Source organism: Lolium rigidum, chromosome 1 (genome assembly GCF_022539505.1).
Source record: "Lolium rigidum isolate FL_2022 chromosome 1, APGP_CSIRO_Lrig_0.1, whole genome shotgun sequence".
In the NCBI taxonomy this organism is placed as follows: Eukaryota; Viridiplantae; Streptophyta; class Magnoliopsida; order Poales; family Poaceae; genus Lolium; species Lolium rigidum.
This window is the reverse complement of record NC_061508.1, coordinates 329,104,580-329,165,851: the sequence shown is the minus strand read 5'-3', so window position 1 is coordinate 329,165,851 and position 61,272 is coordinate 329,104,580. Positions and strand designations below refer to the sequence as shown.

General features: G+C 43.5%; 1 protein-coding gene and 1 long non-coding RNA gene across 5 annotated transcripts; one reads left to right on the top strand and one right to left on the bottom strand.

Annotated features, from left to right (window-relative positions):
• Positions 1-19,054: 19,054 nt before the first annotated feature.
• Positions 19,055-24,735, bottom strand: LOC124699548 (transcription initiation factor TFIID subunit 6-like). The gene is made up of 12 exons (XM_047231836.1): positions 24,526-24,735; positions 23,290-23,376; positions 22,985-23,086; positions 22,790-22,898; positions 21,856-21,962; positions 21,627-21,764; positions 21,458-21,553; positions 21,216-21,340; positions 20,511-20,643; positions 20,304-20,429; positions 19,733-19,844; positions 19,055-19,573 (listed from the first exon to the last, which is right to left on the bottom strand). The coding sequence occupies exons 1-12, from the start codon at positions 24,649-24,651 to the stop codon at positions 19,188-19,190; spliced, it is 1,647 nt and encodes a 548-aa protein (XP_047087792.1). The 5' UTR covers positions 24,652-24,735; the 3' UTR covers positions 19,055-19,187.
• Positions 24,736-38,918: 14,183 nt separating this feature from the next.
• Positions 38,919-50,885, top strand: LOC124699530. Of its 4 annotated transcripts, none has more exons than XR_007001424.1 (11): positions 38,919-39,251; positions 40,943-41,006; positions 41,691-41,860; positions 42,911-43,035; positions 44,076-44,274; positions 45,309-45,361; positions 45,457-45,517; positions 46,015-46,124; positions 47,130-47,327; positions 50,185-50,346; positions 50,460-50,885. It is a non-coding gene; the product is annotated as an uncharacterized LOC124699530 (long non-coding RNA). The 4 variants fall into 4 exon arrangements; XR_007001423.1 differs by having other exon boundaries at positions 45,457-45,592; XR_007001422.1 differs by having other exon boundaries at positions 45,457-46,124.
• Positions 50,886-61,272: the final 10,387 nt, after the last annotated feature.

The window sequence follows — 61,272 nt, the reverse complement described above, 5'->3', positions numbered from 1 at the left end:
GAAGAAGGACATTGGAACGGGCCTCGACACGTTCATTCTCGCTGCGATATCCAAAAAGCACCTATTGTTTCATAAAACAAGTCGAGGAGAGTAAAAAGGCAAGCAACAAAGGAAAAGAAGAAGCAAGGCGAAGATAATGAAACTTACCCGCCATATCCAAACTAGCATCTATTAGTAGTTGAAGCATAGAGTTTTCTCGAGACGTAGCCGCAGCAGCTTCAGCAACAGCGGTTTCCTTTTCAGACATAGCATCCTGAGTTTGTTGGAGTGCAAGTTTCTCCTTTCGAGAAGATTCTCGAGATTGCTCCATAAGCATAAGTGACTGTTTCTTCACGGACTTAAGTTGCTGTCGCAGCTTCTTGCAAGTCTTCTGACAAAGGAGTGATTGAGGGACCTTCACGGAAATTGTCATCGGTTTCTACTTTCTTCGACAAGGAAGATGCAGGAGCAGCATTGAGGGAGCAAGGATTGGTCGAATAATTGTCAAATATTAACTGGAAAATAAAATCTTCGGATCAATGACAGCACCAAGAGGATTTTCATTACTTTTAAAAAGATTACACCATCATTACAAAAGAAGTTCTCTCAAGGGACTAGCAAGGTAATTGTCGCCAAGGCTAAAGTGACGACAATAGCAAAAGAAGTAAAGAAAGCAAAAAATAGAAAAGACAGAGGCATGCAACTAGACCTCCGGCCTCGATGAACTTGGAGTCGAAGCCGGCTTGACCCCAAGATACGCCAGGATTTTCTTCGTGTTGGGTTTCGCCGCTTTGACTAAGGATCGCCACTTGAGTTGTTCAATCTGATCTGTGTCGCCAACTTTGGTCCAGTCAATAGTTTGTTGACTGTCAGCGACCAGGGCAACGGTGCTCTCAACGGCAACCTTCTGGTTTTCATGGCGCATCTTCAGTCCGAGATCTTCGGGAGGATTAAAGCACTTGGCTAGATTCAGGAAAGTTGCAGGTGCCTCTTTCTTTGGGAAGAAATAGGGGAAGAGCCGCAATAGTCCTGCTTTAGCTTCGTCGATACCTTCACGTGCTTCCGTCCCGTGAAACTCGAGGAACGAAACGGCGTCAAGCAGAGGATCATCATCAGGATCTTCAAGCTCATATTCTTGAGCCGTTCGAGCTGCAACAATGAACATCCATTTAGCAAGAAATGAGTGAAGGAAAGAAAATCCAAAAGATTTGAATTAGAGTAGATACTCACCGACAAAGCGACGATTTTGGGTCCTTATGCGCTTAAGGATGGCTTCTTCGCGAGCAGATTGAGCAGTTATATGTTCACTCAGCGAAGTTTCGGCATCATGAAGTTTCTTCCGGAGATCTTCGACACCAGCAGCATCAGCCTTGGCCTTATCAGCCTCCGCTCGAGCACCAATAGCGTCTAATTCAGCCTTTTTGCGAGCCTTCTCACTTTGCTCTAATTGTTGAGCAAGTGTGTTGGCACGTTCATTGGCTTCCGCCAGTTTTTTCTACCAAGGAAGATAAATATAGTTAAAAATCTCGACAACAAAAGGAGCAAGAGAAAAGAAGCAGGAGTAAAGCATTACCTTCAGCTTTACTGGCATACTCACGGTACCCGACAAATTGGGTACCAATGCGAAGAAGATCCTTTATCAGAGGCTGTTAAAAAAAAGAAGGATAAAAGGAAATGGCGGTATGAGAAAAATATAATGGTGCATAGAAACCAACAAAGAAAACATAAACAATGACAAGGAAGTTAAGAACTTACATCTTCCAAGAGAGGGTTAGAGGAGCTACTCAATTGAGGAGTAGGCTCCGGGACGATCTCCGTCCTCGCCCTTTTCGACAAAGGGGCTCGGGGGCTTGAAGGAGGAGTCGCAGTGTTGACGTTCTGTGAAGGAGGCGAAGTTTCTTCTCCTCCAACTGGCGTCTCCGAGGCAACTAATGTATGTGACGTACTCGTTCGAGCAGCCACATCAGCGGTTGGTACCTCTTCTTCCTCATCACTACAAGTAAAGTGTCGACAATATAAACAGCAAGATAGATACGAATGTTCAAATACAAGAAAAAAGATAGAAAAAGGACTTACGAACTGATGAGGGTCCCGAGATACGGATCATAAGCTGCCTTCTCGCGACGAAGGATTAGCTTCTTCGGGTTTAGAAGTCCCGGAATCTTCGACATCATCCCTCTTCCTTTTGTTCTTTGGAGAAACAGCAAGAGGAGGAGATTGGGCCGATGCAGTGCCTTCAGAGGCAGCATCCTTTTCAGCAGATCCCGCAGATTTTCGAGAATCAGCGGGTTCATTCACAAAAGAGGGGGCCTCTTGGTTATCATCAGAAATAACGGCCCTTTCTTCGACTTCCCCACCTTCAGGAAGAGGAGGAAGTGAAACAAGATTTGGGTGGTCCTGTATAAAAAGAGGGAAGAATATCAGGAAGGAGAACACAATGCAAAAAAGCAAGGCAGTATGAAATTACGCGACAATGTTTACCTTAGGAAGTGCATGGGCGGCGCTGTATGGTTTCACGCGACAAGAAGAGGGGATAGAATCTTTTTTGCTCAGGGAGGTGATTTTTCGGACAAGTTTTTCCAAGTCCTTCACCTCCAAATCTGTCGACAGCCGATCCACGTCTTCGTCGCCGCATATTTCCAAAGAGGAAATTTGCGAGCTTGAAGAGGCTGAACTCTACTCTTAAGAAAATACACTATAATCTGGATACCCGACAACTCTTTGCCGCGAGTATTTTGCAACTCGCGGATACGAGTCATCAAGGCCTCGGCCGAAGCTTTTTCTTCTTCGGTAGCCTCCGCATCCCAAGAACGGCGACGAAGAATTTTCTCGTCACCATCAAACGGAGGGATGTTGTCCTCTGCGCATCCATGGTTTTCCTCACGAATGTACAACCACCTCTTACGCCACCCTTGAACGGAGTCAGGGAGTTTGACATCGAAGTAATTGGCAGTGGAGCGGATAGAGATAACAACGCCGCCTATATTATAGGCGACATTGTGAGAGCCATTGCGGCGACAGAAGAAAATGCGCTTCCATAGCGCCCAATTGGGCGAGACGCCAAGGAAGGCTTCGCAGAGAGTAATGAAAATAGAAATATGGAGGATTGAGTTTGGCGTGAGGTGGTGCAGTTGAAGACCGTAGACAAAAAGCAATCCACGGAGAAAAGGATGAATGGGGGCGGATAAACCACGGATGAGATGGTCGACAAAACTTACCCGGTACCCCATTGGAGGGGCTGGGTAGCTTTCTTCCTTAGGGAAGCAAACCGCCTTGGGTTTCTTGGTGATCCCCAGTTTCTTCAGAAGATTCAAGTCCTGGTTCGTGACCTTGGACCTCTCCCACTCAACGGCTCCTAGATCCGCGGCGGCCATCGATGAGTCAGGTGTGCTGTGCCTGGTCAATCGACGCGGTGGCATCAACAATGGCGCGGAGGAGCAGCTACGAAGCGAAGAGCTTGAGAAGATGAGGAGCGCAGAAAGAAAATTCGCAGAGGGGAACAGAGGTGCGGCGCAAGCAAAGGACTGGACCGAGGTTGAAGAAAGGTTTATATAGGATTCGGGCGAAGCAGTGCACCGTTGGATGAAGAAATCGTGTGGTGAAAAAGGATCTCGCAGGTACAAGGGTAAAAAGGTATTTTTACGAAGAAGGAATGGAACAGGCGTTACCGTACGTGCGCCAGGAAAAGCGGAGGACGTGTGTCCCCCACTTGCACGACGTGTCAACGTGGTGAGAACAATGGACCCACAAGGCAGAAAAATCCCAGTTATTGATAGAGATGAAGAGAATTTGACAAAGGAGAATATGTCGACAAGAAAAATAAAAAGAGAATGGCGACAGGGCAAATCATTTGAATACTCTTGGAGCCTTTGATCAAATACAAGTTTTTGCCCAAACGCTCGGGGGCTACTCTGGAAAAATAGAAAATTTCGAGTATGACAATATAGCAATGGCGAGAGCCTATGATCAAATCCAAGAATTTGTTCATAGCCTCGGGGGCTACTCCCATCGGGAGCGCTGGTCGCGCACCCGATAAATACAAAAATATCGAGAAGAGTTATAAATATAGCGGCAAAGGATATTAATCTGTGGAGCCTACACCCAAGCACAAGTTCTTGGCTGTAGCCTCGGGGGCTACTCCCATCGGGAACGCTGTTCGCGTGCCCGATGAATTTTTCCAAAATAGAAAAACAGAAGTGAGTATATTTCGAGTTACATAGATAACTCTACATATACTCCCATCGGGAAGACAAAATAAAGTCATCAAATATGACTCGATAAAATGTGCTATTCCAAAGGCGAAAAGCACTCGACAATATATTCTCAGAACGCCAAAGTTGCGATCAATTTCGAATGCCGCAAATATGCGAAGGTAAGACCCCGCATCCGTTCGCTCGGGCGTGGCATCGCTAAAGACTCGCGCTCGCTACTTTTATCCGTATCAACGGATACGAAGAAAAATCCTAACGGACGCGTTAGGTACCCGATAAATTTGACCGGGACTCGACAGAATGGTAAGACCTTAAGCGGCACTCGTCGAAGTTTACACCAAGTATCCCGAGATCATGTCCGGGGACGTGATCTTGAAGTAGGTTTTTGCGGATTGCCACTAGAGCAGTTAACTAGTACCTGATCCGTCGATGAACTAGCCCCAACTACCATTATCCCCGTACAATATAGAATTTTATGTGAAGGAGTATGAATAAAAGCTCTCGAACAAAAATAAACGGGAGAGATTTTCCCCGACTCTACGATTCAAGCAAAATCTCGGGGCTACCGACATAGGCACCCCAAATGGGCCTGCCATAGATAGTACCCGGGATTTACTCGAAGGCCCACTATCCGAAGAATAAGAAGATTCGGGAGCCCAAGATGTATTAAGGAAAGCTAGAGTTGTAATAGGAAGTATTATTTGTAATCTGGCGGGACGAGTTAGAAACCGTCCCGGACTCTGTAACTTGTACAATACGAAACCCTCGGCTTCACCTCCTAGATAAGGGGGAGTCGAGGGACAAAGAAAGGATCGAATCGACTGTCAACATAACCCTAGTTTTCATAATCGCCGAGTACTTTTCGCCTAAACCTTCGAGATCTACTTGCCCTCTACTTCTAGCAAAACCCTAGTCTACAATCTGTAGGCATTGACAAGTTAATCATTTGTCAACGGGCGCCACCGACCACATCACCGGTGAGCTCAACAAGCTCACCATGAAGGAGAAATACACCGGCCGTGAGCAGATTCATGTGGCCAATGGACAAGGTATGAACATTAGTCATGTTGGTCATGCAATTGTTAAAACCCCTCTAAATCCTTGCATCTAAAAAATGTTCTTCATGTTCCACATACCACCAAAAACCTTGTCTCAGTTCATCGCTTTACTAGAGATAATCAAGTGTTTATTGAATTTCACCCGTGGTATTTTTATGTCAAGCATCAGGCAACGAAGAAAATTCTTCTTAAAGGGCGATGTGTGCGTGGTCTCTACCCGTTGATATCTTCACCATCCATCAAGAATAAATATGCCTTTAGCATCTCCAAGCCTTCAGCTGTCAGATGGCATAGTCGTTTAGGACATCCTTCCTTTCGCATTGTTCAACAAGTTCTTAGCAATTATGAACTTCCCTATTCAAATAAACCTAGCATTGAGTCGGTTTGTGACTCTTGCCAAAGAGCCAAAAGCCACCAACTTCCTTATGAGAGGTCTACTAGTGCATCTACATATCCCTTGCAACTTGTGTTCTCCGATGTATGGGGACCAGAGACCTATGTCTGTAGGGAAATATGAGTACTATGTAAGCTTCATCGATGATTTTAGTAAATTTTCATGGATTTATCTTCTCAAGAAAAAATCTGATGTCTTCCAAGTGTTTCATAATTTTCAGCAACTTGTTGAACGCCAATTTGACAGAAAAATTCTAGCTATCCAATCTGATTGGGGTGGTGAATATGAGAAATTAAATTCCTTTTTTCGAAAGATAGGCATTGAACATCATGTGTCTTGTCCCCATGCACATCAGCAAAATGGTTCTGCTGAGAGAAAGCATCGCCACATTGTTGAAGTTGGCCTTGCTCTCCTTGCAAACGCATCCATGCCACTCAAGTTCTGGGATGAAGCCTTCCTAACCGCCACACATCTCATTAACATGTTGCCTAGTAAGGTCATAAATCATGAAACACCCATGGAACGACTACTACACAAAACACCAGATTATGCTTCTCTTCGTGTTTTTGGTTGTGCCTGCTGGCCTAATCTTCGTCCCTTCAATCAAAGAAAATTAGCTTTTCGTTCCAAACAATGTGTCTTCCTTGGCTATAGTCATATGCACAAAGGTGTTAAATGTCTAGACATTGCTTCTGGTCGTGTTTATATTTCACGAGATGTCGTTTTTGATGAAACAGTGTTTCCCTTTGCTAATCTTCACTCCAATGCTGGTAGTCGCCTTCGTCAAGAAATTCTTCTTCTACCCGAATCTCTCCAAAATTCACCCATGTTAGCTCAAGAGGGGGCACAACATTGCACTGAACTAACATCTAATGTTTCAGTAATTCCTGGTGTTGCAAGTACTCTGCAGGAACAGCAAAATGCAGGTGAAAATTCCAGAAAAAACGGAGCAGATTTGGGAGCCAGCCAAAATCGCACAAGACACGAGGCTGATTCGCCTCGGATCACGGAAACCTCGGACAGCAGAGAAGAATCTGCGTCGGGATCCGGGGAGGCGTCAGCGGGATCTTTTTCGTCTGCGGCAGCACGCCAATCCGCGCGCGACACGTCGCGTGGTCCCGTCACGGAGCCCCACAGGCGCATGCATGTGCCTGACGCGCGCACAGGCTGGTCGCCGTCAGTCGCGTCGCCACACGCTAGCGACCACCAGAACGACGCCGCGTGGCATGCGGCCAGCCCATCGCGCGGGAACGCATCTCCGACAGGATCAAGCACTGCTGCAGCCTCGGATCAAGCGCCTGTGACCGGATCTTCTGTGCATGATGGATCTGCAGCACAGTCAGCAGCACCTCCAGCTCGGATAACAAGGTCAAAAACTGGTAATGCCAAACCAAAAGTTTACACTGATGGAACTGTGAGGTATGGCTTATCTTGTTCTACAAATGAACCTGAAACTTTGCAACTAGCACTAGCTGATAAAAAATGGAGAGAAGCTATGAATGATGAGTATAAGGCTCTAATAGAAAATAAAACATGGCATTTAGTACCATATAAGAAGGGAACAAATTTGATAGATTGTAAATGGGTTTATAGGATAAAAAGGAAAGCTGATGGTACTATTGATAGATATAAGGCTAGATTGGTAGCAAAAGGTTTTAAACAACGATATGGCATAGACTATGAAGATACATTTAGTCCTGTTGTTAAAGCTGCTACTATCAGACTTGTTCTAGTTGTTTCAGTATCAAGAGGATGGAGCTTGAGGCAATTAGATGTGAAGAATGCGTTTCTTCATGGTGTTCTGGAAGAAGAGGTATATATGAAGCAGCCACCTGGTTATGAAAATCCCAATGCACCCTATCATGTGTGTAAACTTGATAAGTCACTTTATGGGTTGAAACAAGCACCAAGAGCATGGTTCTCAAAGTTAAGTTCAAAACTGCAAGAACTTGGTTTTCTAGCATCAAAGGCAGATACATCACTTTTTATATATAATAAGTCAGGCATTATTATGTTTGTGCTAGTATATGTTGATGATATTATTGTTACTAGCTCTTCCAATAAAGCAGTCAATGCACTCCTTCAAGATCTTAGCTCGGCATTTGCATTAAAGGATCTTGGTGACTTACACTTCTTCTTGGGTATTGAGGTAAAGAAAATTAATCAGGGTATTATATTAACCCAAGAGAAATATGCTTCTGATTTGCTCAACAGAGTTGGATTAAAAGAGTGCAAGACACTACCCACTCCATTGTCGCATCGTAGAAGCTTTCGTCACTCGAAGGAGAACTTCTAGGTCCGAAGATAGCACAAGGTATAGAAGTATTGTTGGAGCATTACAATATTTGACTCTTACCAGGCCAGACATAGCTTTTTCTCGTCAACAAGGTATGCCAATTTCTTCATGCTCCCACTACCGTACATTGGACAAAGCAAGAAAGAGAATATTGAGATATGTCAGTGGTACAGTGAGCCTTGGCCTAACCTTTAAGAGATCTTCTTCTACACTAGTCAGTGCCTTCTCAGATGCAGATTGGGCAGGGTGTGTGGATGATAGAAGGTCTACAGGAGGCTTTGCTGTATACTTTGGACCTAACCTAATTTCTTGGAGTGCTAGAAAACAAGCAACAGTGTCAAGATCAAGTACAGAAGCTGAATACAAATCCCTGGCAAATGCTACAGCAGAAGTTATTTGGATTGAGTCTCTACTGAAAGAACTTGGAATTCAAAGAAATGAAGTCTCATGCTTATGGTGTGATAATATGGGTGCCACATATCTTTCAGCTAATCCTATCTTTCATGCTAGGACTAAACATATTGAAATTGATTTTCATTTTGTAAGAGAAAGAGTAGCAAAGAAGCAACTTGAGATTAGATTCATTCCATCAAAGGATCAGGTGGCAGATGGCTTCACAAAAGCTTTACCAGCTCGGCAGTTTGAAGAATTTAAATACAACCTCAACCTTAAGAAGGCTGTGATTGAGGAGGGGTGTTGAAGTATCTGTTATGATACGGAAGTTCAGTTTAAACCCTGACGGAAGTTCAGATAGAGATAGATAGAAGTTCAGATGTATTTGTGATGATCCGATCGTAACTATAAGATCAGGATCATCCCTTTCTTTTCTCTGTTTGTTGTAACCTTCCGTGTACTTATCCTCTGCCGATGTTGGCATAGAAATTAACACGCAACCGATGGAAGTCCCCATCGTTAAACCAAAACCCTCTAGCGATCATAGGTGTCACCCAGCAGCTAGCTGCAGCATCCTCAAAGCTGGAAAGAGACAAAGATTAGCTTTCCCGGAGGTTTCAGGGAGGAGGTTTGCCTGTTTGGTGCATGCATATGATGGACATGGAGCGTCAGGTTCATTTTCCCACTCGGCTGGCTGGATGAGTTGGCTTTTCGCGGGAGCCAACGGTTATGGGACTAATTCGATTATATCGTTGCGGCGAGTGTCCATAGATATCCAAATTTGACAAATCTCAGATAATTTCATGGAACAAAGGAAGAAGGATGGATGCTCAAGGGACAAACGACATCCGGCATATAACGTCGGTGTCTCTTGTTTGTATGTGGTATATGCTTGCGTAGGTACAATCGATTCCCTCCGGTGTACCAGACAACTTCACTAAATAAGAGCATTTTCACCGGCGGTCCCAATAGCGACCCATAGCCTTTGATGGAATGGTGCTATTTTGGACCATACTAGCATGTCCAATAATGCCCCGGCACTATTCAAAACCTCATACAGTCGCCGGTAAATCCTGTGCCAGCCCCTTCGTACGGAGCGCCGAACGGGCATGCCACCTCGGACGTAATCCCTCGGGCATGCTTGGCAGCCACTGAATGAGAGGTTAGCGTAAATGATCTAGCAATGTGTGCCGCAGATTAATGGCATCACCACCCCGCCCCGCCCACCTACCTTCGCCTAACTCCGTCCAAGCAAAATAAACAACCTAGCCATGTGTGCCGGCCTTAATACGCATCTCTGCCCCCACACCTTCCTCCGTGTATAAAATGACGTGGTCAGGCACCGGCTCCTCCTCATACAAACCCTAGCGCCACCCTCCACCTTCTCTCCCAAGCGATCCATGGCAGGTTCTAGGGGTCGCGGTTGTGGACATGGCCACCGAGGCCGCTGCAGCAGGGGCCGCGGTGCAAGATCCCCACCGCCTGAACGCTCACCATCGCCTGAGGAGGGGGAGATGGACTGCTTCCACGAGGACTTCTTCGAGTTTGTCGTCCTCATCACCGAGGACCCTTTCGGTCCATAGAGGCTCCCAGAGAAGTTCACGCAATTTTCTCGTTGGCTGGGGTTCACCTACTGGAAGCCAGCTGAGGCTTTTGCCGGTGGTTTGTTGAGGTCCTGTTCGACGGGAAAGACCAGATGTTCCTCTACACCGGCAAGGAGAAGTTCAGACACGCCCACAACCCTAGAGGTTGGCTGCTCAACTTGAAGTACGAAGGAGACGGGAAGCTCAGGGTGAAGGTGTTTGATGGCACATGCTTTCACAGGCACTACCACGTCGACAGCATCGACAATGGTGAGGATGCCGAAGTTTAAGTTTTCGAATGTTCTTTCTTCGCAAAGAAAGATGGTGACGGCCAGCAGAAGCTTCTAGTATAGGTTTCTAGATATTCTTCTTTCGTAGCGAAGAAGGCGAGGGCCAACAGAAGCCTCTAGTGTAGGTTTCTGGATGTTCTTCCTTCGCCGCGAAGAAGGCAAGGGCTAGCAGGAGCCTCTAGTGTAGGCTTATGGATGTTTTTTTTTCCTTCGCAGCAAAAAAGGCTAGGACCAACAGAAGCCTATAGTGTTTAAATTTGAATGACATATAAATAAAAAAATTTGCAGTTTGTTTACATTTGCTTGTTTAAAGTTTTTATAGGGGTTCTTATTGGGGTCATCTGTGCAACCTCTCCGCAAATTATGGAGCAGGTGCCGGCGCCCCCGATAGCGTACTGTTGGAGCACCTACCGACGACTATTTTGGGGTGCGCCGGCAGAGCTATTTTGCTTGCCGTATGGGAGGCGCCGGAGAGAGCTGATTTATGGGGAGGCGCTGTTTCCAGCCGCGCCCCCATACATCATCCCCAAACAACCATTTGGCCCACATGTTTGAACTAAATCGTTCCTTCCAGGAGCAGCGCCGATAGTTCATGACACACTGCCGCAAGTTCACCACTCACTCACCCAAATGGCCGTTAGTTCAATCTCTTCGGTGAACAAAAAAAAGTCTCACACTTTCAGCCACATATTCATGAATATGAAATCAAATGGCATGTGTGAGATCCTCCGCGGTGGAAGGTGCCCCCTCCGCGGTGGAGTCAAACTTACCGCCGGTGGTGTTCTCCTTTCCAGAAGACAATGTTGCATTGCTCATTGTACAACGCTCGCGTCTCAGCGTCCAACGTAGATGTGTTGGACATCAAAAGCGCCAAGTCTCATGTCCGCTTCTTCGCCGCGACATTGGCCTTGAGCAGGAGCGTACGTAGCAGGGTGTTTGGGTGTGTCGTGGCCCACCCTAAATTTAGAAAAACGTCTATAGTTAGTCATTTATACAAATTTTTATCACATATAAGCAATGCAAAAAGGGAAATTAGTAAGGTGTGCCCACCCTAGGGTGATTTTGTGCATTTTTTACGTCCGCCACTGGCTTCGAGGAGCTCGATCTTCACTTCTTACTTATCCAACAGTGCCAACCACCTCGCATCGTCCTTCTCCTCCCTCTTTGCCGCAAGAGTGGCCTTGTTTTCCTCCCTCATGATGGCGTTGGTGATGCACAAGTTTGCGCTCATCAAACCCTACCTAGTACACTTTTATGTTATATGAATTCAGATTTAAATAGATTTTGATGTTTTCTTCTATAAATTTGGTCAAATTTTACAAATTTAACTTTGAGAAAAGCCAAAACGCAGGGTAAATAAAAATAGAGGGAGTGGCTAGGTAGGCGAGGGAGAGATCTGCGTAGAAGATCTAAAAGATAGTATGAAACATAACAAAGTGATGTAAAATGCATGTACCCATTCAATGGTTTATAAGTATATTTTTTCATAAAGAAAAATACTTTTTATTCGAAATCTCAATACGATATTTTTTTCACCTAAAACCACTTGCTATCGCGTTGCGTTCCCCGAGTGCACCTTTGAGTTATCACTATATCTCCGCAAAACAAATACTAGTAGCTAGGGGCTCCATGAAACGTGCATGCATGTTTCCAATACTAAAATAGCTCGCGTTGTAAAAAAATTGGACCAAGAAAAAAAACGTCCCCACAACTGGATGCCGTATTACTCCTTACTAGTGGAATGCCCGTGCTTCGCCACGGCTTCCTACCTTATATCTAGTGCCACACACATGTTACATGTGCAAACAATGCACACTAATATTTAAGTATATATAAAAATCACACAGTATTAAAAATATTTTAAAGTTTACTTCAAATAATTTAATGCAATGTGTATAAAATGCAAGGACATACACATTATCCCTCATTTTAAGAGACATTCTCCCTTGACGCGCCTAAGGTATTCTCATATAGCACCATGAATGTTTTCTGCAACTTCATTTTCATGGTATTTGACCACGTGTAAGCTTCTTCCTCAACTCCTAACCATCATGAACAATCAGTCTATCATGTTCACATGAAGTTTTTCAAAAAAAATGTAAGAATGTGAACAAAGAATACGCACGGTGCAAACTGGATGAACACATCTTTTACCATCCCATCAGAGCATAAAACTAAAGACTAAGTAACCAAACAACTTTCTGCAAATGAATGGAATATCATTATCTTGGTCATTATGACGATAGTAAAAACAATCTCATAATGATAACCGGAGAAATTCACCTGTCGGGGCTTATTGGTATCTGAATACTATGAGGGTATTTACGTGGCTAAAAATAAATATCGTGATTTCAGCCAGGTTATCCTATTTCAAGAGGCTCATGTAGATAGAGCAAGCACCCCTATAATTTTAATTGGTATGTCTCTTCTAGTACCAATGGATCTCACTAATGTTTATTGTAATATTATATTTACATGTGCATATGTAGGTATTAGTTCCTACCATGCCATGCATTAGATAAATATATGTCTCCATGATGTGGGGATGTACTTTAGGTCCCTTTTCAGTGCACCGGAGATGAAGATTTTGTCTATATATACCATTCCATCAACTCTATCAAAGAGATAGATCACATGGACACATACAATATATGTACTTATTAAAGACCTATAATTGGACACAAAAAATACAATTAAATTCTAGAAAAATCTAGACAATAATGTGTAAATATTGTTGCCACAATATAGTTCATATAAGGTCTTAAAAAAATCAAAGATGTAAAGTTTGACCGAGTTTATTAAAAAAAATATCTATATCTACAATACCAAATGTACGTATACCATGTGAAAATATACATCATGATTAATCGTATTGATTTGATAATCTAGATATTGATACTTTTATCTACACACTTTGTCAAAATTTACATGGTTTTGTCAAGGAGGGAGTATGTTACACTTTTGTACTTCTTGGTGACCAATTTTTTTTGTGGGGTTCTTGGTGAGCAATTTAATTCTTTTTCTTAGCAAACTTTGTTTTTTCAAGACTTATTGACGCAATGTATAGTTCTAGATAGACTCGAAGGTGTGAACTCTTGGATGTTACTTCCGATGCACTTCAAAAAAAACACATACTCACATCAGACTCTTAAAAACTATTTGTGCATTCTCCGATTTTATTTTCTTGTATTTCTTGGATGAAAATTTTGAAAGGGTGTACTTGCCGAACCAAAATTATTTAACACCAGAAGGTGCATTCGTGTGACAATTTTTAACTTGCTAGAGTAAACAAGTGAACGTGAGGTGTATATTCCCTTATGGAACTGGTATCGTGTCCTTCAGAAAGAAAGAAAAAAATAAATATGGAGTATCATAATTGTGCATCTAGCGCCGGCTAAAGTATTAGAGCATGTGCAATTGTTGATAAGACCATCTTATCTTATTTCTGCCACATAATCTAGATACAACAAATAAACATGATGTACAATTGATTATTTTTTAGTCTTATCTTTAGTAACGAGACATTCTAAATATGTGGTGAGAGAGATTGCGTTAAGAGACGATCTCTTAGCTAATAGAAGATAAAATCTTTTTTTTATCTTCTTTTTCCTCCACTTCAGCCTTTATTCTATGTGGCACACCATTGTACATGCTCTTAGGCTCGTCGAGCAGCATGCTTGGGTTGGCGAGCACTTCTCCAGGACGGAAACATAGGCGTCGGCAAAAGCAACAATTTTAGCAGGGGATTGGCTCGCGTAATGGTCTAGCGTGATGACGGCCGACATGAGTTCTTGCGGTCTGTAGTAGCAACAGTCAAACAGAGCAAGCGACCAGCACCGGTGGCAGACGATCAAGCGGCAGAACGCGTCAATGAACGCCAGGCCTCTGAGCTTCAGCCACCCGATTGACTCTTTGGATTTGGACAGCTACGTTTCGAATATAGGCAGGATTCAGAAACAGAAACAAGGAAGCCATAGTTGCATTTGCAATTGCTGATTTTGCCAAATTATGATCATGAGCAGATCACGCCTGAACCTACCTCATCGGAGCCGCCTGGATCGCAGTTCTTGATCGGCAGAGACGTTTCTACCAAGGGGTAGGGTTATTCAAAGTGTCACCGCAATGCACCTAAAGAAATCTGATGAGAATTGTAGCGGAAGCAAAAGCATTGCGGATAGAACATGGGGAACTAATTAATTGCCCATAGCCCTGGCGGGCTCGTCGCTGTCATCGGAGACGTCCACCAGGTCGTGGGACTCGGGCTGCATCCTGGAAGCGATCCTAAAGCTTTTGATCCGCCGCCTCGCTGTCCTCCGGAATCCTCACCACCGCAGTGGACACGCACGAAGAAAATGCAGAGGATTCTTCGGTCGATTTTTACCTAAAAATCTCCGTCATCGAATTAGCACATAAATCGGGAAGAAGGATTGTTGAGATCTTGTGATGGAGCTATACACATGCAAAGTTAGTTTTTGCAGCGTATTAAGATGAGAAAAGGAAGGGCCCATTGGGGACGCACCTACAGAATAGATGAGATAGTTTGTTTTCCCACGAGCTATGAATAGGTTGTTAGATTTAAACAAACCGTTGTGCCATTTCTGTAAATAGTTAGATGTGTGACATAGACAATCGCATATGTTTCACCTTAATAGTATAGATAAAGTAGATTCCCTCCTGTTTAAAAGTAATGATAGCAGAAATTTAGAACAGAACAATAATCGCCTGTGATGTGACATGAAAGACGATAAGACCCAGAATTAGTAATCCTGCATCAGTACATCTTGGTAGGATAAAGACGTGTTAGTTGAGAAATAGTAGGTGTTTGTTGTGTCATTTGAAATTTTGAAAAGCTACGCCTAATGGTGTGGAGTTGTTTGTTGCGTTGAGATAAATCATCTTGGACGTGGGGGGGGGGTATTGTCCATCCTGAAAATGTGACACCAGGCATTCACCAGTTTGCTCTTAATAGTAGAGATAGATAAAGTAGATTCCCTCCTGTTTAAAAGTAATGATAGCAGAAATTTAGAACAGAACAATAATCGCCTGTGACGTGACATGAAAGACGATAAGACCCAGAATTAGTAATCCTGCATCAGTACATCTTGGTAGGATAAAGACGTGTTAGTTGAGAAATAGTAGGTGTTTGTTGTGCCATTTGAAATTTTGAAAAGCTACGCCTAATGGTGTGGAGTTGTTTGTTGCGTTGAGATAAATCATTTTGGACGTGGGGGGTATTATTGTCCATCCTAAAAATGTGACACCAGGCATTCACCAGTTTGCTCTTAATAGTAGAAATAGCATCATCCTAACATATACTGTTCTGTCAAGTCAAAATATATCATAAATAAGGTAGCTCAACTGAATCTTCAGTGCCCATGACAAAAGTTTTTCTGAAAGCAACCGATCTGCTGGTGTCACCCAGCTATCTGCAGCCTCCAATAATTTCTAAAAGCTGGAAAGAGACAAAGATTAGCTTTATGGCCTTGACGCCGTTAGGAGATTAGCTACCTCGACCACCTTAATTAGTCTGTGATGCGATGCATGTCAACGTCTGGCCAGCTTCATCTGCCACCTAAAACAGGTCTCGCTGGCGAGCAATGCCCAAAATGCCCTCCACTACTAGCACGAGCCTATCCAAACTAGAAAGCGAGTGCTAGGAAAATGGCTTGGCACCTGTTGTGGAAAACGTTTTATCAGGATTGCATCCTACACGCTTTCAGAAAAGGGATTGCATTGTACACATGCTGCTAGCTAGACCTTATCGTAACTTGATCCTTCTACAGAATATAGAAACACCCAGCCTAAAAAACACACGTTCCCTGCAAACCATGCGTTTCAGCCAGCAATCAAGCACTTCCTTTACTTCAGTCCTTGAAGGTAAAAAAAATGTAGGATTGCTTGGTCATGAATTTGAGATAGTAGAAAAGTTAACATGGATTGGAGTAGTTCGAAACCTGAAATACAGCATGCATTAATTGGGAAGAGTTTCAAAAATTAAGCTTTTATTCGACCGTAAATGCCCACACCACTATATCTTTTTTTTTAGGTAGCCCACACCACTATATCTATATGCATTTTGTTTGGCAAGTTCCTATTGGCAATACATAGTTGTCTCGTCGTCATCATTGTTTGCCTCGGAGTCTTCCTATGATGTCCCTTCCATCAACTCACGTAGGAAATGACATCGCAAAATTAAGAAAAAAGGCCTTATGCATGGTCGGAACAGAAGAAGTTGTGTACAAAAGTCAGGGTGATTGACTCGTTCTGTCATGCAGAAGCACCAAAATGTGGGCGTTTGAGATTTTGCGATCATACGTCGATGCAATAGGAATCAGAGATCATAGGGGCAGGAGTCCATCGGAAAATATACCTAGCAGATATCGTCACCCTAGCAAAGGAGTATTGCGATCGTTGCAAACACAAACTCTTTTTTTTTGTGAAACACGGTACAACTCTAGACTGGTAATTTATAAAACAATCTAATGTGTCGCATAAACCGGTCTTCCAAAATGAAATAAAAAATAGATACTAGCAAAACCATCTCTGGAGGCATGACACGGAGTAAAATTAGTTAGACGAGATGAGACCGGTCGAGTGGTCTCCGTTTCGAGAGTGTCTCAACTGAAAATTCTGCAGATATGTCCATATCCTATTTCGTTTCTATTTCCGAATCTTGTTGTGAACCAAAAGAAGCACTCCGTGGACGCAATTTGCTTTGGAGATGGACAAAGCTCTACTTTTGCCATGGTAGTAGGATAGGTGAGCCCATTTTGGTAATTCCGTCCACAACGAGCATGCGACTCGGTAGCGGCGCAACAGTGCAAAGCATTCCGTCACGATCGGCCGGAGAATCTTGACGCTTAATCCCGACGTGGACGCGTCGGTTCGCCACGGCCAAAGGGGCACAACCGTCATTTCCAGGCAGCGACGGCTGACGAACCGGATGCCGTCATTTCGTTAACCCGGGCGGATCCTCTGCGGCCATACCCGTCCGTCAACGTCCACGAGCTGAGTAAAACTGTGCACACGGGATCCGTGATGGGCCCCACACGAGCTCGACGCGGCAGGGCAGATGATTGGTTTATCCGCCAACATCTCGGAGGCGGGCCCACCTGCCCGTGGTGTCAAGCTTTCTTCACGTGATCCTGGGAGATTTTGGGGTTTGCTTGCCCATGATGCGGGATCCCATTATTGTGATCGACATCGACAGATCGCTCTCACTACTTTCCACACGACGACTTATCTTGGGCGATCAAATGATGTTCTTGCTACGATGTACTTATCTTGCTTTGTTTTTGGCTCAAATAGGATTTGCAAGTGGAATAGGACGCGCTATTCACTCTCCAAGCACAAAGTTCGGCCATCCCAAAGTCCAGATTACCCCTGTTTTTTAAAAAGAAAACTCTGCACCATCTTTTTCCTAATATGTGTTTGTTCGAGCAATGTGTGAGGTGATGACCTAGATGGAAAATATAAAAAAACAAAATAATGGAACAATTGGGGAACAGAAGGCCGGACATGATTGTCGATGACGTCCGTCGAGCTTTACACATTGTTGCCGCGTCGTAGCGACCTAACATACTGGTCGTCCGGTCCTATCTAATAAAATGGGAAAAATATTGAATTCATCTATTATGGGTTCAAAGTTTCTTAGATGGAGTATTTATATAAGTTTTCACTAAAGAGGCATAAAAATGTGGTAGAAATAAGTGAGGATAAAAGATGGAATTCACCCAAAAATATGTGAATATGGCGGTGTGATTTCTATTATTGGAAAGATTTTTTTAATATGAATCCAATGGTATAATTTTTGTGGCATATATCTTATATTTTATTGATCAAATTTATAGTCAAACTTGTTCCTCGAAATACGTAATTGCCCATTAACCGGTATAAAGGGAGTACTACATTTATATTATTATTAATTCAACCAATGCAAGCTACATTGAAAATAATGACATCTACTTCCTCCGTTTCAATTTACTAGTTCTATGTGTATCCCTAGGTCATTAATTTGAACAACTTAACATAAGATATATATTAAAAAATATACCATTAGAAATTTTGGTTTTATATTTTCTAATGGTATAATTTTTATATCAAATTGACGATCTACGTACACGTGCAGACCTAGTAAACTGAGATAGAGAGAGTAATAGAAAAAAGTAGCAATGCTTCGTTTTCTGCATAGTTGTCAATTACAATGCTAAAATATAGATTAACTTCGAATAAATTTTAGACCTAAAACATAGAGTATTTTAGAATAGAGGAAGTATCTTGAAAGTTGCATGTTTATGAAACAAGTTTCTTTTGAACCGGGAGAGAGTGAGTGGCATAGAATTTTTGTGATATATATCTTATATTTTGTTAACCAAATTAATAGTTAAATTTGTTTCTCGAAGTGCCTATTTGCCCATTAATCCGGTATGGAGGGAGTACTAGTTTTTCTCAATTTTACCACGACGTAAACTAAATCGGAACTGAGGAATTATATCTTTGATGAAGTGTTTAGATACATCCAAATATGCAACAACTTATATGGAACGGAGGGATTATTGAACAAAATCCTAACATTATGAAAATCCATATGATTTTATAATTCTACATAACAATTTAATGCAATATCAGTGTTCGAACTTACTATAACAAATGACACACTGTTTATGGAAGAAGAAAATTCAGCGCAAGTCCGAAATGTTTAACGCCTATTTTTCACGACTGACTTCCGAGTCCCAAGCTTACCAACGTTGCAGCCTGCAGGTTGATCAGTCCTGTGGCGTACGTGACCAAGCAAGCCACGTACAGCAAGTGCACGGCAATATATGGCAATACTTTTTTCTTTTTTTCCAAAACAGAGGTAAAAGCTTTGTCTCATCACACTATATTAATTGAAACGGAGTTTAACAACATCCTGGAGTTGAGGCTGCAGGTGGGACTATTCAACTCACATGGATCAATTCTCCCTTAGCCTACGAATTTCTCTCTAGAGGAAGAAGGATATCTCTGGCGGCTGGATGAACGAGAAGATGGCTTCACCGAACACATCGTGCAACGATGCCAGGAGATGCCCAGCGTCTTGGTCCTCCTTCCAGGCCTGCCTCAGCACCGCGGACACCATCTGCGCATGGTGGTTACCTCCCTGGTCTCTCCGGATCAGGCCTGCTGCTGCTATGCCATCCGCCATTTGTCCAGACGAAGATGCTTGCATCATGCTGGGGTTGGGTAGCTGCGTGGAGAAACCATCCACGCTTCCTGGCATGTTTCCTGCCATTGTAGCGGCTGAAGACATGGAGCTCATCGGCACATCGGATGCCATCTTCTTTAGAGGTGGCTGAGATGCCGAGAGATCTGTACTAGACTTCCGTTTATCTGAAATGTGCACAACGATAACAAGCCATTAATTTTAATGATTTCAGCCTTTTGTGTATTATGTGCATCCAAGATGAGAAGGTGCATGAGGACAGGTTTTATTGGATTAATTGCCGAGTAATAATACATCGATATACAGTAAATATAGTGAGCACTTACTTGGGTTGTTAGTTGCAACTCTTTTATTACTCCTCAAAATTGGCTGAGTTGACGCAGAGAGCAAACCAGGAAATAACTTGAGACGCTCATACAAGCATTTCCCTGCAGCACACTGAAAGAATGGATCTCGCAGTAAGCAACAAAATAGCCATTGGCAGGTGCACCATAATGTATTATGCTTTGGTAAGTAAATAATAAAACCAGGTGCTAGTGCGCATGCAAAGGAAGGTTTTTTTCTTTACTAGCCCACACTTACTGAGTTTAAACAACATAAAACCATATATCCATTAAATCTCTACACCTAATGAGATCTGACAACAGGGTTACACATGCCAATTGACTGGTGGGCCTACAGCTTCTCAACTTCTCCATCCGCCTAGCACAAACCATATTCAGTACCATATAAGGCACACCAATTCACATGTGGGTCCCATTTGTTATATTCTGTTTGGAGTAAGATAGGGGAGATCTATGGTTTTCTGTTAATGCTTTTGCCTAAGTAAATATGGATCAGTGCAAAAAATTAAATCAAACCAAGTTTCTAAAATGTGCTCTATACTGTGAAACTAACCAGCAGGGCACCGTAAACCCGCCATGCTTCCTTTCTTTTCATTTCATTCGTCTGTTTCTCAAGTTGCAATTCCGGATCCAAAAGTTGCATGTACGGCTGAAGGTTGGGCAAAAGCAGAAGTCTAACCTGGTAATCAACAAAAACTGTCAGCGAATATTTCAGTATTCCTCTAAAGTTTAACCTAACTGGAGATTGAACAGGACCTACCGCACTAGTCCCCAATGCAGATATCCCTTGAACAGCACCATAATGCTGTGTCAATGCTTTGTGGGGATCAAGAAATGCATTGATCAATGTCTTTGTTAACCGGATTTGGAGATTGTGATATGCGTGGCCATATCTACACAAAATCATTTCGAGTAAATTAAGAGCAACAGCAAATGCACAAATGTTAAACCAAGTATAACTTTTTCCTGCAAATGGCCTACAGAAGTATATGAACAATATAGCAGTTGATTTAGTGAATGTTCGTAAAGACAAAAACTGCAGTCCTATGAAGCAGAATAATCTAATAAGTGGTTCGACTTTTACCATTTAAGTATGAAATTGACAATGGTCATGCCGTGTTCAAGACAACACAAACCTAAGGTAGAATGACGAATAAGAAATAAAAAATCTAACGGAAGAATAATAAGGAATTGGAGGTCAGACCTCTAGTGACTTACCCTGAAGTTGGCGCTCCTCCTTAACTTGGTACAGGAAAAAATATACTATAGCACACTTTATAAAGCGTACACAATTTCATAGAAGGAACTATATTGAATTCGTATGAGTGGACCTATAGATTAAAGTCTGGGATACGGAGTAAAGAGCTTACAGAAGTTGCATAGATTCTAAATAATCACATCTGAATCTGGAATAGAAATTGAATATTGCTATACTTAAATCCTGAAAAGCTCATTATACACTCACTTCCGACATACTGAAGCAACCAAATTCGCAGAGAAGTCTCTAAGCTCCCAATGGTTGTCAGAAAGCCTGTGCCCTAGCCTTTTCGCAACGATGCACGTGATCATTGATGGCATTAACTGATGCAACTGGCAATGAAAACAAGGATTACTTTTAGAAGGAATATGCTGAAAGCACAATTATGCAATGCTTTAGCGAAACAAATGGCATGCAAAAGTATCAAAACTTGATGGCCAGCCACTTACATATGGTTCAATATGAATGTGTGGATTGCGGAGAAGGCTTTGGACAACACGCATGAGAGCAAATAGAACAGGAAGGTCAGCCAAACTCCTGGTAACCTGAAATTTATACAGATGGGCAGTTTAACATAACGCCAGTCCAGCCACACTGCTATGAAAGTAAGATCACGACCTCATCTGCAATGAAGTACGAAAAGTAAGGGACCAGCGGATGAAGGCCTGAGTCTTTTGACAAGCTCACTAATGCTTCTCTAAAAACTGGGGTGCTTGATCTGCTCATAGTAAGCTCCGCTATTTTATCGAAGTACATCTGCAAAATAAATAAATAAGGAAAGAACGTAAATATCTCGTAAAGATCTAAATTAATAGATATAGGTATGTACATATCATAATCATAATACCTGGAGTTCTCTAGATAATATATGCTTAACAGGAAGCTTTATGTCAACTGGTAGTCCATCATCCTTCACATGCTCAGTCCTTTTATTTTCCGCTGGTGCTGAAATTGCTGAGGCAAAACAATGGTTGTCAAAGAAAACGAAAATCTCAAACCGATACAAGTAAAAAGAAGATCGGCTATAAACAAACGATGGACCTAAGGACTTTTCATACATGCCATAGGGGAAAAGCAAATTCCCTTCCCCTCCCCCCCTCCCAACTAGTTCCGACATCTAACTCACCCCCTGAATTCTAAAATGAACTACAAGACATTCTCAATGTCAAAACCCCCGTAGACAATTCCATTAAGGTTTTCAACTGACATGGCGGCTAGATACACCTTGAGCTCCCCAGCCTCCTCCTCAACCGATGCCAGAAGCAGAAAAGTGCTATTTAACCAGCTCAGCAGGAATCTCGACACCGCAGCACCAGCCACTCGCCCTCCTTGCTAGCGCCACTTCCGGGTGCCAAACTCTGGTGCCACTTCTGGACGACAAGCTCTGGTACCACTCCAATCTCCAGAACAATGCACGTGAGTGGAGGAATGGAGACGAAAAGAAGCGGAATTGGAGGAAGAAAGATACAGGCTGGCGTGCATGCCCTTGCATTTTTATGAGTCTGGGTAGATTATTATTTGTTGATTTGATGGCTTTGACCGCGGCTAGGATCAACTTGACGGCCCGTCATGTATAAAAAGGCTCGCTTGCCTTCAGAACAGGGTTGGCAATAGATAGGTGTGTAAAGTGGACTTTTCCGCTTCATAGCTGATCCAGCTCTCATCCTCTCGCCAAAAAGTTGAAAAGAATGAATATATTCCTTGGCAGACAGAAATATGAGCAGAACTTGTGGAGATGTTAGAAGTGAGAAAAAGACATTGTGATTAATATAGGAGCTAACCATCGATAGGAGGATTCTCTGGAATTGCAGGCTGGACGCCCTCAATTGCTAGCCAGTGTGCTACAACTGCTGTGTCGAGAGGAGCTTTCGGTAGAGGAGCTTCAATAATCTGCATGCGGCAGACATATCTCCAATTCATTACCAAAATAAAGTAAGTGTAAATTTATCTGATTCATTTATCAATAATGTCCTTACCTCTTTGAAGTCGACCTCCCTGTCATCGATATAGAAGAGATCCTTATGGCCCACAGCTCTTTTAAACCGCAAGGGGTCACCAGAAGCAAATCCGTATACAGGCTGAGTGAAAATCCAAAGCAATAAAGCACATGGCATCAGCTAGACTGCTTGAAAACTTGTTAACTTGCTTCCTGAACTAAATCAAGGGAAAATGTACCAAAATGATTTAACTACCCAAGTCAATTTTGAAGGCATACTATGTCTAGTTATCTACCAACTCTGCATTCATCATCCTATTTTTTTATTGTTGGAAGGAAAGGCACCTCAACATTCCTGAGGCTGAGAGCACTGTCAACATCGTCTGCAGTCAGAACTGTCCTCTTTGCATGCCGCATACACTTGATGGCCTCCTGGAACAATGCACAACACACTTAAATTAATATAACATAATACCAAGGAGCAATGATAGATCTTGAACATGTGAGCTACAATTAAAGATAGAGCAGGAATATCATATATTTTCAGGAATCCATGGAAACTTCTTGAGTGATGAAATTAGCGTTTGTAGACAGGAGGCGAACTGCGTAATCCAATATTAAACAGCTAGTTCCCCCCCTACTGCAATTTGGTCCACCGTCCTCACTCAACCACGTCGTGAAATATACCCTCACAGTTCTTAGTTTTATCGGCTTTCATTAAGGACCATTGGATTGCAGTGGCACAGTGCAGCTAGCTTACCTCCAACCGTTATATCCTGCAGTTACCTAATCCCCAATCGTCCTCCTGCCTAAGCTGCTCTTCCAACATCTTTCCTATCTCCACCCATGCTAAACCAACGGATTTAGGTTAGGGAATTGCTGCTTTCCAGCTACTTTTTACTTTGCTTAGCGGATTTAGTGCAAACATGATTTAAGCAGGTAGACTGTTTGACCATAATGCAATCCAATGTATCTCCCATGTCTAAGCTAACCGTGTAAAGCTGTGTGTAAATTAAGGTTCACATAATTAGCGGTGATACATACCCAGTTTTTATTGAGAGGGTTTCATGCCCATGGATAGAGATTACTTCATGGCTCTGAATTGAGATGGAATATTCAGATTTGTGTATGTATTTTAGATGCCTCAACACATTCATCATAGTTGCTTACTAGAGAGAGCTAGTTATAGACACTGAAACTTCGTTTGCTGTCGGCTTCTCATACCGTGGCAACCTTTCATCTACTGAAAGAAGTGCTCTAAACCTTTCATCGACCGAAAGAAGTGCTCTAACCCTTTTATCTACTGAAAGAAGTTGCTCTAAACCTTTCATCTACTGAAATAAGTGATCTACTTAATTGACAGTCGGTATGGGTTCTAACTCTCAATCCCCTTCAGATTTGATGGATTGATTATACCAGTTTCAATACTCTTCAATCACAGGCTTGGGCTATAAGCTGATCTCCTCTAATTGTACATTGCATCCAGATCGAAACTCCATAGGACCAATAATAGGTTAATCGAGGTAAGGATTGCAGGGGTGATTCGAGAATAAGACAGCAGCAAGGGGGGCAATGGCGGACCTGCATGATCTCCCGGAGGCGGTACTCGACGTCGGGGGCGAGGGCGGCGGAGACATCGGCGGGGAGGGTGGGGATGCCGACGCTCTGCGCGATCACCTCGATCGTCTCCTTGGGAACGATGCTCATCCCGCCCTCCTCCTCGCTCCCGTAAACCCTAGCCTCGCTCGGATCCCGCGGGAGCAAGCCCCGGGAGAGGAGGTGGGGCACCGGCGGGAGGCAGAGATGGGGACCGGCGGGAGGAGGCGGGGACGCTGGTTCGTGGGCTCGGCAGCGGGGTCACTGGTCGGCCGGCTCGTCGGCGACGGCGACGGCGACGGCGACTGGCTAGGTCAAGAGGGCGGCGGGGACGAGCGGATCGGTTCGGGGGCGGGCGAGAGGGTTAACCCTGGTTGCTGACTGGGCACGGTGACGTGGAGAGAGTGCTGACGTGGATCTTCTAGCTGGGCAGGATTGTGGAAATAATGATGACATGGAGCTGCTGACCTGCTGGGTACGTAGCACAAAATGCACAACAAAAATTACATGAAAATGTAGACATATGCCATGTACATCAACCATGACACCAGATTATTACAAATACAAATACAAATTCAAAACTCAACTCCACATACGAAAACAAATAAATCTAGCTGCGAGGCCCACAAGGGTGTCTCATGTGTTTAATGGCGTAAGCTATTTGCGCAGGGTCTTTGTCTTGCGTAAGATCTTTTTTTTTATTAGAGTGTTGGTGAGTGTGAAGGCAAGATAATGCGGAGACAGAGGACTAGCTGAGGTCATCGGGGAAGGAGCTGCGGCGACGGAGAGGAGAAAGAAAGGACGAAAAGGGAGAAATGAAAGATGAAAGGGAAAAAGATGGAGCGGCTGACATGTGGACCCTACCTCCACCTCAGCTCCATGTCCACGTGTACTTCCAACTCGGCACTGATAAATGGGCCTCATATGTCAGAACCACTCTCAACACGCTATCAAGCGACCATTAGTACGATTTGTGACTCCATGTCCTAGATTTGGTAGTTTTTTGCAGAACTTGGCAATACAAGTACTGACATGTTGCCCTAGTCCAAATTGTGGTAGTTTTTTTGTAATTTACTGTCATTAGCTTCCTTTTTATTTACTTTTTTAGTTGGGCATGCTTTTGTTGTTGTCTCAACATCTTTCTCTCTTGTATGGTGTGGTAGCTTTATTTATAAAGTGGGGTGAAATTAAGCCTATTTCGAGGAGGAGGTTTGGAGAAGAGAGAATAGTTTGATAGTTGGACTAACCTACAAATTGACCAAGGAAAATTTGGGAAACATTGACAATACTTGAGAGAAAGAAAAATTATCAAAAAAAAACTCGACTTTCGTGTTTCTTTACCCCAAATGTTTTTTTTAGAGAAAGTAAAATAATTTTATTTTTTTTGAAACGGAGGCAAAAGCTTTGCCTCATCCATTAATTAAGAAGTGGGTGCCCGGGTTTTAGGAGAAAGCCGGGCAAAAACCTACAACAAGCAGGCCAAACCCGCACAAACAACACACCCACATAGACCACAATGCGACCCCAACAAACACTGAACACGACACTCCACCGCAACGAAGAAGACATGCCATGGCAATGGGAGGCACCCGTCAACCAACGCGGATCCCAGGAAGGCAATGGCCAAGGTGGCGAGAACCTCGAAAACCTCTCTGGCAACGATAGCTCCGGGCACCATTGGCATCAACCCCGACTTAGCAACCATAGCATCAATATGAGCCACCTGTCTGCCGGACTCAGCCGAGGAAGAGACTGCAACGTCAACATCACCACACTTCTCAGAGGCAATGTGCCTGACATGGTGAAGAAGCCACATCCGAGAACTCGTGTGAGCCGGGCCTCACTTCCTCGACGGGAGGAGGCGTAAGCACACCACCAAACAAAACTGCAACGTCAACATCTGTCGGAGCCGTGACTATCGAGCTCGCACCAACACAAGGAGAGAAACAACCACGAGGAGTATGTTCCTCTCAGTTTAGACTTTGGAGCGGTGAACCATCTCAATCCCTAGAAAAGGCTAGACACGCAAAGTGCAGAAAAATCCCCCGAAAAAAATATACCAAGGAACGAAATGGAAGGCAATGGGGCGCCGCCAATGGCGGCAGCCGCCGCCGCGTCCGTCTCAGCAGTGCTCGAGGACGGCAATCTCCTCGTCGAGATCCTCGTCCGCCTCGCCTTCCCCACTACCCTAGTCCGCGCCGCCCTCGCGTGCAAGCGCTGGCTCAGCCACGCGCGCGCGCCCGCCTTCCTCCGCCGCTTCCGGCGCCTCCACCCGCCCCGCCACCTAGGGTTCTACATCATCACCATGGGCACCTACCACCACCGGTTCGTGCCGTTGCCTCAGCCCCCTGAGCTCGCCGCCGTCGTCTCCCAAGGTAGCTTCGATTTGCCCACCGTGGACGACAGTCAGGAGCTCTCCGTGCGTTGCTGCAATGGGCTCCTCCTTCTCACCGTCCGCAGGGACCCGGAGCGCCCTAGACGCACAAGGGTACGCAGCCCCCTGTACCCTGCGAGGGACACCGCCATCCTCCCACAAGTCCCGGACACCAGCGTCCATGACAGCCCCTTGGACGACTACGACGGTCGCCGTGAGGTTCTTCACGACGACGACGATGGCAGCAACGCCGCGTCCTACTTCTATTTGGCAACAGTTGCTACACAACATCAGACTACCATAGATGTGTATGCGTTACGAGATGGGCTCTGGGGAATCTACTCTTCGATTGTAAGCGAAATCCCAGAAATTCAGCTGATGCTGCCTAGTTTGCTTGGTGACGGCAAGATATACAATGCGATCGTTGTGAACGACCATTATAAGTTAGTCTTGCTAGATCTTGTGTCGTCATCTATGTCCCTAGTTAACTTCCCAGAAGGGGTCGACGACCTTCGGTATGCTCGGCTGTCGCTCAGAGATGGTTCCGGGATTTATCTGACACATGTAAAAGGCTTTCAGCTTCGCATCTGGCTCTACAAGAGAGATGGCATTGGTGTCTCCAACTGGTCCCTTGTGGATACCATTTCTTTGCGCGACATATGTGCTAATCATATGATTCCAACTTGCATGTTTGAGGATGTGGATGACCATATTTTTAAGATAGCTGCGGTTGGGGTCAATTCTGAGATTGTTTACTTGGGGATGAATGGTGCGCTCTACCAATTTGATATTAAACACAAGGTGGCAAAGAAGGTTTATGAGTTAACACAAGAGGATAAAGTATGGATTGGTGTCACTCCCTTTACGATGGTTTGGCCTCCTAAATTTCCTGTGATGAAGGGTGGATGTGCTCCAAAAGAATGACCCTGCAAGGTGTGACGACTCTTGTTGATCTGTCTAGTTTCAAGTGTGCATTACAGTAAATTTATCTTCTTTATGATTTTTACCATGTGCATACGATTATTTAGATCATAAAATTCTGTTTAAATCAGCACACCAGGAAAATCTTTCAGTGTTGGAATGTGTTTACTGTTTCCTACATTGTGTTCTGGGCTAACTAATACTTGTATCAAGATTAATTTAGATTCTAGGAAATTTAGTTTCCAATCCGTATCCGATAGTTTCTTAGCTCCTATATTGCCTGCGTTCTAACACCTCTATATAGAACATGAATATCTCAACCTTTAGATTCTTGATTCTTCAGAGTTAGGTAGTTTCCTTGAAGCACAACACTGTTTGTCCTTCTTATACTGTACAATGCTAAACATTGCCTTAGATTTGTGCACTGGTATATTTACATAATTTACATAGAAGGATATACATATTTTCAACAGTTTGTTGCACACGTTCAGTTTTCTCCGTTTTTGCTTGGTGGGAATACCAAAACTTCAACTTAAGACAAAGCAATTAGGAATCTTTCTTTGATGCTTATGGAAAATTCTGGTACTCCAGAGTTCTGACAAATATCACTGAAAGTTAGTTGCTACTACAAAATATTTATCTTGTCTCTTGGAGCTATTAAATTATAAGCTAATTTCCCTTATATTTTATCAGGTAACTGAAACAGAAGAATATCAATTGCCTTGAGTTAGCAGAAGATGCATATTTCGGGCTGCCATAGTACAAAGCTCAGAATGGTCAAGACTACCAGACACATGGTTGGACGATGGCATCAGTACTAGCATATTGTCTTATGTATCTGTTAGACTTTACATTCTTGCTTCAGTATGCATTGATGCTTCTGCAAGCTAGCCCAAAATGCAGCTCTTACGTATGTGATGATTTCTGCATTGTACTAGATGTACCTATGGTACTGAAGTTCTGAATCTGGTGTGTTGGTTTTAGTTGATATTTTTATTATAATTCTCAGTTCCAGATTAACGGTTTATGTGGTCATATCTTTGGTTGTTTAATGACGCTTGCAGTGCTTATCAATTCCAAGTACTGATCTATATGTTCTTGAAAAAAGAAGTGTTGATCTGATATTCAGTACTGTGGATTTTTTGTGTCCTTGTACGTGCATGATGATATGGTGTGGTGGTCTTTATAACAACTATTTATGCTGAAGGATTATTGCAAGTTGTTAAAGCTCTGCTGAATGATGGATCTGCACCATGCGCCATGATATACGCAAATGAAATAATATTAGTGCATTTGTATGTTACGTCTTCTCACTGATGAACTACTCTTCAGTTCTAACTGTGATAGCAACGTCTTTATAGTTATAACTATAACTAGTGGTGAAGAGTATGCTGTGAATGTATACAAACTTTTGTGTAGTTTGAACTTCTAATATAACTGGAAGTTGTTTGCTACTGCAAATATTTATCAGTGCTACCCAGCTAGTTGCTGGCCTAAGTCCTTAATTCTTGGTTGCCACTTGCCACTACAGATTTAATGGGTTATTATATAGTTTATCGGTTTTGTGCAAATTTGATTATCTGATGCTGCGGCTAATAATATCGGTTTTGAGGGTGAGCTGTGTAGGCTTCCGGATTTCCCTATTTGCACACAACCTAGAATATAGAGCGTAAAATCTGAAATGGCAAATAACAATCTGGAATCGATGGAGCTAAAATGTATTACCCAGCCGAAATTGGCATACATATAAGAGCTGCATTGGTCATGCAGAAGTATCAGTACATACAAAAGCAAGCATGTAAGGGCAAACCTTACAGGGTTATTATTTTGGATCGCATCTTTCCATCATGACAGGGACTTTAGGAGGCCAAACCATCATAATAGGAATGACACAATCCAAAGATTTAGCCTCTGGCGTAATCTCGTAAACCTTCTTTGCCGCCTTGTTCTTAATATCAAACAGGTATAGGACATCATCCGCCTCCATGAAAACAAACCGAGAATTTCCCCCAACCGCCTCCACGTTAGCATCCTTCAAGATGCAATTTGGTAGCATGGAATTAGCACATATCTCATGCAAGCAAATGGTACCCTCGAGGAACCAGCTGGATAGGCCATTGCCATCCATCTGGTGGAGCCAGATGTGAAGCTGAGATCCCTTTACATGGATCAGATGAAGATGAGAATCATCTGTAAGCGAGAGCTCGAAGCTTAACGGCAACATCTCTTCTGGCAAGTCCAAAAGTGACAATGATGAGGACACAAGATCTAGCACGACCAACTTAACCCTGTCGTTCACAGAGGCCGAATTATAGATCTTAGTGTCACCAAGCAAAGTACGAGGCAGTTGCAGTTCAATTTTTGGGACTTGAGTTACAGCGGAAGAGTGGATGGCCCATACACCGTCCTGTAGCACATACACGTCCATAACTGTGTGCTGCTCTTTATAACCCATTGCCAAGCAGAAGTAGGACAGGCCATCGCCTGCGCCACCGCCGGCTTTGGCGAGGATTTCACGCTCGTGATACGTTAAACTGTCATCATGGATGCTCGTGTCCCGGAAGGTTGGGAGGACAGCCGTGTACCTCGCAGGGTACAGGGAACAGCGCACCCTTGTCGTGTGTACGGTGTGGAGGATGAGCAGGCCATTGCAGTATTCCACGTCGAACTTGTTTCTGCTCAAGGAGTCCAAATCGAAGCTAGCACGGGAGATGACGGTGGCGAGCTCGGGAGGCTGAGGTAACGGCACGAACTTTGGGGGGTAGGTGCCCTCGGTTTCGACGTAGAAGCCAAGGAGGCTGGGCGGGTGGAGGTCGCGGAAGCGGCGGAGGAAGGCGGGCGCGGAGGCGAGGGCGAGCCAGCGCTTGCAGACGATAGAGGCGCGGACAAGGCTTGTGGGGAAGGCGAGGCGGAGGAGGATCTCGTAGAGAAGGTCGTCGTTGTCGAGCACGGCCGAGATGGCCATTGAGGACGCCCCCTTTCCTTCCGTCTCCGCTCTGGATTTGTTCTCTGCGATTCTGGGAAAAATTGAGGGAAGGATTATTCGGACCACAGAGATGGGCGCCTTGGCGAGACGACTCATGTTGCACCCCATGTTGGCTAAAACGCTGAGCGCTTCTGCTTCTCTAATGTGTCCGCTGCTTGCTTGCTTGCTTGAGGATGGTTTTGGGGAGAGAACCTGTAGGTCGCGCGTGGTGGTGTTCTTATAGACGTCGTACGTCACCGTGGTGCTCTCCCAGTCCGACTCGGTGCTTGCTCAGGTAAGGGAACGAGCTCCCGAGTCCGACAGAAGCAATTGGCACACCTGTTGCCTCACTTCCTTTTCTTCGTACGATAATCTACCGAGTCTAGCGTGCGTGCGCGGAAGAAACACGTACGCGCAGACAGTTAATAAACGCTTAATTAATCCGACGCCTCGACCGATCAGTCGCGACGAAACGGAAATTGATCCGCGGGAGAGACAGACCAAAACTCGCACATGGCGCCTACTTAATTAAGACACACAGGCTGGATCCACTATCGCCAGCTGCCCGCCACGCCAGCCGACAAGCCGTCGCCTATCCGCCTTCTCGGGCTTGTGCAAGGTACGAGGAGTCCGAAACCCAGGCACGCTATTAGCTGGCTGTATATGGGCCAGCTCGGTTGGAGTTAACCAGCAGGAGAGCTGGGTGCGGCCGGGCTGCCCATGGGCCTCGCTTGCGCTGCTGCCTACGAAGCAGAGACACACGCACCCTGGATTCGGCCCAACACTAATTTGGACAAATTCCACCAAAATATATCCACGTTTTTTGGACGAATTCCAAGTTGACTTGGATTTTCTTTTTGGAGGGTCGCCTGATTTATATTAATTTACTCTACTGGATCTATACAAAGTTGAGTCGATTAGTTTGGATCAGAGGGAGAGTGTTCTTTCAAAACATTATGTTACAAATATTAGATTTTCCAAAAACAAAAACTTTTTTGAATGTTATCAGCTACTAAATCCACTGACTATATAGAAAATCGCTCAAAAGACCAACGCTCCAAAAACCTAATCGTCAAACACTTCCAGGCACCCGAGCTACTCACTCTACCAAAGTGCACACCGAAAAATCATCCTATCAGATCTACCATGAGCACATTCGCCAAACTCGTCGACACCAAAGCTGAACGGAAGCACGTACGGTCTATCCAGGCTCGAGCGTGATCCCGCAAAACTAGCAACCAAACGGATGTGTGGCACCACGGCTGAGCCCACGACCTTTATTTTCCCTGCGCGTTCAAGGGCAAGACTTTTTTTTGACGGTGAACAACAGGAGCTGTACCTTTGCATTATAGAAAAGGGAACAAATGTACAGTACAGGAGTGATGCGAGGAATCAAACGAACCCAACTCAAGAAAAACTAATAATGCAGGGCTGAAAACGTCCGAGGGCAAGATCACCCATGACGTGTATATAAACAAGCAAGACAGCTCGTCTGCACCAGCTCAATTGATCGGGGGAGAGCAGCTCAAGTGAACTCATCGATCTGACCCAAAAGCGCTTCAGCTTAAGAACTCATACATGTCTCAGTTGTCCATGGGTACTCCAGCTTAAGCACTTCACCTACTGGTTTCATCTTGTCTGTCATTTAGTCATCCTCCTTGCCCTTGAAGATAAAGAATTCAGGGTTAGTACAGCACACTCTTTTCTCATCTATCATATAACCAGAATTAGTAGAGGTCAAGATAAGAACCACTTTGCCAAAATAAGATATGCTCTCAATCACACAAACCACATAGTCTAGCTTTGCTTCGCTGAGCAACAACACCAAATTCGAACCTAGCAACAATTACCAAGTTAATACTTGTGGCAGACTACAAGTAACGTAATGGCTTCTATCATTGAATCTTTGTTTGGCAAAACAAAATTCAAACGTAAAATGGCAACACCCGAGAATCTTCAGGATACGAATCTCTTCTTGCTAGTTAACAGAAAATTGCGCATCAAAATCAGAAAGCACTACCGTGACTAAATATATCAACATAAACAATATATCAAGCAATCCATTACTACTTCAAGTTGCAACTGGCAGAAGGAGAATAAACATTACTCCTCGAGATCACAAACTGTTTGGATTGAGTAGAAAGACATTATTCCACATGTAGACTGCATCATGTGACCTAGATGCTTGCTTAACACAGTACCAATCTTGTTCATCACTTTTCGCTATATTAGAGCACCTTCACAAATAGCACACCAACTAATATATATGATTGCTCAAACAAATGACACTGCTGTGTTAATGTAATACACAAATGCACTGCACAAAACAAATAAGCTGGATTCAGCTACTGACTAGGATATATCCAGCACCATGCACATCACATATACTTATATACATATTGGAAAATGGACAAAACAAAAAAAAAAGATGTCATATACAAAGTGATACACAAGCAACTTGGCATTGGAAACGTCTTTCAAATGTTGCAAAGAGGAAAGAACAAGCAGCGAAACAAAATCACCACCATGCATGACGAACTACAATTGCATAATAATAAAGATGGTGCACACAACAATTGTTTCCCCAAAATCAAGAGACTTAAAAGAGGGCGCCTTATTCCTTGAATCGGAGGTAGTAGTAACTAGCGAGGATTGATTGATTGTGGAAAACTTTGATGTTGTGCATCAGTTATTTTGTTCTGTCTTGTGAATATATTATGTGAAGGTAAATCACTTGCTGGCTGATCTGAATGTCATTCCAAAATTTCTAGGCGCGTGCTTTGTTATTGTTATAAAGAAAATTATGTTGATCTCCAGGAAAATTCCACCGCCTTTGCCCTTTTCGGGAAATTACAGATCAAAGTAAACAATATAAACAGTATATAAGTGCACACAACATCACCAACGGCACAAACCAGTACCAGAAAAGCTCCACATATAAATAATTCAATGACTTAATGGCTGGGCACTGGGCATCAACTAGAGGAATCACCTGAGAATTGTAGCCAAAACCGAGATAGGACCACCACCACGGTTGAGGCGCGGTAAATTCGGCGCCACAGCCTGCCAGCAGCTGTTGCGTGGGACACTATTATGCATCTCACATATTAGAAGAAGATTGCATATTAGAAAAAAATGAGTACAATTAAGCTACTTGGGAAAACAGACTTTATCAATGAGATGAGCAGATGAAATGCATTGGTGTCCATACCTCGCGTGCCTAGATCTCCTCGTAATTGCAGCGTCAAGGAACCTGTCGATTGTGTATATGCTGGGTAAGTTTTTATCTAAGAAAAACAATAATCCACAACTACACACGTATAATCTAGACTAGAGTGCAATAACACCATTGCCTTCTCAGCTTGCAGCAACTGTTCTCTAATATCCCCATGCCCATGGTGGTCATTGCAGACATGGAAACAACTAACATATAACTTCAGATCCTGAAGTGAACAAATAAAGAGAACTTAATCCTGGGGCAAGAATACTACCGCTGTCAAACAATTCTGAACAAACATATTCATTTACAATAGCGCTATATTTTCCCAATTGGAATGAGGTAGCAATTAGCGGAATTTTTTTCTCAAGTATGGATTCGGCAGATTCTTATAAGCATGTAGCATTTCGAATTTGTTCAATTGTTATGCAATAGCACCGTGTATGCAAGCATCTTGACAGCTCAAGCAAGCTAATTCTGTATGGCGTAAATCTAGGTCACACGAAAATAGACGCCCAAAAATCTGAACTTGTTTGCACACACATGAGTGCAAATTCAAAATACGAATGCCACCTATTGGCAGACCCACAGCGCACCGAACCAAGAACCAGAAGTGAGGAAACATGGGTACCTGCAGGGCAAGTTGTCCGGTGGACGCGGACTCGTCGCGGACGAGGTCGCCGGCGGAGATGCGGAGAAGGGCCCGGAGCTCGTGGCCTGCGAGCAGCAGCACGCCGCAGTCCCCTGGCCGCCATCTCTTCCTGCTGGGCGGCTCTCCCGTGATTCGATGCCGGAGGAGAGAACGAGGGTGCCTAGTGGAGGGCGACGGACCTACGTGGCTGGCGTCGTCGCCGGCGCACCCTCACCGGTGTTCAGCAGCCGCTCAGGCCACGCGCGCGGGACGCCGGCAAGGCGAGATCGACGGTGCCGCTCGCGTCGATGCATGCGTGCGTGCGCGCTCCGGCGAGCAAGCATAGCCGCGCCGCCGTGGTAGCTGGGCGACCATGGCGCCGCCTCTCTGATCGCAGGAAAGGAAAGAACGGGGAGTGGGAGGAGAAATGAGTGCGCATAGGTTAGGGTTATTTTGGTCCGGGCGGGATGAGCATCGGCCGTCGATCTGCATCGGACGGCTGATAACACGTGGAGCGCAAAACGGGCTGCTGGGCCAGTTGGACTGCTGCGAGTAGATACGAATTTTGACAGTTTTCGCTGCTGGACTTCTCCCGCGCGAGTAGACGTGGTGAAAACCGTCACCAATATTAGATGTGCTAAGGTTCAGCTAGTTTTACTACTACCGCTACTAAGTTAATTACTGTGTGCTTAAATTATCTTCTTGTGCTTAGTTATAAGACGTGATTCCCTCGGCGTACCGTGTACTCTATCCAATTAGGAGAAGACTGGTCGAGGAAGGTAACGTTGGGCGTCCTACTGTTGATATTATTAATACTAATCTTGCTATGTCAATACCGCGTCATCGAGAGATAACATTGCACCTGGATTGCACTTACAATGGTGGACATGTGTTCGAGCTCGGCGCTTATGGTGGTGGAGTCCCTTTGTTGAGTACCGCGCCCGAAATAATTGGCGATCTTCTTCATTGTCAAGTGATTCTCGAGTGTCCTTGTATGGCTCTCGAAAAAGTCTTTTATATATTTCTTGTTTTTCCTCTTTTATGTGAATGTTTCTGTATACTCCCTCCGTTCTAAAATGTAAGGCGTCTAAGAATTAGTCAAAAGTTAACTTTTTAAAAGTTTGACCAAGTTTATACACAAAAATATTTACATTTACAATACTGAATCAATACGAATAGATTCACAATAGAGTATATTTTCTTAAAATATCCATTCGATATTGTAGATGTAAATATTTTTTCCTAAATATTTGGTCAAAGTTAGTAAAATTTGACTTTTGACCAATCCTTAGACGCCTTATATTTTGGGACAGAGGGAGTATACCATAGCCTTTTGATTTGAGTTCGTGCCTCTATTACCCGCCACTTTCTCAAGACATCTTAACGAAGGATTGTTTTCATGATCCAAAGTCAAATCCCCTTCGCGAGTTGGAGACATGGTCAATTATTGGGGCTTGGGTCAACAGGTTTGGATCAAAGACACGATGATGTTGACGAAGAACTTCTCTCAAAATTTATTAATGGTGTGTTCACAAGACAATACCAGACTTGAAGACGAGAGGATGGACTCGACGGGCTCATAGATGCAACTGACGAGGTCTGGGGATGGGATCTAGGCTTTATGGCTATGGAGCTCTACAACATTGACTTGGTGTATAAGGGTTCAACATCCTTTTTTGTATATATAGTCGTCGGCATTATCATGTTCCCTGTATTAAGATCCCCCGCTTAGTCACGAGGAGTCTGATCTATCAGCCTTGACCACGATGTCCCACAAAGTAGAGATCAACGGAGCAACAATATCATAAAAAATAGAAGTATGAGAAACCCTAACTCCAAGGGAGATTTCCATTGCCTCGAGGACCGCCTAAACCGGAGATCATATTCACAAGATACGGCTCGCCGAAAAAGAAATTCATGGAGAAATCTCCGAACACCCGAAATTCCTACGACGCTGCCACTATGCTGGAACAAAGCATGAAATGATAGGTGTTAGCTAGTTTTCATTTAATGCATAAATGAAAAGAAGTGAATCCCAAAAAAATCCCTCTAGCCCCCGAAAATGGGCGAGAAATATCAAATAGTTTTCCATAATATTGTGCCTAAGGTCACTTGTTGCGGGATTTTTTTTTCTAGTTTCTAGGTGTATTCGATTTATTGTCTAAGCTAGGGCTTAGGGTGTAGACTTAGGGTTTAGGTCGGGATTACTATTAAGCTGCAGGGGTCTAGGATACTGATCTACAGTTTGGGTCTAGGTCTCCATGCCAAAGTGGTTGTTGTATTTTCCTATTTACAGCAAGCTTGCATACCCAAGTTATTACCACATCGAGGAGGGCCTACTTCAATTTAGTTGTATTCGAATGAAAATACAACTAAATACCCAAATATTTTTGAAATACAACTATGTGAATGTTCTATCCAATGATGTCATAAAGGATTATATACCTCACTTTCAGATTTTTCAAAATAATATTTTTGCATGTCTTTTTGTTATCGAAATTTCATATAGTGTTTCTTTTACTTGTACTTTTTTTTTGTAAATTCATGTGTTTATCAAGCACGAGTATCTTTCATTGTGTGGGTTTCTCAAGCACATCTAATATATGTGTGATCATTAGTTCATATATAATTATTTTCAAAAACTTTACTTTATATGATAAAAAAATATAATTTTTAAAACTCATTTTGGGCTTGCCCCACTACATTCTAAGGAGTTAGGGTTTCTAATGGTTTTTGGCATGATTTCATGTGCGCCGCCCCTCTTCTAGGGCCCCCGAAACACAAAACCCTAGCTTTTCACCCGAAGTGGTGAGTCTATGTGACTTTCATCTTTATTAGGAAAATAATGCAACATGAGAACAACACCAATTCAGAAAAATATGCCAAGCCAAGATTTCTAGGAAATCGTAGCGTGTCGGCATGACGACAAACTAACACCGCCGTGCTCACGGTGAGGAGGGATAAGCGCACCGAGGTTCAGTTGGACCTTTTCACCATAAAGTAAAAAAACAATGGATCAGTAAAGCAGTTACATGTAGCCCCCCAAAAGGGCATCGAAACATGAAAATAATTTTTTCCTTCGAAGTGGGACCTTTTCACAATAGCTCAAGAAACTTCCTACAAGATAATATGTTTTATGTAGGATGTGCCACGCTTAAAAGTTGTGTGTTGGGTTTAACTGTGTAAAGAACATTATATGCTCTTATTAGTACCCCATGCAAAAGGGAAGTGTTTTACCATTCCTCTTACGAAAGGACATGGGCCCCGTGTCGTTTATCTCTATCTTTTCATCGAAGTGGTGATTTCATCTCACTTTACTCTTTGTCTATGTTAGAAAGGTCATAGGAACCTCACAAAAAAGGCCAAGTTATTAGAAGAACTAGGTCGGCGACCTCAAAGTGGGTGCAAGATATCTATTTTTATGAAGCAAAGGTCACTTATTTAAAACGTGTGTCTTTGATTTTCATCTTTAAACCAAACCTATATACCCACATGCATATAGGGCCAATGTCCAGTGGGTCCCGTGACCCCTAGTTCTTCTTTAAAAGAGGTGATTTCATGTGACTTTGCTTTTTGATTTTCATCTCTACACCACACATGTACACCAACAAGAGGCCAACATATTTACAAGAGTTGGGTTGGTAGGAGTCTAAATTCTCACGATTTTATCCTATTGATAATTAGACGTCGAGATGGCGACAACTTTGGCGATGTCCTCCAACGGTGATGTCACACTTCTTGTCGAGGTGACAAGTAGGACGTCGACACAGTCATATAGTTGCCCTCATTAGTTGTCGAGGTAGCGGCCCTCGAGGGTAAGAGACGATGCTGGTGATGGCCGTCCGATGGACTTCTGTGTGTTTGACACCAAGCGAGCTCAATGAATGAGGAGGTAGCATACATAAGGATGCAAGTTAGTTAATGCCGGCATCATTTTTGGGCGAAAATAAAAATAAATGAGGAGCCTCGTGAAAGAGCAGGTCGTGTGGGGCGAATAAACAGACTCCTCGATTCCGGCTGGACTTACGCAGTAATTAAAATTCAAAACAGAGAACAACCAGCTGAACCGTCCACTCAGTCTCGCCCGTAGAAACACACTCGAAGAAAAAAAAGGAAAACGAAATTCACGCCCTCACCCAACGCCCTCGATTCCCCTTCCTCTCTGCTCCCTTGATCGCCGCCGCCGCCGCCGCCCCGGCACCTCGCCGGCCGCACCCCCTCCTCTCCATCCAGATCCCACAACGGCGGCCGCATCCCCCACCAACGACGTCATCTCTTCTCCTCGACCCTCGCCGGCGCATGCGACCCGCCTCCGCGCCGTGAAAGCACCGCCGCCTCTGGCGTTCTGTCGCCCGGAGGCCAACTCCATCTCCGCCGTACTCTGGGGATCCTTCACCCTGCGGAATCCGACCCACGGCGCCGCGCTCCGGGAAGACGTCCATCCCCGGCCTGGGCACGCCTCCATCGGCGACCTCCTGCTCCGGCGCCCATCCGGACAAGGAAGGCGCTTCAATTCACCCAGCCACCACGACACTCTCCTCCTCCTCCGACCGGCTGCTGCTGCTGACCGGACCCCTTCCGGCGCCCTCCACGAGCCGGTGAGGTGAGCGCGACTGTGGCCAATCCTGGTATCTTTCACCTCACGGCATTTCCTCTCGTGCTAGCTAATGGAGTGCTGCGTTTCTATTTCCCGCTATGTGTGGTATGCATGTGTGGAGTGAAAACCCTAGAGAAGCTTGGGATGGATGGATTGATCATTGATGGTGGCGCAGCTCGAGGCGCCATCTTCTTCGCGAGGGGCGACAGCTTGCTGTACCACCGTGCTAATGGAGTGCTCTGCGTTTTTATTTCTCTCTTTGTGTCTTGATGATAATGGCTAGTCAATCGTCGTTGTTGTCCAGATTTGTTGTTTGTATCTTGCAGCCGTATATCTAGTGGTTCCTCCCCTAACGTGCGTGGCTTGGATATGATTGCCAGGCACGGTACTACTTACTGGACATACTGCTTGATGATGATGGCTATTTGGTGGAGTGGTTTTCAGTTGAAATATAATTAGGTGTTGTTTGCCCTGGAGGATACCGCTGGCTGGCCGGTGATTGTACAACATACATAGTTGATACGTATATGCATTGCTGCTAGGTAGCTTGATACGTTGCTGTTACTAGCTAGCAACCTAGCAAAGAGTAATTAACTCCTCTGCTTTTTCATTGGTTCAGTAAGATGCATACATGCCTTGCTGTGACGTCTTCCTAGTCAATTCTCTTTGTCCAAAGTAAACCTGTCATGTAATTTTTGTTAGTACACATGTTTGACACTTCACGTTATGTGATTCACTCATTGTTAATTTAGTGGCGCTCCTTTCTTGACATGTCTTAGCTAGATGCAGAGTTATAGGTCTGAATATTTGTCAAAATCTCGGGTCAGGAAAACAGTTAATATAGTTTCTGCATTTGGTCTCGAGATTTCTAATTTATCCAGTGGTAATAAGCAAAAAAATCCCCTCTAAATGTTTTGGTTTTGTGTAATTAAGCGTGCTGCTCAATCTAATTTATATCATGTGGGAGTTGTAGTGGAAGTGAATAATATGGTATGAAGAACATGGGGATATTTTTTTGAGTTCTATATCTTAGAAGTGTTCATACCTGCCTTTTTAAACTGGTTGGTTTGCATTATGAGAGATTTTTTCATAGATTTATTTTTGTTGTGCTTTCTCTCCATCTTTTGTGTATATCCTGAAAAATAGGAGCTTTCTTTGCATCTATGTGGGTTCCACAAAAGTTTGGCTTTGAAGTGTTCGGTTCACACCAAATTTGTTTGAAACGTTTTTGGCAGTGTGACATGTAATCTGTATCACTACAAAGTTTACTATTTAATTGAAAGCTTAGACTTGTCTTGCTTTTGTGAATGTATTTTTTTTTGTATATAGGAAGATCTACTCCCTGAATTCTAATTCGAATTTATGGAGCATGATAATTCAAGTTATGCCTTTTGAATTAGTGGTAATCCATAATGCATATTATGGTGTAGTTGTTCTTGTCGCATAAGCCGTAACTCTTCTGGTTGCATCATAAATGACAATGCTATCCCTTTTTTGCCCTAGTGTCATGTATTAGCCGCTTGCCGCCTTCTCTGATAATTTTGTGCTTTTTTGGGCCGGTCATTCAACGCAACTGTTGCTGCATACAAGGTTGATCATTGTATGACGCGTTTGTGGCATTGTTATGTATTCTTTCATGGCTGATGGCTTATGGCATGTGTCAAAAATTTGCCTTATTTGTCCTCTTTGTATTTCAGGCTTTTGGTGCCAAGGCTGCGTGGGAGCAGTCTGTAAGAGGCAAATGTTCACCTACAGCAGCTGGTTAGTCTCTACCTAGTGCCCTGATGCGTTTTTATGTGCTACTCTCTGTAGCATTACATTGGTTTGGTCATGCTTGATTTCGTGACCTTCACGACTCAATGTATATTACTCCGTATTAGTCTGTCCAACTGAGAAGTGTTTGGCTTGAAGGCTGAATGTTTTAGATGGAAAGATGCATCTTTGTAGTTTAGTTATTGGCTCGGTTTGGTTGAGTTTATTAATCTCAACCTTACACCGGAATTTTATCTAATGTGGGCTTTATTTGTTCTTTGTTGCATTCCACTCTCGTTGTACAAATTATTGGAAGCTCGTCATGTATTGTTTGACACTTTACATTATGTGGTTCATTAATTCTTTGATCAGTGGTGCGCCTTTGTTATGTTAGTTACAATTTGGTTATCTTTGTAAAGATCCGTTTTTTAGTTGCTGAATGCTAGCCTTTCTTATGTTGGTTACAATTTGCTTATTTTTGTCAAGATAAGTTTTTAATTGATGAAGGCTTGTAGCAATACACGCATATGCAACAATAGGGCAATAGCATTGAATATATCGGCAACAGTTGCACGACATATACCCATTTATATTATTACTAGTACTATCATTAAATTTATCGGGAACCCGCTAATTATCATCCTAGTTTCGTGCCTTGAGCTGCACATTAACATAAAAAGATTTTTCCTGCAGCTATTTGTTATTTGATGGGAGCGGTGACCTCAGCGGGGACATTCTGCAGCAGCAACGCAATGAGTTGCAGCAGGTCGAGCTCGACATACGCCCACCCAATGATCATCTAGGTGCACCACAGGTCCAGGGCGGCTGCCAGAGAGCATCTTCTAGCAGCTGAAAAGCTCGAGGTCCTTTGCTTTTACTGATAATTCTCCATGCTTGAAATGTTCACTTTAGGTAGATACGTTGCCATTACTTTTTGGCAACTGAGCAAGCATTAGTTAGCTCTTATGTTTCTTATTTATTCAGTAGCATGCATTCTTGATGCATACATGTGTTGCTCTCACTTCTTTGGAGTCATTTTCTTTTTGTTTATTCAGTGGCGCTCCTTTCTTGAAATGTCTTAGCTAGATGCAGAGTTATAGGTCTGAATATTTGTCAAAAACTCGGGCCAGGAAAACAGTTAATATAGTGTTTGCATTTAGTCTCAAGATTTCTAATTAATCCAGTGGTAATAAGCAAAAAAATCCCCTCTAAATGTTTTTGTTTTGTGTAATTAACCGTGCTGCTCAATCTAATTTATATCATGTCGGACTTGTAGTGGAAGTGTATAATATGGTATGAAGAACATGAGGATTTGCATTATGAGAGATTGTTCATATATTTATTTTTGTAGTGCTTTCTCTCCATCTTTTGTGTATATCCTGAAAAATAGGAGCTTTCTTTGCATCTATGTGGGTTCTACAAAAGTTTGGCTTTGAAGTGTTCGGTTCACACCAAATTTGTTTGAATTGTTTTTGGCACAGTGTGACATGTAATATGTAGACAGTACAGAGTTTACTATTTAATTGAAAGCTTAGACTTGTCTTGCTTTTGTGAATGTATTTTTTTTTGTATATATGAAGATCTACTCCCTGAATTCTAATTTGAATTTAAGGAGCATGATAATTCAAGTTATGCCTTTTGAATTAGTGGTAATCCATAATGCATATTATGGTGTAGTTGTTCTTATCACACAAGCCGTAGCTCTTCTGGTCTCATCATAAATGACAATGATATCCCTTTTTTGTCCTAGTGTCATGTGTTAGCCGCTTGCCGCCTTCTCTGATAATTATGTGCTTTTTTGGGCTGGTCATTCAACGCAACTGTTGCTGCATGCAAGGTTGATTTGATTATTGTCTGATGCGTTTGTGGCATTGTTATGTATTCGTTCATGGCTGATGGCTTATGGCATGCAGGGCTGTCAAAAATTTGCCTTATTTGTCCTCTTTGTATTTCGGGCTTTTGGTGCCAAGGCTGCGTGGGAGCGGTGGAGGGCCATGGGGACCTACTGTAAGAGGCAAATGTTCATCTACGGCAGCAGGTTAGTCTCTACCTAGTGCCCTGATGCATTTTTATGTGCTACTATCTGTAGCATTACATTGGTTTGGTCATGCTTGATTTCGTGACCTTCACGGCTTAATGTATATTATTATTCTGTCCAACTGAGAAGTGTTTGGCTTGAAGGCTGAATGTTTTAGATAGAAAGATGTGTCTTTGTATTTTAGTTATTGGCTCGGTTTGGTTGAGTTTATTAATCTCAACCTGACACCGGAATTTTATCTAGTGTGGGCTTTATTTGTTCTTTGTTGCATTCCATCCTCGTTGTACAAATTATTAGAAGCTCGTCATGTAATATTTGTTGGTACAGATGTTTGACACTGGTAGAATCAGCGTATCTACCAGGTCTAGGGCGGAGATTGTAGGGGAAGGAAGGGGCGGCGTGAGTGCGGAGGCGAGGGCGCCGGCGGCAGGGCGCCGTCGTGCGGCTCGGAAGAGGCGGCGGCGCGAGGCTGAGGCGGCGCTAGGGTTTGGGAACTCCGATTCCTTGAGGAGTCGGCAACAAAGTATGTTTATTGCTTAATTGATCTTGTCGATTACAACTCGTATTTATAAGAGAAAACTGCGAAACCCTAATCTGCTAATTGGGCTAAGCCCCTAACTAAGCCTGGCCGGCCGGGCCAGTGGGCCCCCTCCGGCGGTAGACCAGACCGGTCATAACAGACACTTTACATTATGTGGTTCATTCTTTCTTTGATCAGTGGTGCGCCTTTCTTGTGTTGGTTACAGTTTGGTTATCTTTGTAAAGATCCGTTTTTTAGTTGCTGAATGCTAGTGTTTCTTATGTTGGTTACAATTTGCTTATTTTTGTCAAGATCTGTTTTTAATTGATGAAGGCTTGTAGCAATACACACATATGCAGCAATTGGGCAATAGCATTGAATATATCGGCAACAATTGCACGGCATATACCCATTTATATTATTACTAGTACTGTCATTAAATTTAGAGGGAACCATCTAATTATCATCCTAGTTTCGTGCCTTGAGCTGCACATTAACATAACAAGATTTGTTCCTGCAGCTATTTGTTATTTGATGGGAGCGGTGGCCTCATCGGGGACATTCTGCAGCAGCAACGGAGTGAGTTGCAGCAGGTCGAGATCGACATACGCCCACCCAAAGATCATCTAGGTGCACCACAGGTCCGGGGCGGCTGCAGACGCCCACTTCGACGACCTCAACCTTGCTGTTTAGGTCCTCGTCGACATCAGCCTCCACAGGTACGTCCTTTGTCGTGCTCGAGCCTGATTTGCTCCATTTGATTTCATATATAGTGAAGAAGGCTTGAGCCCATGATCTAGGGCTCAGTGTTGTTTTGACAGAATGGATGAAGCTATGAATATGATGTGTTGGCTGATGGATTTCCTGTTTATAGTTATAATTTACCAACATTTTCTTCCTACTTGTTCAATATTGCAATGAATGTGTCACATATCATCCGATCATATCAATATGATGTCAACTTTTAATGTGGTCCTAGGGACTGTTGTACCTCTTATCTCTTCTAGTAACATTTATATGTTTATTCAGTTTATGACATTATGAATCTAGGATTTGATCCAGGCTGAAGAAAGAAGGGGAATGTGACTTGAAACCGTATTAAAATTCCTTCCTCCGTCCCAGTTCGCAAGGCAAAGTTTTCAAATATCTTGGCCCAAGGTGGATTCTCATTGGCTCTAAATTTCCACGTAAAAACATTAACATCGGCGCTGCAATTAATTGGGAAATTAAAAAAAACTTTATTTTCTACCCTTTAATTTATTTTTACTCCCACATTAATGCAAATGGTGCATGCAAAGTACTAATGAACCTCGTTTTACATGGTGGGATACGAAAGGAGGAGTCTTTTGCATGCAATAATGAATCAGTTTTACTCCCACATTAAATGCAAATGTGCCTAGGAGGTGAGGCATTTTGGGACAAATAGTTTTTGGAACTTTGCCTTGCGAACTGGGATGGAGGGAGTACTAATTTTTCTGTTATAGAAGATTCATGATAAACTCTTTGTATCTCCACTGTAAACAACTGAACTCCTCAAGTTCACCTCATGCAATACCTGGTGATTATTTGGTGTAACTATTTGTGCAGTCATAACCTGAAGATTATTAATTATAGAAAATGACACCTCCCTTTTCTTTTGTCTCCATAGTCATTAATAGGAGAAACTGTGAGTGGTCGAAGACATGGTTTGTTTGTTGACAATTCGCTCTATATATGAAGAATATTAACTTTGTTCTGTTCTTGCCATTGGTAGGTCCTCCTGAATCATTGCTTGATTGGACTCGTGGAACGAGATGGGAATATGTGGTCAGTGAAGCCAATGATAAGAACTTTTTTTGTCCCTTAGTATGATTCTTTATTGTTACTGACCTGTTTGTTTGAAAATTGGGATTTTGCTTCAGGTCTGCTCATTTTTAGGAGCTCCAGGATATTGAAGTAGATGGTTGTGGACATGAACAGGAGGTCGTGATATCCTCAACCATTCATGCTCAATACTTGCGCCCAATTCATAGGATGTTGGAGTGGTCATGGTTTCACGTGTATTTAATCTCTTCTAGTAACATTTTGAACATATTATTCGATAGAGGCTGAAGAAACAAGGGGGGGCGTGACTTGGACTGTTTTAAAATTACTTACTATTTTTTTCTATTATAGAACATTCATGATAAACCTGTTGTGGTTTTGTTCCAAAAAAATCTGAACTCTTCAAGTTTGTCCACTCGACACACCTCATGAGAATCTGGTGATTTTTCTGTTTAACGCTTTGTACGTTTGTGCAATCATAACCTGGTAGAACATTAATTGTTATAAAATGGCAACTACTTTATCCTTGGTTATAAAAGGACAACTAACTTGTCTTTGGTTAGGCGTAGTCATGTTTTGTTTGTTGATCATTCCCTCCATATATGCTTTCTGTTCTTCCAGTGCTTAATTGATTGTTCTATTCTTGCTGTTGGTAGGTCATCCAAAACCTTTGCATGATTGGTCTTGTGGAAACAATACAGGAATATATGACCAGCGAAGCCCTTCCCAAGTTCTCCGTAGAGGACCCTTGTCAAATGCCAGAATGGTAAGAACTTTGGTTGTTCCTTGCTATGGTTCTCAGTTATTTTTGGGCATCTTTTAGGAGCTGCCCGATGTTTTTGTAATTTGGACATAATTTAAATTCATATCCAAATTTCTAAGCTTTGTTAGTAAGAGTTTCACATTAGGTGTACCTGTTGATTAGAGGTCATGGTGCTAGTACCTTTGTACCCTGTTTATGTTGAGATGATACCTCCATTGTGATTCAACAAACGGAATGTTGGCTTGTAAAGATGAATTATGTTGCCTTATGGATTTGTACCTCTTACCGATGCAACTGAGATTTTTTTATTATTGTTTCTAAATGCTGAACATCATGTCTCTTTTATTAAGACCATACCGATTCTATCTTTATGCATCAAGCATGGTTCTTAGAGGTACTGCAGCTAATTAATGATGTGGATTTTTCATTTGTTTGGTTGTAAAGAGCTGCAAATATGATTTTTGAAAAGCCAAACTTTAATATGCATTCTGATTTTTTTTGTGTTTTAGTCATTATTTAACTGATCAAAAATATACATTTGAATGATCTGTGATTAATCTCTAAGCAATGATATATTACTGTTATTGAATCTAATTCATGGTAGCATTTTGTGATTGGTGTTCCAAGTTGTTCCTAGAAAAATGTAACAGCCGAGCATATCATAGATGAATTATTTGCTATGCATTGTTTCTTTTGGAGCATGATTTTGCTCTTTCTATGTCGGTTGTGGTGTTAAGATGTGCATGCTTAATGAGTTCTTTAATGTATGTTCTGCAATTTGAATGCTATGCACTGGATCCCTGCAAAAAATGTTCTTATGTATTGGAAATGCAGTGAATCCCCTGCTGCGTATACGGGGTTGATGCCCAGCATTTGGTTTATTTATTTATAAAAATGATGTTAAGAAAATCTAGCACCAACACATAGCTTTAGTCGTTAGACGAAATTGCCTATTTCTATTCTGGTGGTTGTAATTTCAGTCTTTGTATTTGCATGTACGCTGGAAAGGCATGGAGTCAGTGGGATGGATTGCCTGTCGGATCTAGAGAACTGCTCGCTGCTGGCTTTATAGCTATCAAATCAATGATGTAGTGGATATAATTGACGACGGAGGATCAATGTTGGACTATGGCTGGGAGTCGATGACTCCTCCCCTCCCTGGCGCAGTGGCACCACGTTGACATGTCGTCCCAACATCCATCTCAGGTAACACAAACTTATTTCTCTAATCACTGGCTTCCCAAGCCACGATACATATACATGTTCACTTCTTTGTGAGTTGAGGTGGTGGGCACTATGCATGGCCAAGTCCGGATAGGAGATCTCCTTCCAGAAACTTGTTTGTTGCCTTTGTTTGTGCATCTAATGGCAACTTGATGCCTCTGTTCTTGTTTCCACTTATTATCCTTTATGTACATGCCACATGGATGTCTACATGCTGTAGACCATGTAGCAAAATGATAAGTTGCTCAATAGGATTTTCACGATAAATCCCTCATTTATTTTCTATGGTTTGTTTATAGTGATTTTCTGTGCGTTATGTGTTAATTGGTTCTTCTATGAACTACAAAAACCAATTGAACAATCAGACCTTATGTTGCAGCCGCAGACATTAAATTTTGCTTATAGTAGTTGATATTCTGATGCAACATCAACTCACCATGTGTTTAATTTTTGATATGATTTAAACAAGAATACCATATGCTATGTACACAAGTGTTATGTAGAAATACGTTCACAAGTATATATTTTCATAGTATCACAACATCCGCACTCATAATATTTTGGACCTGTTTTGGTACTGCCCTTCCATAGCAACTAAAATTCTTTTCCAACTACGAATGTTTCCGTACTGCGAGTATTTCACAACCATGATTCTGCATCTTTATCAATTGAAGTTAATTGCTGCAACTTATTGTTGGAGCAAAATGAATTCAGTAGGTTCTGGTTATTATTTAGAACAAAACCTTATATATGTTTAAATCGAATGAATCCTTCTACTAGCTGGAGGAAGCAAAAAAATAACAGCGAGTTTCTAATTTAGTTATAGACCTGAGAATTGAGATATGTTTATCTTGTTGTATCTTCTATTTCTTGTAGTGACACATACGGACAGGTTTTTGATTGTGTTACTGTTGCATGTGAAAGGCCTGATGTAATTGTTGTATAAGTGCATGTATACCTATTGTTGTCATATATCAAATCAGCTAGCTACTTGCGACTGAATTATGTTGTCGCTGAAGCCAATTACTGCTGCTATTTATGATTTTCAACTGGTTATGTGGCATTGCAAATTTTCCTCTAAGCAACCATTGCGTTTTGGACTTGTCGTAGTTGGAGTATAATTATTTTGAGTTGCATTTCTTTGTGCAAAATATTGATCAGCACTTTGCCGAACTTGTGGATTTTTTTCTCAAATGGTGGATTCATTAAAGGGTGAGAATATGGTTTAGGAGCAGCCATGTGTTTGGAGAACTCCATTTGTTGTCAACTAATAGTAGTCTCACTAGGTTTCACGGAAAGTCTGCTACAGTATGTTGGTTTATTTTCTTAAGTTGGTATTTACTCATGCTGTTGTTGTTGTTGGTGGTGGTGGTGTTTGTGGTTAGTGGAAAGGAATCAAATGGCCTTGTTTTGTGTTATAGTCATGCACTTATTGTCTAGAAAAGTCAGTGCCTTGTTTTGTGGTTAGAGGAAATTAATCAAATGGTCTTGCTTAGTTGCACTTACTACTTACCATGCCTAATAAGTGATGCCTAACATGATGTTTAGTGCAAGTTATTGCTACCAAGTGCAAGAAGAATATATTGATAGAGCAAGGATATTATGGTGAATGTAATTTTACTATTGTGGTATTCCCTCTTTCCAATATTACTTGTCGTAGATTTAGTACAAGGTTGTACAAAATATGCGACAAGTAATATGGATCGGAGGGAGTAGTTCATTTCGGTGTGGTGGATTTGTTGTTCCCTCATATCTTCATATTATGATAATACTCTCAAGTTTTTCATCATTCTTTTAAGATTGAGCTTATGAACTTTGGTTGTAGAATAGAAAAAAAAATGCATACGTACTCCTAGCTGCAATTTTTACTCTATTTGTAGCTAAACTGAACCTTTAATTTTGTGGTCATCTGTGAGCGTATAATGGTAAGAGATGCGGCTACTGTACCTTACTTTGATGAGAAAGGTGTACACGACCAGGTTGTTTGTTGCATTGCAAGTGGTACTGGCCGACAATGAACGTGGATGTACGACTCTGTTGGCGGCAGCCACGCCGCTGCTAATGTCGCTGGAGAGGATGCCACTGTCCTCGCAGCCACCTCTGGCGTCCTCACGAGCATCTAGTTATGTTCTCTACTCTTACTTGGCTATAGATCTTACTTGGCTATAGAGCTTAAGGTATCCACAGGTAGTTGTGCTATTAAGTGAGTTTGAAGATTAAATATACCATCTTTTTCCTCATGTGCTTCTACATGTATATGTTGGTTCACCTCTTCTTGGACAATGCAAGTACTTCATACTATATTCTGTTCTTCTAGGTGAATTGAAATTTCCAAGCCTAATAGCATGGTTGTAGTTCCCCGTTAACAATTTCTTCCCATGTTGAAGAGCATGGTTGATTGACATGCTTCATTGGTGCTGCTCCAGGCTTCATTTTGCTGTTAACTTTAATTTTGTTGCACTATTTCATCGGTACTTTTACCACTGTTAGAGAGATTGGATATACTGTACATTGTTTCGCTGAAACTTGTGAGATAAACATAGTGTGCTCCCCTCCCCAAATTAGTTTACTCACCATCCCTCAAACGGGTTTTAATGTTTTGTTGTGTGATGTTTTGTTTCCTTGAGACAAACTCCGACATATATTAAGGTCTTGGACCTGGGATCTAGCATTGAGAAGTTTTGCTCCGTTCACTTTTGCACCTACGCATTCCTGGGATTAACTATGTAGCTCTTGTTGCATGTGTACTTTGCACTTACTTTGACCCAGGAGTCATGTACCCACTCTTTCTCAGTACCTCAACTTTGTTGGAATATACTAAGACTGTTTTTGCTTGCAGGAGAAGGAAATAGTTCAGCTTAAACAAGAGGCATGATGAAGGGTGGGATCTATGTTGTTGGAATATACTAAGCTGCTGTTCATTCCGTTGTGAAGAGAACCCTGGAATCCAATATGGTAGAACCTTTTCACTGTTGTTCACTTTCCTTTTGGGTTTTGAAAGGTAGAGAAATTCATTGAAAGACATAACACCATATGAGTCCAGAATTTGTTTTAGCACTATTTGCAGATCATAGCATCAATCCTCTCATCATCTTTCACTTGTCAAAATTTCAGGCGACAACATTGGACCTCTGGTACGTGTGTGTTGGAGGCTCTTTCTCGGTTACTTGACTCGGCCAAATAGGCTAGCGCGTCGAGTACTAAGTTGCAGGAGCATGGCAGCTGGACCACAGGAGCTGTCCGAGGTGGCCCGGGGGAAGGTGGGAAGACCTAGGGGACAAGGATACATGCGCCTTGGGTTGTCGAGCTATCCCTCTGCAGCATCTTTTCTTTCTAGCTCCTTAATTAAGTCTGCCGTGTATATATGGTTGCGATCCGTGAGAATTCGAGGTTTCAGATTTGAAAGGATTTTGTAGCACAACAATATGTATTGTAGTAACTAGCGAGGATTGATTGATTGTGGAAAACTTTGATGTTGTGCGTCAGTTATTTTGTTCTGTCTTGTGAATATATTATGTGAAAGTAAATCACTTGCTGACTGATCTGAATGTCATTCCAAAATTTCTAGGCGCGTGTTTTGTTATTGTTAAAGAAAATTATGTTGATCTCCAGGAAAATTCTGCTAGATGGGTAGGAAGAACATGTTTGAACGATCTGGCATTGGGTCGTTGAGAACAAGTGAAGAGCTGGGTGGCATTTTTGCAGTATTTCCTTGTACGCATCTTTCACTATGCATATAGCTAGCATAACTAAGCTAGAATCGCTCTGGGTAGCATGGCGAAATTTTGAAGCATGACCATTTCTTAACGTGGTGCCCCTTGTATGTTGAAATTATGGAGGCAACGGGGATGTAAGAAGGCATGTTCTTGCCAAAGGAGATGTAAATCTTCTCTTGCAAAAGTGTCTACAATTTTTCACGTCTGTGAACATTGCAGTGAGTGTTTAATTTGATGAAATCTCGGCTGTACTCCTCGATGCTCCCCTGAATCTTTCGATGTGAAAAAACGGTGCATTTCTTCGAAGGAAATTAAGAATGCTCTGGCAATTTGCATAAAGGCCGTGGTCTCATTTTACCTCATCAAGTAGATAGAACACATGCAGACACAGCAGGGCAGATGAATGACCACGTCCAGCTTAGCAAAGTTGGGAAGAAATCAAGGTGCCCGCGAATTATTGCTCGGATTCCACCTTGTTAACACTGCCTTTGATCGTCTCACGCTGCAACTATGGGATGTTTGCCATGCGAGCAATCCGTGGAACAAAAAATCTTATTCCTCCATAGAGGTATCAAACAGGAGAGAATTAAAGGAACGAAAACACCTCCCACTCAATGCCCTTGAAAATTTGAAACTCCCACTTTCCCCTCAAACTGTCAAACATACCTTTATAAATATAAGCCCGTCGCTACAGACCCCGTGCGGAAAACGCGTGCGACAAATTACCATCGCTTCTATGCATCGAGATTGTTTCATATAGACAGAAAAATAAGGACCTTGATGCAGTAAAACAACATCGTTATCCAAACTAATCCCTCCGTTATTCCGTTATTCTATACAAGGCCTTTGATTCGTATTTCAATAAGATGTTTCCAACATTTTTTTTGGTCTCATATAATTTTTCTGTCAAATTATTAGTCAAAATTTATCTCGGAATACTTATTAGCCTTTTGTATATAAAACAGAAGAGTAGCAATGTAGCATATAGAACAATTTCCTCCGAATTCAAAGAAAATAAATTAGGGAGTGATTTACCGGATTCCTATCCTAAAAAAGCTGGATAAAGAATGTGGGATTGGATTTCCCATCATTTACCGTGAACACTGGTAGCCATCGCATTTAGATCGGGCAGTAGAAACGTCCCATGGTGCTCCCTCCGGTCCGGTGTATTGGTACCCCTACCAAAATCTATTCATTCTCATTTACATGTATTGGTACCCCTACCAAAATCTATTCATTCTCATTTACACTCCTCCCGGTTAGCATTAAATTTGGATTAACTCCTCGCTCTAATTCCCTCCACCGCTAGCTCCTTAACTTCCGCCATTTTCATTGGATGTGGTAGGCTACGTTGGCATGCATCCCCTAATTAACAGGGATGAATCACTCCATGCATTAACCGCGGGATAGGAGCGAGCTGATTGGAGAAAATTAGGGAGATTAGTTGCCCAATACAAGTCCGTCGCATAGAAAAATCATGGGAGCCGAATACACCGGGCCAGAGGGAGCGGAAGAATCAATCTCGCAATTAATTGCTTTGTCCATGTCACCGATCCGTGGGATAATGTATCTCGGCCATCCATCCTTCTCATCTACTCCTAATCCTACCAGGCAACGAACAGATTTGAGAGTCAATCCCTCATTGATGGAACGAAAATTTCATCATCTTCTCCCCGCGCGCCCTATTTTTCTCCCTCCCTCCCTCCAAATTTGAACTTTGGACTTTGTCTATAAGTACAAGCCCTGTATCTACATACCGCGTGGTGGTTGCGCGTGACTAATGACTTAGACTTTGACTCTTGCTCGGAGAGGAGAGGAGAGGAGGCCGCCATGCTTCATCCTTCATCATCGACGGGGCCGCCTCCTCCCGTGGCGAAGATGGCTGCAGATGGAAGGCGCGCTGTTTGGAGTCGTGGTCGTCGTGCAGGAGCGAGCCCTTGTCCATACTGGTTGATCCGGCGGTTAATTAAGGTAACCATATGCTTGTCGCGTATGTATGATGTGCTGTTGTTCTCGTCCGGTTCAATCCATGAGTCGATATGCGTGGGGGCGTGAGATCTGCAGGCTCCGTGCATCTTGGGATGATTTTAGCGACCGACCCTTGTTCTTTTTCCCATCTTTAGATGCTCCTGTTTTATCCTTGATCCTGGTTCGACCTCGTCTTTAATTAATTGGCTTCGGTGGTTCAGTAGCAGTAGCAGTCATTTAGTAGCTAGGATAAACAGAAGCAACTGCGTCCGGCTGATGGCTTTCTAGCAGTAGTTTTGTTCCAGGAGATGAAGAAAGAAAAACGTAGTAGCTAATGATACGGAGTAGATTCAATCCATCGAGAAAAAGCGGAAAAAAAAGAGAGGAAAGAACGGGAGACTAGTATGCGTTCTCCAGCGACAGCCTGGCGCTGGCGGGAAACGAAGGAGGACCAGCACGAGTCACGACGGCCCGATGGTGAGCGCCCCGCGCCCGCACCCGCACGAGTCGCGACGGTGAGCGAGTGAGACGCCAGCCTGGCGTGCGACCCGTCGCTCCTGCGCGCACCCAGTCGCAGGGTGTTCCGCTCAATGCCGGCCCAGGTTGGAGCTTGTTCCCCGCACGAGTCACGACCGGTCGCTCCTCTTCTCACGAGTCCTTTTTTCTTTTTCTTAGCCAAGTTCGAATTACTTTGCAGGGGAGAGAAATCCCATCTCAGAACGCCATGGAGGCAGTTGGGTCGTGGCCGCCGGCCGCAGCGGCCGCCGTGCTCGACGATGACGACCTCCTTTGCGAGATCCTCCTCCGCGTCGCCTTCCCCACGAGCCTCGTCCGCGCCGCCCTCGCCTGCAAGCGGTGGCTCCGCCTCGCCTCCGCCCCCGCCTTCCTCCGCCGCTTCGGCGGCCTACACCCGCCCCGCCTCCTGGGCTTCTACGTCGACACAACACGTAGTCTCATCCCGCGGTTTGTGCCTTTTCCCCAGCCCCCCGAGCTCGTCGGCGTCGTCTGCCGCGGTAACTTCTCTTTGGACACCTTAGGCTTCGCTGCTCACAAAATTGAGTGCTCGAACGGCTGCCTCCTTCTCTCCCTGCATGTGCACAACCAGCCCAACCAAACCGCAAGGATTCTACGCTGGCCCCTGTGCCCGGCTAGGCACGCGACCATCCTCCCGCCGCTCCCGGACAGCTGCAACATCCACGACGGCTTCACATACGCTGGCGTGGGCGATGGCCTGTCCTTCTATTTGGTAACAGTGTCGAAAGAGCAGCAGACATCCGTGGATGTGTATATGCTACAAGACCATACCTGGGCTATCGTTTCTTCTTCTTCTGTAAGTGAAACCCCTGAAATTGATCAGCTGGAGTCTACTTTGATTGGTGATGGCAAGATCTATAGCATGGCCCGTGTGAGCAAGACCTGGAAGTTATTGTTCCTACATCTTGTATCTTCGACCCTGTCGCTGATTAACCTCCCGGAAGAGGTGAACTCCTTGACTACGCGACTGTCGCCTGCAAATGATTCTGGACTTCATCTGGCCCATGTAAAGGACTTCCAGATTCGAATCTGGCTCCACAGGGTAGATAACAGTGGCGTCTCCAACTGGATCTACGTGAATTCAATTTGTTTGGGTGAGGTGTGTACTAGCAATACGATACCAAGCCTGGTGTTTGAGGTTGACGATGGTTTGATCAGGATATATGCGGTTGGGCAAAATTGTGAGTTTGTTTTACTGGGGAAGGATGATGCCGTCTACATGTTTGATCTTAAACTCAAGGCCGCAAAGAAGGTTTATGGGACACAAGGGGGTGAACACGTGTGTAGTGTCACCCCCTTTATGATGGTTTGGCCTCCAAAATTCCCTGCGATCATGGAAGGATGCCACCCAAATTAAAGAATGATCCGGTAAGGTTTGCCTCTTGTACATCTTTCTAGCACTATGGCCTAGGTAGTTTCCAATGTATGCTCATATTTTGTTTCGGTTAGGCTGGGCGTTTGCTTATTTCTGGTTGCAACTTTTTCACACCAGGACAATTTATTAGTTGTAGAATGCACTTGTTTTGTACACAATTGTGTTTTGATCCGATCAGCTTTCCATGTCGTATTAGGTATTTTATTTTTGCTAGATGTTGTTCCTGAGATTTTATTTAACTAGTGCCTGCCACTTACGTACTGACACCAACTTGAGCTTTAGGTTCTTGATTTTTTAGACACTGATACTTTCCTTCTTGAATCATAAGGCTTCTTATGTGCCTTCGGTTTGAGGGTATAGTTACAGTATTGTTTTGTATGTTAAGATAGAGTAGGATGCCAAACGTTGTCTTCGGTTGAACATTGTCGACCTGTATAGTTTACTAAGAGGGAGATACATCAATTGTAATAGAACATCTTAATTCTCTTGTTCCGTTAATGCTTGGTGCGAATAGATTATTAGAAAAGTGGAACACCGAGCTTCTAAATAAAAACAAAGCAGTTGAGAAAAGTTATACAGGAATACCACTGAAATTAGGTTGTTTTCTTTTGCAAATATTTGTCTTCTCTTGAAGCTGTACAATGCCAAGCTAATGTTCCCTATATTTTTTTTATCAGGTAACTGCAAGTGCCTTAACTGATCTAAGCGACAGAAAATGCGGATGTCGGGCTACCAACTACCATAGTACCAAACCCGCTCTGTGAAACACTAGCAGTTTGTCATGTGGTTGTAAGGTTATATTAGTATTACCAGGTTTACTTATGCAACTTATTAGCCTCAACATGCGTGACTTTGTATGCACTTGCATGTGTGCTGATTTCTGCAATGTACACATGCTACCAGTGCTGCCAAGCTAGTTGCTGGCCTAAATCCTTAATTCTTGGTTGCCACTACAGAGTTAATGGTTTATATATTTTCTTGGTTTTGTGCAAATTCGATTAGTTGATGCTGCTGCTCATGATCCTTTCTAAGTCATGATCCATACTGCTCCCGCACCTGTTGCCAGGTGCAGTATAATTGTTTTTGCCCTTGGATGCTGAAGGTGAGCTGTGTAGGCTTCGGGATTTCCCCATTTGCACACAACCTACCCAGAACTACTACTATCCAAAATTAGGGAAAGTCCAATCGGACTCTAATCAAATATTATCCGAGCGATTCTACAACGGATTATATTAGTATTACCATGTTTACTTATGGAGCTTGTTAGCCTCAACATGCTTGCTTTTGTATGCAATGGTATACTGGCATGTGCGCTGATCTCTGCAATGTCTAGATCATGCACACATGCTATCTGTGCTACCCAGCTAGTTGCTGGCCTAAATCCTTAATTCTTGGTTGCCACTACAGATTTAATAGGTTATATAGTTTATCGGTTTTTTGCAAATTTGATTACTTGATGCTGCGGCTAATAATATCGGTTTTGAGGGTGAGCTGTGTAGGCTTCCGGATTTCCCTATTTGCACACAACCTAGAATATAGACCGTAAAATCTGAAATGGCAAATAACAATCTGGAATCGATGGAGCTAAAATGTATTACCCAGCCGAAATTGGCATACATATAAGAGCTGCATTGGTCATGCAGAAGTATCAGTACATACAAAAGCAAGCATGTAAGGGCAAACTTTACAGGGTCATTATTTTGGATCGCATCTTTCCATGATGACAGGGAATTTAGGAGGCCAACCCATCATAAAAGGAATGACACAACCCAAAGATTTATCCTCTAGCGTAATCTCGTAAACCTTCTTTGCTTCCTTGCGCTTGATATCAAACATGTAGAGGATACCTTCCATCTCCATGAAAACAAACCGAGAATTGCCCGCAACCGCCTCCACGTTAACATCCTCCAAGATGCAATTTGGTATCATGGAATTAGCACATATCTCATGCAAACAAATGGTACTCTCAAGGAACCAGTTGGATAGGCCATTGCCATCCATCTGGTGGAGCCAGATGTGAAGCTGAGACCCCTTTACATGTACCAGATGAAGATGAGAATCATCTGTGAGCGATATCTGGAAACTTAACGGCTCCATCTCTTCCGGGAAGTTCAAGAGTGACAAAGATGAGGACACAAGATCTAGCACGACCAGCTTATCCCTGTCGTTCAGAAAGGCCGTATTATAGATCTTAGTGTCAGCAAGCAAAGTACGAGGCACCTCCAGATCAATTTTAGGGACTTGAGTTACGGCGGAAGAGTGGATGGCCCAGACACCGTCCTGTAGCACATACACGTCCATAACTGTGTGCTGCTCTTTATAACCCATTGCCTAGCAGAAGTAGGACAGACCATCGCCTGCGCCACCGCCGGCTTTGGCGAGGATTTCACGCTCGTGATACGTTAAACTGTCATCATGGATGCTCGTGTCCCGGACGGTTGGGAGGACGGCCGTGTACCTGGCAGGGTACAGTGGAGAGCTCACCCTTGTCTTGAGTAAGGGGCGGTCGGGGAGGATGAGCAGGCCATTGCAGCATTGCACGTAGTCGAACTTGTCTCTGCTCAAGGAGTCCAAATCGAAGCTAGCACGGGAGATGACGGCGGCGAGCTCGGGGGGCTGAGGTAACGGCACGAACTTTGGGGGGTAGGTGCCCTCGGTTTGGACGTAGAAGCCGAGGAGGCTGGGCGGGTGGAGGTCGCGGAAGCGGCGGAGGAAGGCTGGCGCGGAGGCGAGGGCGAGCCAGCGCTTGCAGACGAGAGAGGCGCGGACAAGGCTTGTGGGGAAGGCGAGGCGGAGGAGGATCTCGTAGAGAAGGTCGTCGTTGTCGAGCACGGCCGAGATGGCCATTGAGGACGTCCCCTTTCCTTCCGTCTCTGCTCTCGATTTGTTCTCTGCGATTCTGGGAAAAATTGAGGGAAGGATTATTCGGACCACAGAGATGGGCGCCATGGCGAGACGACTCATGTTGCACCCCATGTTGGCTAAAACGCTGAGCGCTTCTGCTTCTCTATTGTGCCCGCTGCTTGCTTGCTTGAGGATGGTTTTGCGGAGAGAACCTGTAGGTTGCGCGCGGTGGTGTTCTTATAGACGTCGTACGTCACCGTGGTGCTCCTCCAGTCCGACTCGGTGCTCAGGTTAGAGAACGAGCTCCCGAGTCCGACAGAACGAATTGGCACACCTGTTGCCTCACTTCCTTTTCTTCGTACAATAATCTACCGAGTCTCCTCCAAGTCCAGATCCTATACAGAGTACATTCCCCTTTTTATTACTTCTCTACATTAACCAAAATCAATATATCTTCTTTACTGCTCCCTCTGTCCTTAAATATAAGCCAAATAGTTTCTGGCACGGAAATTAAGGAACACACATTTAGGAAAAATTACACCATGTTTGGATGGTATTACCCTAAGCAATTGACGTGAGCTAATAGAGGACTTTGCATAAGCTAAGGAAATCTAATCAAATCTCTAAAAATATTGTCCATACAAGTGTGGCAACGCAGTAAACCTTATATTCTACTCCCTCCGTTCCATTCTATAGTGCTTATAGTTTTTTGGCACGGAAATTAGCGCAAGAGTATTTTTTTTACAAAAGACCCCATGGTTGAACGATTCGAGATCAGACTAAAATTAAGGATATCGATAACTTCCTAACTTACCATAACAAATCTCACAAATCTGTCTGATTGACTCTCCATATATGTGCAACCAGGTTTAATTAAGGAAAGAAAAACATTGCTTCCTAAATCTAAGCAATTCTTGGGACCATGCATTAGGAATTTCAATTAATTGTTTCCTATTTTGTATAGTGTGGGAGTTGACCGGTGGAGGGGGTAATTGAAAAAAGCCAAGCTACAGCCTTATATTGTGAAACAAATGCCAAAAATCTATGGGCACTATAGAAAGGAACGGAGGGAGTAGAATTTTTCTAAAAAAAAAAACTATATGGCTTATATCTAGAAATGGAGGGAGTATCATATTGCACTCCGTAATATGACAGGGAGGAGCATCAGTCACGTGATATCGGATCAATGACCAGATCGCCGCAGTCAATAATCAGATAACTATTTTCAACAAGATATGGAAAGCAATCAGGAGGGTATCACACACTGGCGGAGCTTGCCAGGAAAACTGGGAGGGGGCAAACAAAAAAAAAACATAATCTAGGGGGCAAAAAGCTCAATTTTTTTACTATAAACCTTTTTTTCTTCACTAATTTTCTAAAAGCTGGGGGGGGGGCGATGCCCTCCTGACTTGTACATAGCTACGCCAGTGGTATCACATCAAACATGAGAAGCATTTATACCGTCGGATCACCTCCTCAACATCCCTTTCTCTTATAACACGCCTACACCGCCCGGCCTTTTAACAGCTGGTCACGCGTCCCTCTCCATTTTCCTCGCAATCACGCAGGCTTCCGTGAAACAACTGTTATATTGTGATCCAAATTCATATACTAAAGGGAGGCTAACTTCTGACGAGCGGTGCGAGGCCCGTCGCCGGTAGGCTTGGGCCGAAGCGTGATGCTTACAACGAGGATCTGGAGGCTACCATGTGACAAAGGGTCCCAATCTTGATTTTCCATGTGTATATGTCCTAAACAAACCTAAAACAATGAAAAATTCCATTGGTGCACCCTCGCACGGAGAAATCTAGGGGCGTAGACCTGCTGTGGCACACATACCGCTGTTTTTGGGGGGAGGAGAGGGAGAACGACCGCCGAAGCACCGGAATCCAACCAAATCATGGACCTATGATATGTGTGAAAGTATGGTGGAAGGTGTAATGGTGCAAAATTAGCACCCCTAAACCCTAAACCCTAAACTAGGGAGGCTTTGAGCCCTAAACCCCTAGATCCTGAACCATTAACTACACGTGCTGACACGGGAGCTGCAAAACCCTGCATCATAAACCCTAACCCTAAACCCTAAACCTATTCCTAACCATAAATCCTAAACTTGACCCTAAACCCTATTCCTAACCCTAAATGCTAACCCTAACCCTAAACCTAACCCTAACCAGTAGATCAGACACCATCGTGTGATAATGGCTCTAGCTACGGGTATGCCGGAGGCTACCATGTGCCAAAGGGTCCCAATATTGGTTTTCCATGTGTATAAGTCCTAAAAAAATCTAAAAAATGAAAAAGTACATTGGTGCACCATCGCGCGGAGAAATCTAGGGGGGTAGACCTGTCGGGACACACATACCGCTGTTTTTGGGGGGGAGGGAGAGAACGACCGCCGGAGCACCGGAATCCCACCAAATCTTTCATGTGGACCTACGATATGTGTGAAAGTGTGGTGGAAGGTGTAATGGTGCAAAAGTAGCTCCCCTAAACCTTAAACTGGGAGGCTTCGAGCCCTAAACCCCTAGACCCTGAACCATTAACTACACATGCTGACACGGGAGCTGCAAAACCCTGCATCATAAACCCTAACCCTAAACCTATCCCTAACCATAAATACTAACCTTGACCCTAAACCCTAGCCCTACCCCTAAATCCTAACCCTAACCCTAAACCTAACCCTAACCAGTAGATTAGGCACCCTCGTGTGATAATGGCTCTAGCTGCGGGTATACCGGAGGCTACCATGTGCCAAAGGGTCACAATCTTTGTTTTCCATGTTTATAAGTCCTAAACAAACCTAAAACAATGAAAAAGTATATTGGTGCACACTTGCGCGGAGAAATCTAGGGAGGTAGACCCGTCGGGGCACACGTACCGTTATTTTTTGGGAGGAGGGGGAGAACGACCGCCGGAGCACCGGAATCCCACCAAATCTTGCATGTGGACCTATGATATGTATGAAAGTGTGGTGGAAGGTGTAATGGTGCAAAAGTAGCTCCCCTAAACCCTAAACCCTAAACTGGGGAGGCTTCGAGCCCTAAACTCATAGACCCTGAACCATTAACTACACGTGCTGACACGGGAGCTGCAAAACCATGCATCATAAACCCTAACCCTAACCCTAACCCTAAACCTATCCCTAACCATAAATCCTAACCTTGACCCTAAACCCTATCCCTACCCCTAAATCCTAACCCTAACCCTGAACCTAACCCTAACTAGTAGATCAGGCACCCTCATGTGATAATGGCTCTAGCTGCGGGTATGCCGGAGGCTACCCTGTGCCAAAGGGTCCCAATCTTGGTTTTCCATGTGTATAAGTCCTAAAAAAACCTAGAAAAATGAAAAAGTACATTGGTGCACCCTCGCGCGGAGAAAACTAGGGGTAGAACCGCCTGGGCACACATACCGGTGTTTTGGGGGGGAGGGGGAGAACGACCGCGGGAGCACCAGAATCCCATCAAATTTTGCATGTGGGCCTATG

What these genes read in the sequence shown, in the direction of transcription:
- LOC124699548 (XM_047231836.1), bottom strand. Translation starts at nt 24,651, where the DNA reads ATGAGCATCGTTCCCAAGGAGACGATCGAGGTGATCGCGCAGAGCGTC. An exon ending in AGAGAATCCTCCTATCGATG is followed by an intron (nt 21,963 to 22,789) that starts GTTAGCTCCTAT and finishes GTTTTGCCTCAG; the next exon opens with CAATTTCAGCACCAGCGGAA. An exon ending in AGTTGCAACTAACAACCCAA is followed by an intron (nt 19,574 to 19,732) that starts GTAAGTGCTCAC and finishes TGCACATTTCAG; the next exon opens with ATAAACGGAAGTCTAGTACA.